General features: G+C 43.5%; 4 protein-coding genes and 2 pseudogenes across 4 annotated transcripts; 4 read left to right on the top strand and 2 right to left on the bottom strand.

The window, feature by feature from the left end:
• Positions 1 to 6,589: 6,589 nt before the first annotated feature.
• On the bottom strand, positions 6,590 to 7,534 carry LOC140913760 (olfactory receptor 5J3-like). Its single transcript, XM_073350558.1, has one exon. It carries the CDS (start codon positions 7,532 to 7,534, stop codon positions 6,590 to 6,592), a length of 945 nt encoding a protein of 314 aa, XP_073206659.1.
• Positions 7,535 to 22,028: 14,494 nt separating this feature from the next.
• LOC140912751 (olfactory receptor 5J3-like) lies at positions 22,029 to 23,015 on the bottom strand. Its single transcript, XM_073347760.1, has one exon. The coding sequence runs from the start codon at positions 23,013 to 23,015 to the stop codon at positions 22,029 to 22,031; it is 987 nt and encodes a 328-aa protein (XP_073203861.1).
• Positions 23,016 to 37,611: 14,596 nt separating this feature from the next.
• Positions 37,612 to 38,669, top strand: LOC140912750 (olfactory receptor-like protein COR4; annotated as a pseudogene).
• Positions 38,670 to 39,812: 1,143 nt separating this feature from the next.
• On the top strand, positions 39,813 to 40,757 carry LOC140912741 (olfactory receptor 5J3-like). The gene has a single exon (XM_073347726.1). The coding sequence runs from the start codon at positions 39,813 to 39,815 to the stop codon at positions 40,755 to 40,757; it is 945 nt and encodes a 314-aa protein (XP_073203827.1).
• A 4,064-nt stretch (positions 40,758 to 44,821) lies between these two features.
• LOC140912732 (olfactory receptor 5AP2-like) lies at positions 44,822 to 45,753 on the top strand (annotated as a pseudogene).
• Positions 45,754 to 61,634: 15,881 nt separating this feature from the next.
• LOC140912731 (olfactory receptor 5AR1-like) lies at positions 61,635 to 63,767 on the top strand. Its single transcript, XM_073347697.1, has 2 exons — positions 61,635 to 62,551; positions 63,701 to 63,767. Exons 1-2 carry the CDS (start codon positions 61,638 to 61,640, stop codon positions 63,765 to 63,767), a joined length of 981 nt encoding a protein of 326 aa, XP_073203798.1. The 5' UTR covers positions 61,635 to 61,637.
• Positions 63,768 to 71,905: the final 8,138 nt, after the last annotated feature.

Genomic DNA, 71,905 nt, shown 5'->3' with positions numbered 1-71,905 from the left:
GCACATGCAATTAATGTTGTTGCCATGTCTTTCCTTGTGGAAATGGAACACAGACGGCCAGATCATCAGCTGGCCTGGATCACTGTCTCTCCCGTGCAGTCTTTTTAATATGATACAAAACTGAGGTGACTGTATTCCACTTTATTTGTTGGTCACCTCTCCAAATGTCTCTTTAAGTAATTTACCAGCATTGGGATGCAAAGGTGTCTATAAAGCAGTGAATTACTTCGGGACTAATCATTTATTGTTAAAAACAATACCATTTGGATTGACCTGAAACTATTCACAAATGTGTTACAAATACGCCAAATAGCTTTGTCCCAAAGCAATGTTTGTGTGTGGGGGGAGGATTTAGGTACTGGTCGCAAGACAGCCACTGTAGGAGGCCGTGGTGGTCCTTCCCTTTGTAATTTTTAGCTCAATAGTTGGGGTGTTCACCTGTGAGGTGGGAGATGCAGGTTCAATTCCCCCTTCTGTCCAGTGCTGGGAAAAGCTTTGTGTGACATTGCACTCCATATGCTTTGTGAAAATATGCTTATGAATATGACATAACTGGAATATGCTTTATGCAAAGTGCCCCATGTAACATATCATTATAAAGGTTATAATCTACTAAATGTGTTCATCCTATTTCTTAACAAGGATTATTTCTCTGTCTGGAGTTAGGAGAATAAGATATAAACTTGTATTACTGATGTAGACAAATTAAGTGGAGGCTATTAAAGGTGCTTCAGAATCAATGAACTGTGAATGGCTTTGTTTACCTGCCCACTAGAAGAGCCCACTAGAAGACGTCTTTCCCCAAAAATGTCCACCCAAGGCTCTACACCCCCTTTCCTGGCGAAGGCTTGATAAAAATCCTCACCAATTTGCATAGGTGAACACAGACCCAAACCCTTGGATCTTAAGAACAATGAAAAAAACATTCAGTTCTTGAAAAGAAGAATTTTAATAGAAGAAACAGTAAAAAAGAATCACCTCTGTAAAATCAGGATGGTAAATACCTTACAGGGTAATTAGATTCAAAACATAGAGAATCCCTCTAGGCAAAACCTTAAGTTACAAAAAGACACAAAAACATGAATATACATTCCATTAAGCACAGCTTATTTTATCTGCCATTTAAATAAAACAGAATCTAACGCATATCTAGCTAGATTACTTACTAAATTCTAAGACTCCATTCCTGTTCTGTCCCCGGCAAAAGCATCACACAGACAGACTCAGACCCTTTGTTTCCCCCCCCCTCCAGCTTTGAGAGTATCTTGTCTTCTTATTGGTCATTGTGGTCAGGTTCCAGCGAGGTTATCCTAGCTTCCTAACCCTTTACGGGTGAAAGGGTTTTTCCTCCGGCCAGGAGGGATTTTAAAGGTGTTTACCCTTCCCTGTATATTTATGACAAGTACTGACACAAAAAATCCCCCACACAACTCTTTGTGAGTTTAGGAATCACGCAATTAATGACAAGATAGTTTAGGTGACCAAACATATACAGACACATTTTCAAGAATAATCTTTGAGTGTGAATGCCACTGTTATTGGAATCTCAATGTAAAAGGCCTTGGGACTTATTTTCCTAAGTGCTGAGTACTTATAGCTCCCGTTGACTTCAGCTGGAGTAGTGGAACCTTATATTTCTGGAAATCAGGAAGGAGGGGACTGAAGTTGGGCACCCGTAAACAGAGGCTACTAAAATCACTGGCCATTTCTGAATCTTTTGGGCACGGTGAATTACACAGTGAATACCCGAAGCACCAATCACCTCACAGTACGTCCACACTGCAATGTAAGCCCAGGGTTACAGGGATCAGTAAGAGAAACCGCTGATCTGTGTTCAGGTGGGCCTTCGTAGTTGCTAGGGTTGGCTGAGCTAAGACCTCCAGTCCTTAAAATGCCAAACCACTCCAGTACAGGGCTATTTACAGGGACAGGCCATAATCAGCAATCTTGTCCTTTTCTACATCACCTCCCTCCCTTTGTGCTTTACCAGTACAGCTAGCACCAATACCATGGGTGTTTCTTTCTCCCATTCCATTCTTCGTGTGTTTCCATATTGTTCCCTCTGCATGGAACATCCTCACCACACAACTTCCCCAATGCACCACCCTTTCTTTACTAATAATAATTAATAATAAATGACTGTTCATCAAAAGAAAGAGAGAAAGAAAGGAATTCCCAGTCCTTACACATCCTGCTTTCTTTGTATGTGTCCGTCTTCCTTTGATCATAAGGTCTTTGTATTAGGGAGTGTTTCTACCTTTTCTGTCTTGTAAAGCACACACTATTGACACTGAAGAGACAAATAATTGATATGTCACAAACAAAAAAATACCCTTTGTCATAAAGGTTGCTCTCCTCACTAAAGTAAGACATAAAAATTAGAAAATACACAAAGGATTAAAAGGTTTCAAAGTCAAGCACTCTCAAGTTAGGAAATACCAGAATGAGCATTGTCCAGGCAACATTAACTCTACAATAAATGAGGCAGGGATCCTTCAGACAACAGACTTCTTCAATACACAGCCCCAGAGCAGAAAACCCTGTGCACTGAATAAGGCAGGGGTCCTGTGGAAAAAAAAATATGGGATCATGTAATTAAAGTCTGCATCATCATGCAAATGCCCTGGCACCCTTAATTCAGTCCTCTTGTGCAACGTTCATTTGGACATTTGCTAACCTGAGAATGCTAAACTTTGTAACCTTTTAATCCTTTAAAAAACCTTAACTTTGCATTTCCTAATTATTTTATAGTTTATTTTTATTGATGAAAGCAAACTTAAGTAACATTAAATGAAGGGTTTTTGGTTTCTTAATTTCCTTCGTTTTTTAATAGAAAGAAAATCTATTATATATGTGCTGTTTAAACAATGAAGCTCTTACTCATGTGTTGTCTGCTATTATCTCGTGAGCTCCAGGCTTGACCCCGCTCTCTCTGTCACCAGTGAGAACGAAGTGTCTCTCCACTGAAGTCCACGGAGTTGCACTGGCAAGAACAAGGTCCTAATCTGCTCTCAATCTCCATATGATTCCTTCAAGTCTCTCCATAAAACCCACCTCTCTTGCAAAGGCTGCAGAAAATTGCCAATTGATAATGACAGGCAGGGTGTGAGCTGTTCCTACTGCATTTGCTACTGCTGATTGACTTACTGCAACTATGAACCATGCTCACAGAGACATGGTGGGTGAGGTAATATGCTTTATTGGACCAAGTTCTGTAGGTGAGACAGACAAATGTCTGAGATACACAGAGCCCTTCTTCAGGCCTGTGAAAGGTACTCTGAGCGTCACCGTTAAATGCCAGGTGGAACAGATTTCTTGGTGTAAATAGCTAGCACATATTGTAATGGACTATTCAAGTACCATTCCCAGACCTGAAGAAGAGCTCTGTTTGGCTTGAAAACTTGTATCTCTGGTTCCAAAGGAAGATAGTAAACCACCCACCTTTTCTCTCTAATATCCTGGGGCCAAAATGGCCAGAACTACACTGCATACAGCCCTGCTCTAAGACAGTCTGTATTAAAACATCCTGTCGTTGTTACTCCCCCTTCCTTCCCGCTAGCTCATGGACTCATAGATTTCATGGCCAGAAGGAACCACTGGGATCATCCGGTCTGACCTCTTGATTAACACAGGCCAGAGAACTTCCCCCGCTCTCCAACGTCTGCGTGCAAGTCAAGTGCCAGATTAAGTCCACACTTTTTTGCTCCAAAGTAACTCAAAAGTGGTTGAAGTTTAAAACAAAATGGTGTCAGGTGTTTCTTGTGCTCGGTTGCAAATGACAAGGCAAGATGCAAGGCCAGGCGATATTCGGGCTCAGTAATTTTAGTTTGCATATTTTCCTCCTTGTAATCTTAAACTCACAGAACAGAACTTGCTGGAACACAAAGCTGCACTGGGCTGACCAAACATGCAGACTGTGAAGACATCCTGCGTTGACTTTATCAAGTATATTAGTGTGATGCATCCTTATGTACACAGGAGCCTTTAAGGATTGTGACATCACACAGTGCCTATGTAACGAAAATATGCTGTCCAAACAATGTGAGTTGTGTCTTTGTTCTTAGCACAAGTATTGCTATCAAAAAGAAAAGGAGGACTTGTGGCACCTTAGAGACTAACAAATTTAGTTGAGCATAAGCTTTCGTGAGCTCCAGCTCTCTTCATTGGATCACTTATGCTCAAATAAATTTGTTTGTCTCTAAAGTGCCACAAGTACTCCTTTTCTTTTTGCGAATACAGAATAACATGGCTGCTACTCTGAAACTGTCCATTGCTATTAAAGAAACTAATATGGGTAAAGATGAGTGCTGATTAACCATGTGCAGTAAAAATATCCCAAACATTTCTGCCCTGGCAGCTTCTAAAACACAGAACACTGTGAGCACCACTAGAGAGTCTACAGACTGTTTAAAGGAATATTACCTTACTCCGGGACACTACAGTCAGAGGATTACATGATGGATTACCTATCCTTTATCATCAAACTGTTATTAATTATTATTAGTATTATTAGTATTATTAGTATTATTTATTTATTTTTACACAGCCAGCAATGTGCGTGCGGCTTCAAAAAAAATCAGATCCCTGCCTCAGAGAGCTTACAATCTCCATATCACACAAGATTCAGTACAGCAGAGCAACAAAGAGGAAGAAGAGAACACAAGGTTTACTTGTAGTGTTTTAAAAATGAACTGGTGATGTGGGTTGTCACCATGACAGACGCCCAAGTTGAGATGCTTTGAAAAGGCTGTTGAGAGTGTGTGAAAATCAGGTTCCTTTGAGGTGTCTCAAAGCGGGAGGCCAGAAATTGACTCATGGAAAATCACGACTCGCTTCTGAAATGTCGGTGTGCTAGAGGATACTCATGCAGCTACTTTAGCCTCTCGTGCAAATCCGTTTTAGGCCCCTCTCTGTGTTGGAGCTTCTCACAGCCTTTAATGGATTTATTCTCACAGCACCTCCACCAGGTAGGAAAATCATAGAAACAAACGACTGGATGGAACTTCGAGAGCTCATCAAGTCCTCTGCCCTGAACTCATGGCAGGGCCAAGCACCATCTAGACCATCCCTGACAGGTGTTTTACTAATCTGGTCTTAAAAATCTCCAATGATTGAGATTCCACAACCTCCCTAGACACTTTATTCCAGAGCCTAACCACCCTGCTAATTAGGTAGTTTTTCCTAATGTCCAACTTAAACCTCCCTTGCTGCAATTTAAGCCCATTGCTTCTTGTCCTATCATCAGAGGTTAAGGAGAACAATTTTTCTCCCTCCTCCTTGTGACTGCCTGTTAGGTACTTGAAAAATGTAATCATGTCCCCTGTCAGTCTTTTCTTTTCCTGATTAAACAAACCCAATTCTTTCAATCTTCCCTCATAGGTCATGTTTTCTAGCCCTTTACTCAATTTTCCTGCTCTTCTCTGGATTTTTTTCCAATTTGTCCACATCTTTCCTGAAAAGTGGCTCCCAGAACTGGACGCAATACACCAGTTGAAGCTTAATCAGCGCGAAGTACAGCGGAATAATTACTTCTTGTGTCTTGCTTACCTCCATATTACAAGTGACAAAGAGAGGCAAAGGGAGACTAAACCCAGGATTTTTAAAGGTATTTAGGCACCTAAATCCCATTTATGTCAGTGGGAGTTAGGAACTGAAAACCCTTTAAAAAATCTGACCCTAAGTGATTTGCTCATGGTCACAAAGGAAGTCTACAGTGGAAGAGGAATTTCAACTCAGACCCCTCAAGTCTTAAGCTAGTGTGATAACCTCTGGACCATCCTTCCTTTCTCATGTGTGTGTATAACAACGTGTTTCTGTCTACCTGTCCCCGTACATAGCCATCTATCTGTCTATCTATCCCCATATAAAAACATCTGTCTGTCCAGTGTCTACCTGTCTGTCCTCAAACATAACCATCTGTCCGACTATCTACCTATAAAAATGTCTCTCCATGTACACCTCACTTTATTTAATTGTAGAGTGATTTTACATGCTGGCTGTGGGAACTGAGATAATAGCAGTGGCAACAAAAAAAACAAAAAGAAGAGGAGTACTGGTGGCACCTTAGAGACTAACCAATTTATTTGAGCATGAGCTTTCGTGAGCTACAGCTCACTTCATCGGATGCATTCGATGAAGTGAGCTGTAGCTCATGAAAGCTTATGCTCAAATAAATTGGTTAGTCTCTAAGGTGCCACCAGTACTCCTCTTCTTTTTGCGAATACAGACTAACACGGCTGCTACTGTGAAACCTAACAAAAAAAAAAGAGTTACAGTCCGAGTATCTCCTCTTCATATCATCTGCTGAATTAACCAATACAGTTCAAAAGGCAGTGGGACAAACAGCGGGAGGTGCCTATATTGCAGAAATTACATATCAATGCATAAAGGAGAAGCTGTCACACTGTTACTGGATACTGTTTTTCAAGGGAAATGAGACAGATAATGAAGAAAGCTGCCAAGTTCCATTTCCTTCTTCTTTTCTCCTGTAAATCCCATGATGACAGAAATTTCTAGACATTGACTTAATGAGTGAGAACTACCTCATATTTGCACTCCAGTACTGATCAGTAAAAACCAGTCCCCACATTTACATGCAGTGAGAAATAATTTTCTGGCATATTGTCCTCCTCAGGGCGTCCTTCACCTCCTTGTTCCTCAGGCTGTAGATCAGGGGGTTCAGCATGGGGATCACAAGGGTATAGAACACAGCCACCATTTTCTCCCAGTCCACTGAGCTGCCAGATGAGGGTCTTAAATATGTAAAGATCAGGGTCCCATATAAGATGGAAACGGCAGTCAGGTGGGAGGCGCAGGTGGAGAAGGCTTTGTGCCTTCCTGCAGTGGAGCGGATCCTCAGGATGGCAAAGATGATGTAAATGTAGGAGATGAGGATGATGAGAATGGTGCCTATCGTTTCTATGGCTGCAAAGGTGAAATGCACTAGCTTATTGATGCGAAAGTTAGAGCAGGAGATTTCTTGGAGTGGGCGAATATCGCAGAAGAAATGATCGAGGATGTTGGAGTGGCCGAAGGACAGACTGAATACAGTACATGTATGCACAGTGGCATTGACACAGGCGCACAGGTAAGAGCCAGCTACCAGCTGGAAGCAGACTCTCTTGGACATGATGACATTATAAAGCAATGGCTTGCAGATGGCCATGAAGCGATCATAGGCCATCACAGCCAGGAGGCAAAGCTCATTGTTTGCACAGAAGGAGAAAAGGAAAAACTGAACCACACACCCAGGGAAAGAAATGTCTTTACTCTTCACCAGGGAACTGACCATCGCCTTGGGGGCAATCACAGAGGAGTAGACTACATCTAAGAGTGACAAATGGCTGAGGAAAAAGTACATGGAGCTGTGGAGTTGGGAGTCAACCCTAATCAGCAGAATCATCCCAACGTTCCCCACCAGGGTGCAGAAATAAACGGCGAAGAAGAACACAAAGACAATGTTTTGCAGCTTTGAATTGTCTGTTATTCCTCGAAAAATGAAGCCAGTCACTGTGGTGCAGTTCCCAGGAGCCATTTCTCCTGTCACTGTTGTCTGTGCCAAAGAAGAGGCAGGGGAGGGGATATTAGCAATGAGTACCACAAAAATAAATCTGATGTACAGTGGAGACTCGTGTTATCTGTTAAGAGATGCCTAAATGGAAATTTAATTTAGTCATAGATTCCAAAGCCCAAAGGAACCATTTTGATGATCTAGTCCAGTGGTTTTTTTTTTCATTTGCAGACCAATCAAAAATTCTGAATTGAGATACAAATCTAAGACATAATCTGTGGACCCCTAGGAATCCACGGGCCACAGGTCAAAGACCAGTGTTCTATGGTAACAACAACCTTTTGAGGACCACTTAGATATAGTCTGTGGATCCCAAGGTGTTCGCAGACAACTAGTTGAAAACCCCCATCTCATCTGATTTCTTGTATAACGCAGGTCAATTTTTTTTTCAATATTTTTCATTGTCAACTAGACCATATCTTTTAAATAAATCATCCAATCTTGATTTAAAAATTGTCCATGAAGTATCCACCATGACCCTTGGTAAATCATTTCAAGGGTTAATTAACCTCACTGTTAGTAGAGGCCTACTATGTAGAGCTGGTCAAAATTCCCACCTACCCCCATGGACATTTTTGAGCTTTCAGGAGCAAAACCCCATATCTGAAGTGTTTTGGCACTGGTATATTTTGGCTGAAATCTGAAGTGTTTTGGTTTTGAAAAGGAGCAACTGGGGGATGTAGTCGAACCAGAAAGACTGGCCTATAAAGGAGAATAGGAGCATGAGGATCTTAAGCTTTTAATTTCAGCTCCTATTTTTTTTTCAGATTTGCCCAGCTATGGGTATGAACAAGGTCACCAGTAATAAAGTTCTTGCATTTCTCCATGAGACAAAAAAACAACAAAGATAGGAATCAAAGTTTCCATATGGAAATGGAATCATAACGTCACACTCATCTTGAAGACCTATTTCCTACTGATGTGTCTATTTTGGTACTAGATTTACAGAATTCTTTACCTTATCAATGTGAAAAATTAAAATGCGTACACACACACACTTTTCAATTGTCCTGTATGGACGAATCACATTTCCTCATAAGAGGAAACCAAAAGAAAACATCAAAGAGAAAAAAAATAGATTAAACAGACCTCTGAAAAATAAAATGTGTTTTCCACAAAATGTAATTTTAATGTATTGTTATATCCTTTATCATTTCCAGGTTTCAGAACTGATCAGAAAACATCATCAACTCTTACCTTGTTATAACAAAGCAATGTCCAGAACACATTCATATGCTGTCTTCCCTCTTAACTATGATGAAATGTGGGACAGAAAATAAAGTAGTTAACGAATCATTTTAAGGTAGAAAGAGCCAAAGTTGCTAGTAAAAAAAAAATCTAATTTCTGAGTGAATGACACTAATACTGTGGATATTTGGAGAAACTGAACTGAAAGACAATGGCAAAGCAGAAGAATAACTTAAATAAAAAGAGGTTTGCATTTTGGAATTTCAAAAGTTTGCTTGCTCAGAAGCGATTGACAATTGCCAATATATTTTCCAAGTCAGTGTTTTTGAAATGCCAACCGCAAGCAATGCAAAGTTTGCAATTGCAAATATAACTTTCTTATCATGAAAATAAAAGTCCAGACATCACCACAGCCACCTGATCTATGGCAAGGATGTGCATGGAGTGGTAGATTTAAGCCTCATATTAGCACGCTAGCGCCTTTCCAGAATTAAAAAAGAGTTAGGAGCCCTGCTATTTAGAACAAGTCAATTAAAACAACAAACTTGGAATAAACAGTGATAAAATTCAGGAAACAGCATTCTTGTTGAAATGAATAAGTTATATTCACAATACTCCACTGTATATTAACTGAGGAGATATGAATGAACAGCAAAGTTAAGCATTGGGAGCTGAATTAAAACTATGGATGAGACACTCATGCCTGATCTATCTTATTGCACAGCCTAAAACTGGAGTTCTGTAGTGGGGAATCAGAGGCAGCAAGTGAGTTTGGAAAAGCTTCCACCTCAAGAGGAAATGACCCTGTTGATTACTAAGTAAAACATCTCTCTTGCTCTCCCCCATGGTCACATGCAGTATCTTGTCATCCTGTACAACCTACAGCTACAAATCTCTATAATTTCCCTTGAGTGAGTGAAGACAATAGAAGGACCAGACTGTCCTTCTCAGAAGTAATTTCTTTAGCAGAGACATAAGGCAGCTTCATAGAGAATACCCACTGATCTCCACCTAGAGGGGCACAATGAGACACTTTGGTAGTAGGAAGTGCAGATCAAACAGCATTAAGAAAGGTGGTTCCGTTAGAAGCTAGGTGGGTCCAGATGTGCCTGTTTCTTCTTCCACTGCATGCTAAGAAGAAACTCTGAACTATACAAGAGATATTTCATCTCATTATCAGTGTGTATCCACCTGGAGCCCATGAGCCCTTCCATGGGGGCAGAGAATGGTGCATTGGGGAAGCCAGTGCTGCCCATTCCACACTGTACCATCTTTATTCACAATCTTCTATGTCTAGGGCTGTCGACTGGGAATATTTCAACAGCACTAAACCCACTCTGGGAAATCTTAAATAAAAATGTTTGATATTCAAATAAATGAAACACATTTTTAGAAAAAAAAAACCCTCCCTTAAACAAGATTCTTTGAAACCAAGGGGTAATTTTAAACATACTATATTCATTTGCATTTGCACAGTGTATGGAATCATTTAACTCATTAAAGCACAATGGGCCAGATACTTGGTTGGTATAAATCACCATAGCTCTGCTGATGCTGATGTATCCGTGACAACTGACACCAGATGATGATCTATCCTGATATTCCCAAACACTGATGCAGCATTCAGAATAGTTTAGGCAGTTGGTCCCATTTGACTGCAAGTTATTTTGTGAGAGAAAATGAAGACAACATTTTGAGGTCAAAAACATCAGCATTTTCAGTCTAGAAAAACAATCTTTTCTCTTGGTCAACTGAATGGATTTTGGAGCTTTCCCCGAGTATTAGAATGGAAAGAAAAATAGACCACTCACCTTAGTCTTTGCCCCATAATGTTAAAACTTGTTGCAAGAGAGAGCTCTCTCTTTCTTGAACTCAAATGGACTGTGTAACGGGTAATTGGAGGCAGGGTTTATTTGTTCTGCTGACATGAGGGGACAGAATTCCTCAGAGCTCTGAATCTCAGGTCAGGCACAAGTGAGGGTGGGGAGTGTCATTAAAATACCAGTTATGTCTCCTGGCAGCAGGAGGTAGTTAGACACCAATATATGGTCTTCAAATGTTCTTCATGTTCCTGGACATGCTGATGCTTCTCTTTATCTTTCCCTCTGTTTTATGCAGTCCATAAATCTGAAAATCCACCCTAGCAAGAAGCACGTCCAATCACAAATACACTTAGAGGAGCACAGCAAGGTTTTAATCAATATCTGCCAGGATTATAGCTGTGAATACAGTTTCTTTCAGAGCAATGGGACTAGACATCTGTATGTCACACAGCCAAAGGCATGGAGCATTCTGCTATTCAGCACTGAGAGAGAAGGAAACATTTGAAGCAGCAGCATCAGAGGGCCCAGAACTCCAGTAAAAAGTCAGGAAATGCACCTGCACACACCCATCTGATTCAGATCTAGATTGGGGGCTGTCAAGGGCCCTCAGCAAAGAGCCTGTCATGACACATGACATCGAGCTGAGCCCTGGCGGGATCCTTATCAGGCAGGATAACTAGGGTGATGCTGCAGCTGGGAACAGTGAAGATTCTGCCAGTGTCCCTGAAGGCCAGGATGTGACCTCAGATTGTATCAGGAGGACCAGTTTGCAGAAGATATCAGTGAAAACCCTGAAGAGGGGGATGCGCTTGGCCAGACACTGGAAGTCCAGGCTGGTTACTGCAACTCTCCGTCCCCTCTTTCCACCCCGTTGTTTTCTGGATCAATGGTACTTTCAACACTGAGGACTTTGTAAGTTATGGCCAAATCATTTTCTGTCCTGGATAATATGCTCTGCAATCACAGAATCATAGAATACCAGGGTTGGAAGGGACCTCAGGAGGTCATCTAGTCCAACCCCCTGCTCAAAGCAGGACCAATCCCCAGTTTTTGCCCCAAATCCCAAATGGCCCCCTCAAGGATTGAACTCACAACCCTGGGTTGAGCAGGCATTGAAACCACTGAGCTCTTCCTCCCCCCTCCAAAGTTTTGTGTGTATCTGTGGTGTTCTGCATGACATTGGCACAGCCTACTCTACCTTCCCCTCTACCTTCCCCTACAAACACCGCTTGGATCAATGCTTTCCATCCTAGCTCAGGCTTTGGTTGGTTTCCTTCATTTCCCCCCACTCCTGGTAGCTTATTCTGGGAAATTTCCCAGGCAGCAGGCTTTCTCAATGGCCTTTCAGGAGAACTGGGAGAGCAAACCTGCTAGGGCCTCCATAACAGCCAGGTCCCTACCAAATTCATGGCTCATTTTGACTAATTAAAAACCCTCTGGCCTTGAAATTGACCAATGTCTCCATTTCAGATGTTTCCATCTGACATTTCATGGTATTGTCACTGTGAGGGTCCCGACCAAAATGGGGGAATAGGGGAGTTCAGTGGTTGTTGTAGCGGGGTCACAGCATTGTTGTAGGGGGGTCACTTCTGTGCTGCTGTCAGACCTGGGCTCTGAGGGAAGCAGCCACCAGCCTTTCTGAAGCTAGAGGAGTTTCCCAGATATGGAGGGGGGTCCCTGTTGCTGGGAGCACCTCAGGAGGGGGCTCCTACCTACTACTGCCCTGGCAGATTAATGCAAGGGCCTTGGCCAATTTGGGGGCATCCAGAAAAATGGACACCTGAGCCCCATAAGGAACAGCAAGGGAAGCCCTGAGCCCCAGCTGCAGATGCCAGGCAGAAGCCCTGAGACCAGGCACCGAGAGCACCAGCAGGAATGGAGCCGGGGGGCATGAAAGTCCTGAGCTCAGTGCCCCAAACCTGGCTGCAGCCACGGGGGTCAGAAGCCCTAAGCCCAGACACCCAGAGACATGGCTGGAGCAGAAGCTGCCAAGGCCAATGCCCTGAGCCCAACGCCAGGCTGCTGCAGTGTCCTTGCTTCTGCATGCCTCTGGAGGTCCATCTGATATCCCCACAGACAGTCCTGTCCCCAGCCTGGCAGACAAAGAGCTAGGAGGCCCCTCCTGGGTTCTCCTGGCTGTGGGGATCCCAGCAGGACAGAGAGATCAGATTTCACGGGGCAGGGCTAATTCACTCTAGCCAAGAAAGGCCCAACAAGAACCAACGGCTGTCAGCTAAAGCCAGAGAAATTCAAATGAGACGTAAGGCACACATTTTTGACAGTGAGGGAGACTAGCCACTGGAACAAATTACCCAGGGAAGAGGTGGATTCTTTGTTTCGTGGTGTCCTCATCTCACAACTGGGTGTCATTCTGTAAGGTGCCTTTTACTGAATTACAAGCAATTGGGCTTAATGTGGTGTTAAGTGTGTGAAATTTCATAGCGGATGAAAGAGAGCCCAGAAGTTGTTGAAATACTCAGCCAGATTTTGGCAGCAACAGTCTCTTCTGCAGGTGCAGAAAGAATATTTTCTTCATTTTAGTTGATGCAGCTACTTCATTCTAATTTAAGAAACTGATTGGGAGTTGAAAAAGGATGAAGGTTTCTTTTCCTCTTGTAATGTATGAATAAACGCTAATCGGAAGGAGATATGAGCTACGGCTTCTAAAATCTGGAAGGACGTTTATGACCAGGAATAATCAGTTCAATGCACTAACGAGAGATACTTCTTGACCTCAGTTTGTTCGAAATGAAAAAAAAAATGTTTCAATCAACTTTTCTGTTTTTATGTATCCTGCAAAACCAACAAGTCAACATGTTTTTATGGGTTACCTATTCATAGAAGACTGGGGCTGGAACAGACCTCAGGAGGTCTTCTAGTCCACCCCCCTGCTCAAAGCAGGACCAACCCTAACTTAATCATCCCAGCCAGGGCTTTGTCAAGAAAAGCTTTAAAAATTTCTAAGGATGGAGATTCCACCACCTCCCTAGGTAACCCATTCCAGTGCTTCTCTACCCTCCTAGTGATTTTTTTCCCTAATATCCAACCAAAGCCTTCCACACTGCAACCTGAGATCATTGCTCCTTGTACTGTCATCTGCCACCACTAAGAATTTCATAAGAATCAATCTTTCATTAGAAAAATAACTCAAAAATACAAATAAAAACATTTGAATTAAATCATTCCACCCTGATCTTTAGTGTCTGGGGGTGTGGGCCTCTGAGGCCAGACTAAGACCCTCATTGGCTAGAAACACCGAGGGAGCCAGTAACAAATTCCAGCCCTGTTAGCATCCAAGCCTCCATAATCCAAGGGACACCTGAAGGCTGTGGGAGACAGAGGGGCACTGAGAATTTCTAACTCATGATTGCAACCACAGAGATGTGTTTGTGGCACCTTAGAGACTAACCAATTTATTTGAGCATGAGCTTTCGTGAGCTACAGCTCACTTCATCGGATGAAGTGAGCTGTAGCTCACGAAAGCTCATGCTCAAATAAATTGGTTAGTCTCTAAGGTGCCACAAGTACTCCTTTTCTTTTTGCGAATACAGACTAACACGGCTGTTGCTCTGAGAGATGTGTTATTAGCTTTGGATGGGGGACAAGTAGCAAATCCATCGGTATTCTTGCCCCAAACAACAATCACTCATTGTCCTTTTGAGCACAAGGCCTTAACACACCTGACATGCTTAAATCTCTTGTCTGCTAAGACTTAGAGAATTTTCTCCATCTCCATGATACAGAGGGAAAGAGAAAAGAAGTGACCTCTCTTTGGTCACACACCAATGTCATGCTAGAGCTAGAAAGAGAAGCATAAGAAAAGAGTTGTGTCAAAAATGTTTTGCATTTAAAACTAACTGATTTTTTACACAAAGGAAATTTGAAGGGTGGTTAGTGAACTGAAATGATACGTTCTGGTCTCCATGTGTTTCTAGATTTATGAACCCGTAGGTCCATCCCCTCACACCTAGCTTTTTATCCATGGATTGAGGGAGAAAAACAAGTTCGCCTGGTTTTTTGAACTCCCAATGGCTTTCTTGAATTTCAATAAACTTGTCAATTGAACTGAACTATTCGAATAAACTGAAATGAAGAAAATATTTTCTGCACCTTTCAAAGAAGCTACAGCTGTCCAAAGTGGGTTAGCATTTCAGCTAACTTTGCTTCCAGGGACCTAGCTATCACGACAGTGGTGTGAATGTCTTAAAAAGTTGGCAGTGAACATGTTCCACTTCATGTTACATTTTCTCTTCCTTTTACATTATTCAAGAGATTGTCATAAATTTCACCCTTAACAAAGGTTGTTAATCACAAATTTAATTTTAAATAGATTATTTTTTTTTTATCAAGCTGGGTCATACAAATCTCTAAGGATGAAGATTCCACCTCCTCCACCAGTCAGACTCAGGGCCAGGGAGTCTGGGAATAGAGGAAAATCACCAATGAAAACCAGGAGTCCAGACTCCCAACCCCCTGCCTCTGTCACTATAGCAGGTCACACTCAGAGCCAGGGAGACTGGGAATCGCGTCCTGCTGGCACTTTCCAGCTCTGGGAGGGAGTGTTCCTCTAGTGGTTAGTGTGGGAGCCTGGACAAAGGACTCCTGGGCTCCCTCCCTGGCTCTATCCCTGACTCCCAGTGCGACTCTGAGGCAGTGGCTTCTCCTGCCCAGGCCTCTGTTTCCCTCACTGGGGCTGGGGACACTCCCGTACAGCCCATGGGTCATCACGCTTCAGGAATGTGCATGAGATATGAGGAGACCTAGAGATGGGAGGTGTGCTGCTGGCCGTAGGTCATTGTTTTGAACCCCGGCTGCTAGCCTGGGTTTATCCATCCCCTGACAATAAAACATCATCTTGTTTGCACAGCCACTTTGATCTCCTGGCTTCTACCCCCTGCTCTGCTGGCAGGGCATTGGGCAGCACCCTTTCCAGCCCACCTGGGTGTAGGAGATTGAGGAGGAGGGCAAGAGACTAAGCATCGGTGAGCATCTGCCACCCAGCGCTTTCCCATCTAGAGCAAGTGAGTGGAGTTCTCCAGAGCCATCCCCAGTGTGGTGGGAATGGGCCAGCAAGAGGGCTCCCAGCCCTTCCCTTGCAGGAGATTGTTCCCCACGTCGAGAGTCTTTGGGGAGGGCAGAACCTGCCAGGTGCTGAACACCCACAACCGCAATCAGTGAAATCAGTGGGAACTGAGGGCGACTCCTCCCTCCCAGCATTGGCACCTTGTGAACTTTCCCGGGGGACTGTCCGGGTGCTGCTCTTTCCCTGGCTGGGGAGGGAGCGGGGCCTGGAGGGAGGGAGGAAGCTGCTTGTCCAAACAAACAGAGAGCCCCACTGCTCTTAAAGGACGAGACTTCCCCGGTGTCACAGGGCCCCAGGGGTGAGGGGGAACGTTGGGAGCAGCCTGTGCTGTGAGCTGCTGCCAGTGGGTGTGGACGGCAGCCCCCATGCCCTGGGGTGGGATGTGTGGTGAGGAGAAATTGCCTCAGCGGAGGGGAGGTGGATGGAGGAACAGGCAGGCACATTAATGAGAGGCTGCCTTGAACCCAGACTCATGGCTGCTCCCCACTCATTCCCAGGATGCAGCGGCTGAGGCGGATGCTGAGGAGGAAGGCCGGGCTGGTGGCTCCCGAGCCGGTAGGGAGCAGCGGCCGGCTTTCCCAGGAGGAGAGCGGCCCCTCTGTCCCCGCGGGCGGGGAAGAGGCATGTGGCCAGGAGAGGAGGAGGAGCTCCCTGGCTTTCTGGAGGAGGAGGAAGACACCAGCTCCCTTAGCAGGCCCTGAGGCACCTTCAGAGCCCAAATGGAGGTGGCCCAGGGTGATGCTTTGTAGGAGGGACCCAGGGGTCTGTTTGTGGGTGAGGGGAGACCAGGGGACAGGGGGAGGACAGGGCCTTTGGAGACTAGTACCACCCTGTGCCCTTTGGCTCGCCAAGGCACCAGGACTGAGCCACGGGAGCCCAACTGACACCAGTGGGAGTGGCCCAGCCATGCCCTGCGGCAGGGGATGATGGGCGGAGTCGGGGGAGCTCCAGCCTCCCCCATGATGTTGGAGGGGCCTGACTGCCATGGGGCCCTGTGGCTGCTGGGGCTCAGGGCGTCTTTGGGAGGGGCAGGTTGGGGTGCTTTCTTGCAGAGGAGGGGGGAACTTGAAGCCTTCTCTCTCCACTGCATCCCCCCAGCAGCAGCAGGGATTATACTTTCTCCTTCCCTCCCTGGTGCAGAGACCCCCAGTGCCCAGCTGGAGGAGGAGGGTGTTGGGCACACTGGGGCATGGCCACTAGGTAACTCGAGGGGATGTAAGACCACGAGTGTCGATGAAGCCCCCTCGCACTAGGCCCAGGTGTCCTTGGCCCCCCCTCCTGCCTGGAGGCACTCGCAGCAGTTATGCTGAGAATCTGCAACAGTATGTTGCAGAGTCAGACTGCCTGAAACTAAGCAAGGCCAAACAGGGCAGATATGGAAGAACAATGCTGAATAAAGCAGCTTTATGTATAGTTTAACAAATGATACAGAAAATCAGGGAACTAGCTGGGAACTGGATTGGCTGGCTATATGGATACTTGGGGCAGCTTGCTATTGTATAAGTATGCTGGGAAAAAGGATGTATAAAAGCCTGTGTAACTTCCTGCTCTGTGTGCAGGATTTGAGATTTTATTCTCCCTGTACCTTTTTGCAGCTGCAAATAAACTTTTCTGCTTCTCCACCCCGTTGTGATTATTGAGTGTAGCACACCGGGTAACGAACCAACTCAAGCTGTTGTTCAGCCTCTCGGCACTGGGTGCCGGCAACAAGGGGGAGGAGGAGGATGTGTCCCCTGAACAAGCTACCATCAGGGTCATCCAGCAGCACCTCCAGGGCAGAGCTGAGGTACAAAAATCCCCCAGCTGAGCTGCCCCTGAGTCTGTCCTACCCCTTGTTCCATCCCCACCCATAGAGGGGGGTCTTGTCCCAGAGAATCCATCACCCCGAATAGGAGGCACTTCTGGCACCCTAAAGTGGGGGTGTTCGTCCCACACAGGCCAAGGTGTCCACTCCCCGCAGACACTGTCCCAGTTACAACCCCGTCTGTGCAGGGCGACACTGGTTTGGGGAAGTGGGGCAGCTTTCCCTGTCCAACGCCATGGAGGTCCTGAGCCCTGGAGCTGGTGTAGGTGGGGTGGGGAGGTCCCTACCTGACCATCTCTCTCCCCACCCCACCCCAGCCGGCCACACTTTCCCAGAGCCGTCAGCGCAGTGCAATGTTGGGACCCTTCCGCCATCCGGGGTAGCGGTGGCGGGGAAGGGGCAGGGGCAGAGGGAAGGAGCTGGGACTGTCAGCCAGAGCTCTGCATGGTTCCATTGAGCACTAACAGTGAGCACCAGGCCTGGCTGGGGACTGAGAGGCTAAAACCCCTGTGAGGTGCAGGACATGGGCCTCTGAGAAAAGTTACTGGCTCCTTTCTAGGGAGACCCTGAGATACAGGAGGAGCCTCAGGGAATCAGCTCTTCTCTCCTAGGGACATGGCAGTTCCTGGAGGGATTGTCCTCATGGCCCCTCCATCCATCCTACCAAGGCCTCTGAAGCTGGGGTCTTGGGGTCCGGGGCATGTGCCTTGATCCTGATGGGCTGTTCATGAATCGGGGGTTCAGAGCAAATAGATCAGCCCCAAGGCTGAGCTTTGTCCCAGCCTGGAGAGACAATGACAGCTTGTGCCCAGCAAGACACAGGCAGTGTCATGAACCCCCTTTTCAAGCTCTGCGACCAGGGGTCAGCTATTCCCCCCTGAGCACAAGGTCTCCGCCCCATGAGGATGGGGAGAGGCTTGTTTGTAGAGCATGTACGCCTGCCCGCTGACCCTCCTCCTCGTCCCGCAGCATGTCCATTTCTGGTTCCACCCCAGAAACACCCAGCAGAGAGCTAGGACCATACAGAGCAGCGCTGCCCTGCTCTGATTCGCCACCTCCCTCCCCGGATTTGCTGCAGTTGAGCATTCACAGCCAGAAGAGAGACGATGGGAAACTCGCTTAGTTGGCTTGCCACAGCAACAGCAGCCGTCTCATAAAGCTCCGCTCTTGATCTAGCCAACAGAGGCAGGACAAAGAGCCACACAGGGAGAGCCTGGGTTGCAAGGAGCACTGTGCTGTTTTTCAGTGGATTGTGCTGCCCTGACAGTCTATTTCCTGTAAAGTGCACATCCAGCCTCCCTGGGTGACCTCAATGGAAGTTAGGTGCTCTGTGCCCACAGGCTCAGTGCTCAGTATGCTCACGCAACAACCTAGCATGCAAAAATGGATCATGCTAGATGCAATGGTCCAAATAGTTAAAAACCTATCCTCCCTGTTTGTCCCTGCTGTTTTCATGTTTGCAGTTAAAGGAAACCGGATATCTAGCTACTTGAGAGCCCCCTTGTTCCAGTCAGGCAGAATATCAGTTGCACACAAACCCTTATAGGGAAAAGATGGATTTTTAACCTAAAGCCCTACCCCGTTCAGCCACGTTTTCACAACTTCACAGGTAAGGCAGTGTAAGAAATGGCTGTGCCTTTCGCTTAGGGTTCGACTCACTGTGGAATGGCACATCACATTACCCAGTGTTGGAGAACTGTGGACTGAAGGGCCTATTAGACTGCAGAGTGACCAGCAAATTAAACAGGAGGTGATCTTGTAAACATAAAGTATTTATATTAACGAAGAAGCCAACCCCTGCCCAAGTTCAGGTCTGCTTTGTGTTTAAAAACTAGGTAAAATCCAATGCATTCAGGCGAGCACGGAGCTGCTGCTTAAATCATCTAATCTGGGCTTTTCAAAGGAATTTTTTGAAAGTTAGTTGTATTGATCCATCTGAAATTAAGTGAGAGATAGGCACCCACCTATCCATGGCATTCACCTATTCAGCAGCATAACAACTATGCACCTCACAACCTTGAATGAATTTAGCCTCACTACACCCCTGTGAGGTCAGGAATTATGACCGTCCCCTTTCCACTAATGGGTAACTGAGGCACAACGAGACAAAGCAAGTTGTGAAGGTAACTCAGGAAGTCTTTGGCAGAATCTGGGTCTACCAAATCCAGGAGTAGCACCTCAGCCATGGGAACATCCTTATGCCTGACTCCCTTACCCTCCTCTGAATATCCTCATCCTAGTTTAGGCTTTTTTCACTGCAGTTTCCTGTTCCTCCCATACATTAGTCATTGTCTTTAGACTTTAAAGACCTAAAAAGACGTCTGTGCCAGCTTTAGATGAGTAGAAACACAATCCACAACAAAACAGCAAAAGCAAGTGCAGTGGCCACCTCAGCCAACACAAAACACGTCTGGACAAAAACGTACCCTCACCTGGTCTCCTGAAAAAGATGTAGAGCTTTTGTACACAGGACTGGTGGAGCTAGATCTGGAGATGGTATCAACTGGAATAGCCTGAGGATCTGTAAATCAAGCACTTTAATACTTTTTAAAGTGTCTATTTTGTTTTAAGTCTTTGACAAATAAAAAAAAAGACATGGAGAACAATCTATGCACATAAATATTCTTTCCGTTCTCCTGGGATGTGCCTTTTGCTCAAACTGCCTCTCCTGGGCAACTTCTTGTTACTTTCTGATTCAGGCTACATTTGCTCACCGATGGCTGTGCATGTTGGCTGGCCCTTTGGGGAGCTGTCTCCCAACCCCAGGACTCTACATATGCAAAAAATCCAGCTCCGTTTCTGGGGTTACCCTGTGTTGCCCCCTCCCAGCACGGAGTCCTTCCCTGCCCCCTTTTCCTCTAGGGCTATGGTCTGTGCTCTCTGGGATAAGAATGTCTACTCTTTGATCAGAGATACTTTTTCCCAACAGTTTACACTCCAGCCTGGGGGAAAATCCTGGCAAACTAAAGCTTGATTCCCAGGAGACTATTTAAAGGCCAGAGCATAGAACAAACTCTGGAAGTCTGTGACATCTTCACGTTCTCCCACTTGGTCATAACTCATTGCCATTCTTCTTTCCTAGTTCCTGAAGCTATGCGTGGAGACACTTACAAACCCCTTCCAGAGCTGGTAAAGATATGGTCAGAGGACAATTCCTTAACCCCTTTTTCTTTTCATGAGTTATCAACAAATTGGCTTTACTGTGTCCATCTTTGATTAATTAACTTTGAATCATTTGGAATAACAGAAAAATGCAATTTATAGCATGGTCTAGATAATACTTAGTCCTGCCATGAGTGCAGGGGACTGAACTTGATGACCTCGGGAGGTTCCTTCCAGTTCTATGATTCTATTGGAGCAAACATGGCCACCTCCGATTTCTATGGCTGTCTTTGTGCTGCACACTGTGGCCACTCAGAAGTGGACAACAATAAGGGGCAGAGAAGTGTTTCAAAATACCCCTTCAACTTGGACTAATCCTCTCTATTAGCTGTGAGCAGCATAGTGATCTATAACATGTCTGTGCAGTGTTGATTGTGGCATATTGATAACTATTACTATAGTAACCGATCATTTTAAATTTCAAGTTTTCCTGGCCCTGCCTGCAGCCTAGGAGGCTCTCTAAGGAAACTTATGATCACACTCATTCTGCAGAGAGCTAACTTAGAACAAGGTGGGGTGAGTTTTGCCGCTCTGACTTAAGGTATGTCTACACTGCACCACTGGTGGTGGTGTGTAGGGTATGCGTAGGTACACAATGCAGTGAAAAGAAGATTTTGTCCACACTGCAGTGTGTAGCTAGATGTGGAAGTGAAAGGCTCTGGCAGAGAGGAGGCAGTGACATAGAGTGACACTGCATTGCTAAAAACAGGAGTGTAGATGGAGGAGGCACTGGTTGGTCATGTGCAGAACCATGCAGGGTACATACCTTATGGGTTCAGGTGTGTCTTTACTCATCTAAGCAATGCCTCATCATCTACACTGCTATGTATACTGGTGCTAGGAGGCATGCCAGGTCAGGGGCTTTACATGCCACCCTAAGGAGTGTGCAGTGTAGACATAGCCTTTGGGAGCAGCCTGCTTTGTCTCTCCCTCTTCTGAGGTTCTTGTATTTTATTGTTCTGAATTCTAAAGAAGTAAAAGTGTTATGTTGCAACCTTCTGAAAGTGTATTTTAGGCTTTTATCTAACGTCTCTATTTGTATGCTGTGAACATCACACTGATTCCACCCAGTAGGGGTCAGGAGTATTGGTACATCATCCAGTTCACCACGAGAGTGGGCTGAGCACTTGGGAAGGTGGGGGTTACATGAAAGGTGTTTTATTTATTTAAAATAAAAATAGAGCTAACTGATACAATGCTATTCTACTCAGGATCTGATAGCATAGAACTTTTAAGTGATATAGCTGACTTTAGTGAATTGATATCATGCAATGCACATTGTGTGTTTTTGATAAACACCTAACACATCTGTGACCTGGAAGAGCCTTTACACTGTTTCCGGCGAGGCTGCTGGCATGGAATTCTTGATTCCACCCCAGCATAGACCCCTTTTTCCTATCACCCTTCCCCATTTGTTACTCGGAAGGAAGTTATGCTAGATTTTCCCTGAGTAATAATCACTTTTCTACTTAGCACTTTCCTTACAGCACATTTCACATCCCTGTTCCTCAGGCTGTAGATCAGGGGGTTCAACATGGGGATCACTATCGTATAGAACATGGAGGCTATTTTATCTGTATCCAGTGAGTACCTGGTGCTGGGTCGCAAATACATGAAGAAAATTGTCCCATGGAATAGAGTAACAGTTGTCAGGTGGGAGGCGCAGGTGGCGAATGCTTTACGCCTGCCCTGAACAGAACGGATCCTCAGCACAGCAATTACAATAAGAATGTATGAGATGATGATGATCAGAAACGTGCTCATTTCAAACAAAGTGCCACAGGTAAAGAGTAGCCTCTCGTTGACAGAGACATCACTGCAGGAGAGTTTCAGGAGAGAGGTGAGATCACAGTAAAAGTTATTGATGACATTGGAATCACAAAAGAATAATCTCTGCAAACTGCTTGTGTTTATCAAAGAGTTAATCAAGCCCCAGAAATACGACCCAACAACCAGCATTATGCAGACCCTCTTGGTCATGATGACCGTGTAGAGCAGCGGGTTGCAGATGGCAACATAACGATCATATGCCATCACAGCCAGGAGGAACATCTCAGTGGTGACAAACACAACAAAGAAGCCATATTGCGTAAGGCACCCGCTATAAGAAATGTCTTTGGTCTCCACTAAGAAATTGACCAGCATATTGGGAGCAATGGTGGAGGAATAGCAGACATCTAGGAAAGACAAGTTGCTGAGGAAAAAGTACATGGGCGTGTGGAGTTGTGGGTCAATCTGAATTACCAAGTTCATCCCTATATTTCCCAGCAGAGTGATGAGATATATGAGAAAAAACGTGACAAAGAGAGGGACCTGCAGCTCCAGACGATCTGTTAATCCAACGAGAATGAACTTGGTCACTGTGGTGTGATTGTCTCCAGTCATTTGTCTAACTTCCTGGTTATCTGCAAGGAAAAAGAATTAATCATAATGCTTATAGCAACTGATTTACATGTATACAGCACTCTAGGCAGACTCTGGACTTTTGAGTGCCCCGTCTCCCTGTGAGTGCTGGAAATAGCTGCAAGATCTTCATAGACTAGACAGTAGACAAATTAAAACACTCTGAAATGCATAGCAAAGTATGATCCTAATGTACATAGTGAATCTGTAACCACTGGTTAGTATGTGTTATGTGTGTCCCATTCACTGCCTGATTTACAGGCAATGTGCTTCTGTTATAGCCCATTGCTTCAATGGCTAGTTCTTTAGCCAAGCTGTAGACACTCCTGCTTTGCATTCTAGAGAGTCCCAGTTCAGTGCCGCTTGTTGGTTAACATGGTAACTGAGTGAATTACTGTACCATCATCAATTGTATAATCAGGTTGCATGCCTGAAATAGCATATTCTTATCAATAAATCTAAATCCTTCAATTGACAAGTTGTTAGAATCCATTGTGACTGCACAGTAGTTAATGCACTTACTCTCAAAATAACCCAGTGGTAGAAGGTGCAGAATTTGGCTGAGTGTCCCTTGAAACCATTCCCATGAAAAGTATGCTGCACTTCGTATGTACACAACACTGAGCACGTGAAATATAACAGCACAGAGTACTAATGAAAATGAGCTTGCATGTAAAATGATTTAGAAACAAATTACTATGTGAATTGTTTCAGACTATGACACTATCAGTAGTGTTTTGTTAATACACTTTACTGTGAAGGGGACATTTTCAGTTAAGTAAAATAACATGGAAAAAGACCTAAAAAGTTCTTTTCAAAAATCACCCAATACCCCAGATCCATCCAAGACTTAGTTCTTTGGTAATTTCTATTGAATAGGGAGGATCTGGGTTTCGTTATTTAGGGAGAAATAAATGGTTTGACACTGTGTTAAATTTTTAAAGGACATATTTTTAAATTCATTTTAACTCTGAAATGAATTAACAGATGCACTAGCAAATTCTCAGAAAATTCATTCTTTAGTCAGGGTGTAGTGCTGTCAATACGAGGAGGACATAGCTTAAATACGTCAAGAGGCAACAACTGGACACAGACAGATTAATAGGGGAGTACAAGGAAACAAGGAGTTAATATGGTCAGCCTGAAAGGCAGTGACCTCAGCACACCACACTGAATCTCTGCTTGAGTGGAAGCAAACTCAGCCTTATCTGTCACACTACCTCCGTGCTATACAGTACAGACTTTGTACTTGGAGCACATGGACATTTTTTTCAGTGTTGCAGAAAAGTTAGTTTGTCATTTAGTTCTGCTTTACTGGTTAGAAATATATTGATGATTTTCATGTCAGTTGCATATATGACTATATTTTTCACTAAATCCTGATCTTATTAAAGACAAGCGGCAAAACTTTAAATGACTTCAAACTACCTGAACTCTAACAATGCATATGCAAAAGGGAAAAAGTTAAGATTGCACCTGTATGTTCAACTTTGCTGTTTCCTAACTCTTGTGTAACACTGGTAAAACTGTTTGTCATCTATGTAGCCCCTTCTTTGTTTAGGACCAGAATGTGATATACTGGTACCCATGTTGAGTCCAACTTCCCCTGATGTTTCATGGGGAAAACAAAGGAAGCCAAACCCCAAATATTTGGGGTGGGACATTTTCATTGTGGTGAAATTTGAAACCTAAAACCCTACAGATTTTAATAACATTTTTTCAATCCCAAATTATTTACATAGAGAGGAGGGGCACTGTTGTTTTGTTTTCCTAAAAATGGTGATGGTCATGGAGGAGGAGTGGGAGCTCCATGAAGTTTCCCACAAAATTTATAATTTAATTATCATTCACAATTATGTAAATTAATTATAATTTAAAATCTCCAACCATATCTAATGCTGCTCCATGACTCACCAATGTAAATGAATGGTGCAATATGAAGATTAAGTTACTTCCCAACAAGAGAGAGTGGTCTCAGAATCTTGTCCATCATGAACAATTTCTGCAATGTATGCTTCCTATTATTTCAGCTTTCCGGGCTTCTAGCTACATTTCACTTTGACTAACCAATAAATAAGATAAAATAGGGTTACACTAAAAAGAAGATACTTCTAGCTTAGAAAAATACAGTGGTTTACCCCATTATTTATCCCAGTTTGGTTCAAATATATCCCTTTGAAACCTACCTGCTGATGAAAGCTGACATTTACTGAAAGACATCAAAGGATTTACATTAGTAAAAGGACTGAGTTTTAAGATGAAGTGTTTATTGTTAGCTTATAAAGCCAAGACAGATTCCCTGGAGTTTTCAGATCTCTTGATGATGGACTCACCCAATTAAGTAACTAAGACTCATGTAGCAGACAGACATTTTGGGTACAGAATAATTGCCCTGAGATATATTGTTCTGTTGGGAGTAGGGGTTCAAGAAGAGATTTTTTACTCCTGTGCCCACTATTTCTATTCCTGTTTTCTTTCACAAGGATAATTGATCTTCCACATTTGCGTGGAAGGAGGTCCAAAAGAAAGCTCCAATTTCTGATTCTATTCTATATAGACTTACATTACCATAATATCTGAGCATCTTCCTGCTGTGTATTGAGTGACATCTTTGTTCTCATCTCTTCTCCCCATTACTCCTGGGGGAATTCTGCACCATTGAACAATTCACACCGCATTGATATTCTGTGCAGAATTTCCTCCACATCCCTCTCCCGCCCACAATTTGGCATTGCAGAGCAGCTGGCTGCCACTCGGGACCACTGGACCCAGCAGAGCCCAGCTCCCAGCTTGCACATAGAAGATACTACCAGGGTAGGGAGATGGAAATGAAAGGTTCCTGGCACACCCTGAAAGAAGGAGGTGACATGCAGGGAATTCCATACAAGCACAGGACCCAGCTCAGGTTCTTTCTCCCTCAGGATCTCTGGGCTTTGGAAAGGGAGGGGTGTGAGTGTCTTGGCTGGGAAGGCTGCAGCTGGGCTCTGGGGGACAGTAGGGAGTGCAGGTGTTCCTTCTTTTGCAGTCAACGACCTTTCTAACACAACTGTTGAGGCTATATATTTCATAAGCTTGACTATTGAAAATTTGTTCTGTCCCCAAACCACAATTTGTCAAGCACACTTGCACCAACTGTGTTTTCCCTTATTTGGCATATAATGTAAGCTTTTAACAGTTGTTCTGCCTTATTTGGAATACAGCAAAACAAGCTTTTCCTGTTATTGACAGATTTGTTCTTTTGCTGTTAACAGTCTTTCCTAACTTCTAGCTGCTACGGTTCCATTTCTTAAGCTGTGCTGTTGTAACTGTCCTGCAATGGAATTTTCCTCACCCTCTTCTTATGCTCTGTATACACAGTTAGCTTGACCAAAATTTTAGGCCTATAAGTTTAGACCTGCTAGATTTTTCCTCCACATTCCCCCCTTTGGTGCCTTTCTTTGGGACCACTAATTGGGCCTAAACTTCCATAGCCATGAGCCTGTTAATTTGTTTTGTTCTCCTGTTCTTCTGCCCAAACTGTGTCATACATCTCATTTACAATCATTAGTGCCACCTGCTTTCTTGAATTGAGGTTGCCAGGTTTAGGGCTGGACAGGCAATGGTAAATATATCTTTTATAGTCACAATAACACAATCCTATGCTAAACAGCAGTAAAAGCAACAACATTCCCATGGCGATAATATGATGTGCTTGGGATTGTAGACTAGCTTTAGTTACAAAACACGATACATCAGTTTTGGTATACAAAGTAGATATTTTATAGGCAGTATAAAAGGCATTTTTTTCGGCTTGATATATATTTTGCAGTATGTGAATTTGTCCCGGGAATTCGGAAATTTTCTGAAGTTCAGGTAAGATTGAAAGCAAATTTTGGAATCCATCAGGTACTAAAGCAGTCCAGTAAAGGGTATCTGGAACCTGAGGGCTAATTGTAGAGTTTTATCTGCAGGCCAGTAAATGATATGATTGCCTGCGACTGTGGTGAGATTAAAATGTACATCATTCAGGGTAGTGGTCTCAACATGCACACAACTATTATTAGCCTGGAAAAGTAGGTGTCCTGTCAGGGTATTCCCATGTCCCATACCCTCCCAACAAATGTTGTCATGGACAGAGACAACCTCTCCTGGTTTTAGTTTACATACACACTGAAGTTGGGGGGGTTCCAATGGCCAGAGTGTCCATTGGCTTCCAATCCCTTCCCAAATGTCGGGCGTTACTCCAGGAGCACTGATTACAAATCGGTTGGGCATACCAGGTAGTTTAAGTTCCCAAACATCTCAGTGAATTATCCTATCCCACATGCATCCTCCCCATGGATCCAAGAGGATTCGGTAGGTGGGAGTTCATACCCCTCCGACTGGCCTGTATGGTTGGAAGGAGCACTGTGGATGTCTACATTTTCACTCAGAAAATTTCCAAGTATGTCTCCACGGCCACAGATTAGATGGAACTCCTGAGGTATCTGTAAGGGCAGTAGGCCATGCCTGATGTTCAAGATCCCTCTGAATGGAAATAAGCTGGTCATTCAGAAAATCCTGAACCTCTGAACAAGCCTGATCCCACTGCAATGCCTTTCCAGTGTTGGCGATACCCAGTACCATCTCTGTTAACAGCTTTTGGGTCATTGAACTAAGGGCAGAGACAACAGATAATTCACCAACACCAGCCTGAACCTAGGCTAGCTGTGCTCCAGTAATAAGGCCCATGGCTTTTTCCAGCTATCCCAATTTTTCCTCATCTTGATGGCCTTTATGGATAGTCCAGATTGCTGCTATGCTATTTGCACCATCCCATATGTGTCCAGTCAAGTCCCTTTTCTTTTGAGCAGAAATCCAATTGCTTTGATGGCAGCCCCTTTTGAACAATTAGGATATATACAGGTAATCTGAAAACTAGATAAGGGTAGTGTAAATTTTCCAGTCCCTAATGTAGCATTAATTACAGTCCATCGAAACTCCAACCCATTTTTTTTGATGAAGTATTGTACCAGATTTGATGGCTGAACACTAATATGTTTTTGAGAAGCCTCAGCATCAATAGCATGGGACGGGGCATACTGCAATATGGTACAGTTTAAATGATCAGTTATTGGGACATTTTCAGTACAGGTAATTTTTTTCAGCAGCAGAGCAAACATTTTTGGTATTTGTTTGGTTATTTATCAGTTGGGTGACCAAATAACAATAAGGGCCCTTTTTGCTTAGCATGCTACAAAATCCGGGAATGGACATCATATCTGTCCCGCTATGGGCCCCATCAATTTCAATCTCTGACTTTTGGGGCTCAGTTGCAGTGATATCATATATTTCTATTTCCACCAACCCATCTGTTCTCTACTTAATCATTCGTTCATATGAATCGTCCTGAACCTTAAAGAATAAGTTCTCGGAGCAAAATGCCCATAAATCACTTAAATGTGAAGGTCTTGGCCATTGGGTTTCATTTGAATATATGGTATCGTCTATGTTTGGGTAGGTTGTGGGGGTGGTGGTGAGGTTAATGGGGAAGGGATGGTGGGGGTGATGGTTATGGTAGCAAGGCGGTTTTGATATTCATTGTCTGGAAGCCAATTAGGGAGAGCAGTACATCCCCAGAGTACTTGCCCAACAGTGCATTGTGCAGTCCCTGGGAGAAACCCTAAATACCAAGTAACACCACAGTCCCAAGGAAAGAGGCCACAACTTCCTCCTTGCCAGTGTACAACACTCCATCTCTTCCACCAGGGCCAGTTCTCAATGTTTTTTGTGGTCAGGAATTCTTGTACCTTGGCTCCAGTGCAGCAGATGTTCCTTTTCCTTTCTTGGAACATCCCTATTATAGCATCATACAAGGGAGTAGTTACAGGCGTTGCATCCGGTTCTTCAAAGGGGTCTTTTATTGGCAAACTCCTGGTGGCTTTGTGCATCCAAAAGAACATAACTGTATCATGAAAGTTCAGCAATAGTAGCAAGAACATAGTTACCCATTGTGACAGGGTCAGGCCAGATGGCTACAGGAGAGTAATAGAAGGCAGATATATTAGCCCCAAGTTAAGTAGGTCCCTTTTCCCTGGGTAATGTAACAGGGAAGGTTCCAGAATAATCAGGAACCTTCTGGAGACAATTAAGACAGACAGGCTGATTAGAACACCTGCAGCCAGTCAAGAAGCTGCTAGAATCAATTAAGGCAGGCTAATCAGGGCACCTGAGTTTAAAAAGGAGCTCACTTCAGTTTGTGGTGTGCATGTGAGGAGCTGAGAGTAGGAGGTACTAGGAGCTGAGAGTGAGAATGCATACTGTTGGAGGACTGAGGAGTACAAGCATTATCAGACACCAGGAGGAAGGTCCTATGGTGACAATAAAGAAAGAGTTGGGAGGAGGCTATGGGGAAGTAGCCCAGGGAATTGGAGCCCACAGTAGCCCACAGCTGTTCCAGGGGGCACTCTAGACAGCTGCATTCCACAGGGCCCTGGGCTGGAACCCGGAGTAGAGGGTGGGCCCGGATTCCCCCCAAACCTCCCAACTCCTGGTCAGACACAGGAAGAGTGGACTTGGTCTGTGGGTTCACAAAAATGGCCAAACTGAGGGCTGCCGTGAAGCTCAAAGGTGAGCAAATCTGCCAATAAGCGTAAGACCCACCAAGGTAGAGGAGGAACTTTGTCACAGCATACGAACCAAACAGAAGGCATCAGCCATTTTCGCACCATGGCTGATTCCTTTATTCTGACCGTGGGGTCGGTCATGGCAACTGGGTGCCAGCGGGCGCTAGGCTCTCCACTGGACTTCTAAAGGCTTTATTCTGGCCTTTGATCTCCGGAGTCCCCTTTACCAGCAGGCCTGAAGACTTAGCTGGCTATAAAGGCGAATCACAGGAGATATCACTTTCTCTTCCTGAGGTTGTACTTAGGTTCCATTTTGGGGCCTGAAGCGGGGTTGCCGTCATGATCACTCTAGTTGTTTCTGGGAGCTGGATCTGGAGGTTGAAAATCCTCAGCATCTGGGTCCAAAGGTGGTGTTATTTTCTTGCAGTGGGAGGCATGGATCCAGTTGACTAATCCCTTGCATTTGACCGCTGTATGGGTGGTCAGTAGGATCTGGTAGGGGCCCTTTCAGAGAGGTTCTAAAGAAGTCTTTCTCTGATATACCTTAACATAAACCCAGTCTCCAGGCTGAAGGGAGTGGCATGGTATGTCAGCTGGTTCCACCAGGGCACTTTGGACCTGTGAGTGGATAGACCTAACACAACGAATTAGCGTCTAACAGTATGGTATAACAGTATCATCATTTAGTTGCAGATCCAATTGACAATGGAGTAGGGAAGGGGATGCTGGCATACGCATAGGTCTGGCCATAATGATTTCATATGGGGACAGGCCATGTTTGTGTGTAGGTGTGCTCCTCATATACATGAGAGCAAGGGGTAGGGCATCAGGCCATTTAAGGCTAGTTTCAGCACAGATCTTAGAGATTTTGATTTTTAGTTCCCCATTCTTGCACTCAACCGCCTCCGCACTCTGGGAGTGATGGGCACAATGCAAGTGTTGGGTGATGTTAAGAGCCTTGCAAATCTGTTGCATGATTTGGCCTGTAAAATGGGTACCTCGATGGCTGGTAATAGAAAGAGGTAGACCAAACCAAGGAGTAAAGTCTCAACAATTTTTTTTGCTATGGTGAGGGAAGGTATTAACACAAGGGTAGGTCTCTACCCATCCAGAATACATAGAGACAAAGACAGAACATATTGATAAGAACAACACCCTAGCATATTGATAAAATTGATTTGGATATTTACAAAAGGTCCCCACGGAGTGGGATGCACAGCAGGGTTTTGTCTGAACTGGTCTGCCGCTATTGTGGGCTAGGCAGGTCGGACAAGAATTGCAGTACTGCTGTGCCATAATGGAGACATTTGGGGCATACGAATGACGCAGTACTGAAGTGATCATCCCCCCGTTGCTCACATGAGCCAATCCATGGGACGCAGGAGCAAGATAGGGGAGCACAGCCTTGGGCGCCAAAAAGCGGCCATCTGGGGAGCGCCACAAGGCATCCGGATGCAAAGTACACCCATCCTGCCTCCATCTGTCCTTCTCTGGATCTGGGGATAAATCTTGCATAAGAGCTAAATCATGGAGAGAGGCAGGCATGGAGGGGAACTGAGGAAAATGAAATCAAATGGAGCTGGAGATCCGGAAAGGGCCACCTGTCTGGCAGTGGCATCTGCCAGTGCATTTCCTCTGGTAACATCGTCGTAAGTTTTCCAGGGAGCAGCACATTTTACAATGGCAATGGCAGAAGGGAGTTGAAGGGCAGAGAGAAGAGCATCAACAAAGGGCCCATTACTAATCTTTGCCCTCCCCCACCTGAAGTGAGAAATCCTCGGTGTTTCCATAGGTGCCCATAATCATGAAGCACCCCGAAGGCATATTGAGAGTCTGTGTAGATGGTAACAGACTTGTCCTTTGCTAAAGTACAAGCACGGGTAAGGGCGACAAGTTCTGCTACTTGGGCTGAGTGTGCTCCCGTAAGGGAGTGGGCCTCCACGGGCTTGTGTTGGGAACAAATAGCATAGCCAGCCACAAGTAGACCTACAGGATTTCTGAGGCAGGACCCATCTACATAGAATAGTAGATCAGGATTATGAAGCGGGGTACCCTTTAGATCAATTTTAGGAGTGGAGAGTTCTGCTGTCTCCGCTAAACAGTCATGGGGTTCTCCTTCAGCTGCCGTGGGAAGCAGGGAAGCAGGGTTAAGGACAGGACAGCAAGTAAGAGTTACATTTGATGCATTTAAAAGCAGCATTTCATACTTAGTTAGTCTGGAGTTAGAGAGATGCTGGGTTTTGCTTTTTAGAAGCAGGGTGATCACAGCATGCGGGACGGCAATACATAAGGGGGAACCCAAGACAAGAGTAGCAGAAGTCTCCACAAGGGAAGCGGCTGCAGCTACCGCCCGAAGACAAGGAGGGAGTCCACCTGCTACAGGGTCCAAAAGTGAGCTATAATATGCTACCATGAGTTTGGGTAAGGACCCCCAAGGGTATTCCCTCCTTCTCGTGACGATAGAGAATGAAGGGCTTCTGGTAGTCAGGTAGGTCCAAGGTGGGGGACCAGGTAAGAGCTTTCTTAATCCTAGTAAATGCTTCCTCAGCTTTTGGGGTCCCTGGAATGGGCTCAGAGACCTTATCAAGGGTTAATTCTGGCAGGGGCCTAACAATAGCTGTATCCCCAAGGATCCACTGTTGGCAATACCCGGCCATACCTAGGAAGCTGCGCATTTGTTTCTTAGTGGTTGGTTTAGGGACCTGGAGGATGGCTTGTATTCTTGCAGAGGACAAGCGTCTCTCTCCAGATGAAATATCATGTTCCATACAGTGGACTTTGGGCAGACAGCGCTGTAGTTTGGACTTGGAAGCCTTATGACCCTTCTTGGCTAGAGCTCGCAATAGCGTGAGGGAATCAGTTTTGGAGGCCTCTAAAGATGGCGATTCCAACAGCAGGTCATCTATGTAGTGGGCCAGAGTGGACCCCATTTTAAACTCAAAGTCATCCATATCCCTTTTGAGGATCTGTGAGAACAAGGTGGGCGATTCGGTGGAACCTTGGGGTAACCTGGTCCAAGTGTATTGACACCCTTGGTAAGTGAAAGCAAACAGGTATTGACTATCTCTGTGGACAGGGATAGAGAAGAAAGCTAAGCAGAGGTCAACAACCGTGAAATAAATGACAGAGGGAGGAATATAGGAGAGAACAATAGCAGGGTTCAGGACAACTGGGTAGGTAGGGAGAACGGTGACATTGACAGCACGGAGATCCTGGAGAAAGCGCCAAGTCTGCATGCCAGGTTTCCTTACGGGTAAAATGGGGGTGTTACATTTACTGACTGTAGGAATAATAACTCCTTGCCTAATTAGGGAGGTAATTACTGGGCAAATTCCCTCCTCGGCCTCCCTTGAGAGAGGGTATTGCTGAACTCTAGGAAGGGGTGTCGCCGGATCTAGGCAAATTTGAACCGGTCGAGCAGTCCTGATTCACCCTACCTGGTTGACATGTTCGGCCCACAAACAGGAAGGAACCTTGGCCGGCAATTCCTGTTGCAACAAGGAAGGGCTAGGGTAGGTTTCTCCTCTGAAGTGCTCAATTGCAGGACTGCCAGGACCTCATTTTGACTGGGATCTGGGACATCCAAATACACACCGTCTGGGGTGCAATAAATTGTTCAATTTAGTTTGCACAACAAGTTTCTTCCCAAAAGATTAATAGGTGAGCAGGGGCTGAGGAGGAAAGCATGTTGCTCAGACAGAGGACCGATAGAGACAGTCAGAGGTGAGGAGATGGGATGGGGAATAGGAGTGTTGCTCAGTCCTAGTGCATTCACTATTTCTGAGATTACTGGAAGGGAAGGGAAGGGAAGGGAAGGGAAGTCGTCCGTGCGGAGGGTGGACTGCGATGCACAGGTATCTAGCAGGCAAGAGGTAGGGGTGCCATTAATTATACAGTTTACATATGGTCCCATCTGGTTTAAAGGGACAAGTGGAGCGATGATGTCACCTGTCTCCTGGCTATCCTAACGGCTTTGAGGGCACAAGGGAACAGGGGAAGAATATTGCGGTGCAAGGGCAGGTTCGATTGGTCGGTTAAAGTGATTGGGACAATTATTTTTCCAATGGCCCACCTGTCCACAACAGTAGCAGGCATCATTGCCTTGCCCCTGAGTAGGGGGATGGTGGGGACCTCTGTTGGGTCTCCCTCCTCTTCCCCTTAATGGACGGTTGTTGTGTTATTCTGTATGTTCTGGAGGGTCATTAATTTAGTTTCGATGTCATCCTTTTTCTTTTCTAACTGACAGGAGTAATGCTGGGCGGCTGACAAAATTTCGTTACGGTTTTTTCCCTCCCAATTCACGATACCAAGCTTTAAATGGTTTCCTAATTGTGGATTGAGTCCCTGGACAAAGGCTGCCACTATGGCTTGTTTGGCATCTTCCTCTGCATTATCTATGCCAGAATATCTTTTGAAAACCTCCTTAAGGTGCTGCATGTAGTCAGCAGGGTTTTCTCCTTTATTTTGTCTACAAGCATTAATTTTAGTCCAAGCTGCCATTTTTGGGGCAGATTTTAAAAACTGCATCCAGCAGGATGTTCCTGTCTGTATTTAAATTCCTATTATTGCCTTGGTCATTGTTAGGCCACTGGGCCTCTTGTGGGAGGCGATTTAATGTTCCCCTGGGCAGAACCCCTCTCAGGAGTAGATTTAAATCTGCCCAGTTAGGGTTGTAACAGCTTATGACTGTTCTTAATTCTTCTTGAAATTTGACAGGGTCTTCCCTTATTTTAGAAATTTTTTCAATCAAATTATACAAATCTGTGGGAGACCAAGGGGCGTGTACGGTCACCAGGGTTGCATGACCCAAAGCATCAGCACCTGGGCCTGGGAGTTGGCACAATGGGAACGCTGCTTCATGCTGGGAAAACAGGGGCTGAGGGCTGGAAGTGAGGGGCCCCTGGGATTGTAACTTCTGTTATCTAGTATTGCATGCCGGCAGTCCGGATGAATTTCCTGGCAGTCCGTCTAATCAGTCATATGGGTATTGGACCGAGTCTATTAGGGTACTGATTGATCTTCTTGTGGGATCTGTGTGTGACTCAGGGGAAGGGGGTGAAGTAGATGCTGACATTGGTGTTACTGGTTGGGGCAGGAGTCCCTGGATAGTGGAGTCAGCCTCCCGAACATAGTCCAGTGGAGGCATGTGGGGTCTACTGCCCTCTCCATTTATTCCTCCTGGGTTGGATGGACCTGCAATAATGATCTCCCATCCAGTCTGCCATGGATGGATGGTCCTGCACCCGGCTGTCTAGGTGCAGTAGGGACAGCCGGTTGCCTACATTCTAAGTATAAATCTATAAGACCTGCTAATGGGGCCGAAGGGTTTTTCTGAAGGGGCCTGGAAGGGTAAAGGGGTATTCGCTGGCCAGCTGGGGTTGGGGAAAGAGTTAATTTCTCCTTTGCCTCTTTTAATTGTGTTTTAAGTTTCTCCTGGGAGTCCTTGAGACTCCTCATTTGAGATTCACGATGCCGTTTTTCTCTTTCCCCATACCAATCAAAATATGCATCCCACTGACCTTGTCCAACATTATTGGCAGGACATGCGCTTCTGAGTTGCACAATCCTGTCAAGGTCGAAACTTCCCTCTAAGGGGAACTGTAATTTCGGATTGTCTCTGGCATACCGATTTGATTTCTTTAGAAACTTGTAAGTGAAAGGATGATAATTTGCATACATGTAGTACGTTGGTGTGCCTTTTGGTGGGACGGTGATGCTTTTGGACTCACCTGCCCCAATCTGTACCTAGCAAGAGGGGAATCCTCTTGGATCCCCCGGCCCCCAGTACTTCACCTGGCGAGAGCAGAATCCTTTTTGGATTTCCCGGACCTCAGTACTTAACTCAATTCACTCATCATGTTCACATAGGGAAGGTTTTGTTTAGGGTCTCCATGACTGTTTTACACTGTTTTGCTCTTCAGCAAAGAGCATTGGCTGGCACCGCATACTCTGTCGCTTCAGGCGAGGTGATCAGACCAGTTAGTGGCTTGTCAAGCCACCTTTGGGGCGGGAGCTAGAGACAGGGGAGGAAAGAGGGTACGGAAACAGACCATCCAAGGATGGAAGGGATGGGATCACACACACTTCTAGACCCAGACAGGCCCCTCGCCGGCCATGCCATGCAGAGGAAAACAGCCAAGGTCAGGGCATTTATCATGATGTCCACTAGATGGAGTCACAGGCCTTGCTTTAGAGATACCTCTGACTTTGCAGGGCACTCTGAGCATCTTCCTGTGACTCACACTCACACCGGTCTACCGACCTTCACTTTCACACTGGCACACGGACCAAGGTATATCCATGACCTGCCCAGCCACAACCAGTGGCTCTTCCCTGGAAAACCAAACCTGGATGGGACTCTAACCTACCCCAAGGGCATCAGGCGTGTCTGACAGCAAAAAAGCCCAGATAGAGCGTACAACTCACCCAAGCCCAGAGCCTACGGGCAGTCCTCTACCAGAAACCCAATATAGAGATTTCCAAAGATCTCTTACCTTTCTGATGGGCCCGGGGTCTGGTGGGGAACAGCTCGCGGTCCTCCATCTCTTGGGGGTCGCCGTCTATCCGAGTCACGGGCACCAAGATGTATGGTGGAAAATTAACCACTTGTTGTGTTTGGATCAGAAACAGGCCTGAGGCCCCTTTATTGATTACAAGTGCAGGAGGGGGTAACAGCTCAAAGTAGCTGCCCCCCGAAGCAAAGCACACACAGCTTTTTAAAGCTTAAAACCACAGACAAATTACACATACTTCTGTATTAATTACCTTATTTGGAATACATTGCAAAATTAACACGGGTCAAAAGCAAAAACATGCGTCTCTCCCACTAGGTCCCTCTTGTTATTCACTGTCCATTCTTTTGCGGTCAGTGACCTTGCTAACACAATTGTTGCGGCTATATGTTTCATAAGCTTGACTGTTGCAAATTTGTTCTGTCCCCAAACCACAATTGGTCAAGCGCACTTGCACCATCTCCATTTTCCCTTATTTGGTATATAATGTAAGCTTTTAACAGTTGCTCTGCCTTATTTGGAATACAGCAAAACAAGCTTTTCCTGTTATTGACAGGTTTGTTCTTTTGCGGTTAACGGTCTTTCCTAACTTCTAGCTGCTATGGTTCCATTTCTTAAGCCGTGCTGTTGTAACTGCTCTACAATGGAATTTTCCTCACCCTCTTCTTATGCTCTGTGTACGCAGTTAGCCTGACCAAAGTTTTAGGCCTATAAGTTTAGGCCTGCTAGATTTTTCCTCCAGATATATGTTTCTAAAAATATGTTCACTGTTGTTAATTTTCTCAGAAATATTCACCCCTGGCTACATACTTTTAGTCTGATCATCACAAGTGTATGTGTGGTAATTTTTTAGCAGCCAAAGAACAAGAAGCTACAGGATTTAGTCGGAAAATAGCATGGCTGCAGTGTCCAGAAGGGATAAATTTAGAAGCTCAAGTTTTGAAACATTTCCTCAATGAATGTATGTGCATAATGTGTACTGCCTGGTAGCCGATGATTTAAAAACATGGAGGTATATTTCGGTGTCACCCAATAACCAGTAAGTGTGATGCAAACTGTGCGTACCTCTATCCATGTTATTGTTTCCAGGTATAATGGAGATCCATGGATCCTACTACTGTCTAAGGCACCAGTCCCTCAAACTTGCACGTATTCTTTAATTTTATGCATGTGAGGCATTCCACTGAGTCTGTGGGGCTACATTCATACGTGAAATTAAAATATCAGCCGAATCAGGGTCACAATGTGTAAATCAGACTAAATGGCAGGGTAATGCACTTTCCTAGAGATAAGGCATTTTTTCTCCTTTAGAAGAAGTGAAGGAGTTCTGGGTTTTCCCATCAGTTGTTCCAGGTTCCATTCCACAACTCAAAAGGTCTTGACGCATATGACCACAGTTCTTTATAATAGATACACCATTTGCATAAGAACTAATGCCTTCCTTTATGGTTGATCAAGCAGCTAGCGCCCAAGGCTGAATGAATGGCTGGAGGAAATTGTACAGCAGTGACCGAGTTCATTCTCACAGGACTGACAGAACACCCAGAGCTGCAGGTCCCCCTCTTTGTGGTGTTCCTAGTGATCTATGGTATCACCCTGGTGTGGAGTCTGGGGATGATGGTTTTAATCAGGATCAACCTCCTACTTCACACCCCCATGTACTTCTTCCTCAAGAATTTGTCCCTTGTGGATGCCTTTTATTCCACAGTCATAGCTCCCAAGATGCTGATGAGCTTCTTAGCAGAGAGGAAAGCTATTTCCTACACAGCTTGCATCATCCAATATTTTAGCTTCCTATTGTTTGTCATCTCTGAGTGCCTTTTGCTGGCAGTAATAGCGTATGACCATTATGTAGCCATCTGTAACCCGCTGCTGTATACGGTCATCGTGTCACCAAAGCACTGCCTACGGCTGGCGGCTGGTTCATATCTATGGGCCTTCCTGACCTCTGTGATATACACGAGCGGTTTGCTAAGATTATCCTACTGCCACTCCAGTATCCTGAATCATTTTTTCTGTGATATCAACCCAGTTCTAAAGCTCCCCTCTTCTAGCCATCAACCAGATCCTTGTTTTCCTCTTTGGCAGTCTGAGTGACCATCCTCATACATCTTAATTATTGCGACTGTGCTGTGGATCCACTCCACCGAGGGCAGGTGCAAAACCTTCTACACCTGCGCCTCCCACCTGATGGCCGTCTCCATCTTCCATGGGACAATTCTCTTCATGTACTTCCGACCCAGCGACAGCTACTCACTGCACACAGACAAAATGGCCTCCGTGTTCTACATGGTGGTGATCCCCATGCTGAACCCCTTGAATTACAGCTTGAAGACAAGGATGTGAAGGACACCCTGAGGAGAGAAATAGAGACAAAATCGAGGGCCCATTTGTTCCTCAAAGGGTGTCATAGTAGGACAACCAAATCTTTCAATGGCTACTCTGTACACATAGGGCTTGTCTCCACTACAAAGGCACAGTTACCAATTCTCATAATATCTGGTGCTTCTCTTAAAGCCCCAGCTCCTTCAGCCATGTGATCACTTAGGAATCTCAGATTTTTTTTTAAAGTATGTTTCTAGCCCTCAGGGTTGCTAAGAAAAGCTTAAAAACATGACCCCCTTCAGGGCCCAGAAACCAGCAAGCAAATCAAAAGACCACAATTAGAACTGGTCAGAAAAATTCCAATGAAACATTGCTCCATTGCAATTTGCTGACTGAGTGAAATTGGAGCATTTCTTGAAGCATTTCTTGCAGCGCCATGGAATCAGGGAAACACTGCCTACATCAGAATCCTGCCTGGTTTCCTGCTAGCTAACCTGCCCAGCTCCTTGGCAACCTGTCTTGTGGCCTGCTAGCAACCTCAGAGCTTCCAGAGTCCATGGCCTTGGAGTCACCACACTTGCCGATTGCCCTGGGGGCTGGGGACATCCAACATTTCCAATGTACATGGCTCCAGGGATCCATTCCCTTTTCAGAGACTTCAAATACTGGGGTTTTGTTCCTAATCCAAACAAATTCTGAAATATCAAAATCCTGCACAAAAAAAGAACTACCTTTCCCCTCCCTCTCTCTAAACCCTTCATGTATTATTTTTAAAAGATCTCAAGATTTTAAGCCAATCGCATGATTTTTGGAAGCCTGATTCATGGTTTTCAAATGCTTGGGATCAGCAACACTGCCAGGGGATGTGTTATGAAGCAGCAGTAACCAAGTGACTGGACATAACTGTAGTCATCTAAAAGGATTATCTGGGATGAACTAAATTATGAGTGCTTTCTAATTTACCCTCAGTGAGCAGACAATATAAAGTACCTAGTTCCTAAACTCAAACACACGCCAGGTATATTTCATTGGGGAAAATTTGTGATAATGTACATGAATCTGGAAACTCCCTACAGGGAACTGAATGCCTAATTCCAGTCACATTTACAGAGACTTGGATGTCAAAATCTCCTACTCAGCCTTGAAAATCTCAGTCCTCATGAAAAGTGAGTGTAAATCTAAAGGTCCATCCAAACTTTTCCCAGACATCACGGCAGCTGGTTTCCTGTCAGATATTCACTACCCACACTCAAGCCCGGTGGTGTCATTCAAATTTAATTCATGCCATGAAATTTCCTTCTTCCATGCTGCTCGCTCTTGTTATCCCGACAGGTATGGTTTCATGTACCCCTGTATAAATGGCTGGGGGCAATCACAGCATGGTGACCCAGTTCATCCTCCTGGGATGCAGGATACCCTTCTTCACAGCATTCCTGGTGATCTATGTTCTTACGCTGGTGAGGAATCTCGGGATGATCGTATTGATCAGGGTTGATGCCCGACTCCATACCCCCATGTACTTCTTCCTCAGTAACCTGTCTGTGGTTGACCTCTGCTACTCCTCAGTCTTTGCTCCAAGGATGCTAGTGAATTTCTTAGTGGAGTGTAAAAACATTTTTTATTCTGCCTGCATTGCCCAACACTTCTCTTTCGTCATGTTTTTGACCAAAGAAGGGTTCCTGCTGGCTCTGATGGCGTACGACCACTATGTAGCCATCTGTAACCCTCTGCTCTACACTGCTGTTATATCTAAGAGAGTCTGTATTCATCTAGTGACCAGCTCATATGTAGGGGGGCTTGTGAACTCACTGACCCACACATGTGGCTTGCTGAAGTTGTCATTCTATGGGCCCAATGTCATCAGTCATTACTTTTGTGACACTAACCCATTGCTGAAGGTCGCCTGCTCTGATAACCACATCAGTGAGATTTTCCTCATAATGTTCTCTGGGGTTATTGCCATGTCCACCCTCCTGATTGTCATCATCTCTTATATGTACATCCTCTTCTCTATCCTGAGGATCCACTCTGCCATGGACAGGCAGAAAGCCTTCTCCACCTCTCATTTGACAGCTGTCACCATGCTCTATGGACCTGTAAGCTTAAGCCACATACAACCCAGTTCCACCTACTCGCTGGAACAGGAGAAAATCTCTGCTGTGTTTTATACCCTGGTGGTCCCCATGCTGAACCCCCTTATTTACAGCCTGAGGAACAAGGAGGTTAAGGATTCTCTTAAGAGGGTGATAGACTGGAAAACATTCTCAGCTAATTTGTTCACCATGACAATTCCAGTCAATTGAGAAGAACAATTGGAAGAAGGAGAGGAGTATCGTCTATGTGTCACTGCCTTCATTTGTGTATCTCAAATGTTGTACAGGAATTAAATGAAACTCAAAGAACTGATGTAGCATATGAAAATTATGTTTTACAATTGCTTTAGAGGAACAATGTTACCTAATGTCCTGTCATTATGTGGCTGTTGCAACAGACACCCTTCCTTGTTTCTTGACCATTAATCTATTTGAAATGCTGCCCTGAAAGGTTATCTGAGATTTAAAATAAAATAAAACTTGCCTCTAACTTTAATTTCTTCATGTGTTGCTCTGATTAATGCTCAGTATGTAACTTGCACTATGAGAATTCAATACTTTTGCTCTCTTTAGCGTCTGGGCCTCATAAGGGCTTTGTGAGTCTGACAAAATTAATCTCTATCTCCCTTATAACAGCCCTTAACGTAGTTGAAGCCTATGAGGTCCCTCCTCAGTCATCTTGTCTCAAAACAAGACATGCCCAATTTTTTTAAACCTTTACTAATAAATCAAGTTGTGCAAACCCTTTTTGTCATTTTTCTTGGTCCCCTCTGGACTTTCTCCTATTTGCCCACATCTTTTCTAAAGTGTGACTCCCAAACCTAGACACAGAATTTCAACTGCGGTCTCACCAGTGCCAAGTAGAGCCAAACAGTTACTGCCCTTGTCTTACATACAACACTCATGGTAATAAACCCCAGACAGCCTTTTTCACAACTGCATCTCATTGTTGGCTGATACTCAACTTGTGAACCACTTGAACTCTCAGATCCATCTCAGCTGCACTTCTCCCTAGCTGGTTATTCCCCACAGTGTATTTGTGCATTTGATTTTTCCTTCCAGAGTGAAGTACTTTGCACTTGTCTTTATATTGATCACATCTATATTCATACCAGTGCTATATACATCTATTCTCAACAGTGTTATCACATATACTTAGGCTTGGAAGGAATAGACTTTTCTCAATAAATGTTGGTAAATGTTGATTTCCCCACAAGCACACAAACCAATGAAAAAAATATTGCCTTCAATAATTGAAATTTACAGCTAGGCAAGAGGAAGAAAAATTGCTGCTTGAGAATGTACTAGAGTTTGATTTAAGGATATTTATTTTGACATGTGATGTTGACAATTTGTGTTTTAATAGTTACAAAGCTTTAACTTTTTGAATCTCAGTGTTGGCTGTCATTAAAAAGAATATGTCTGACCTCCCATTGTCTGATCCCCCATAATTTCCTGCAACTGTAAAGGTTTAAGCATTTAAAACAAAAAGGCTTAAAATAAACATTGATATTATCAATTAAAATTATTAAAAAATTAAAATTATAAAAAAAAACAAATTATGACAAGGCTTTCTATACTTGTTATACAGCTTTATTTTCAATCATCTTTTTGTCACCTTATTCTGCTCTCCATCTGTTCTCCATCTGTACTTGTCTCTTATTTTAAGCTTACATCACAAGTTCCTTTGGCCAGAGGTTGTCTTTTTGTTATATGTTTGTACAGCACCTAACAGAAGGGGGTTGGGATTAAGCCTAATTCTAATGAATTAATTAAGTACTATCAATAATAATGTTCGTGTAATGTTACTCCCACCAATGCCGTATATTTCAGAGGGGTAGCTGTGTTAGTCTGTTTCAGCAAAGACAAGGAGGAGTCCTGTGGCACCTTAAAGACTAACACATTTATTTGGGCACAAGCTATCATGAGCTATAACCCACTTCTGGGTTCCAGTCCACAGTAGCTTATGCCCAAATAAATGTGTCAGTCTTTAAGGTGCCACAGGGCTCCTCGTTATCAATGCCATATAGTGATTTTATAGGTTTACTAACAGCAATGCTATAAATTGATCGTATATTTTAGGAACTAGAAGGGACAACGAGATCATTTAGTCTGACTGTGTAACTCAGGTCACACTTTGATACAGTTACCCTCTGTATTAAACCCATTAACTTGTGTTTTATTAAGTGTGTCTTCCAGAGAGCCATCGGGTCTTGATTTCACAGCATCTCTAGCTGGAGAATCCACCACTTCCCATGGTAGTTCATTCCAGCGGTTAACCACCCTCACTGTTGGAAATGTGAGCCTCATGACTAAATTGAATTGGGATAGTTTTGCTCTGAGCAACATGACATATTGTTCAGCAGAACTGGGGGTAGGGGGAAATTGGGCCAAAATACTTGTTTTTCTGAGCAACACAGATTTGGGTTAACTGAAATATTTTATGAATTTGTGTCAAATGAGCTGAATTATTTTGCTTTGAACTAAAACCTCAGAAAAATCTAAAAGGTCTAAATAGTTTAAGTTTCCCATTTAAAAGACTTTGTTTCAAAATTTACTTTAATTTTATTAAAAAATTTAACAATTGGAAAAACAGCAACTGATCAAACAAAACATTTCATTCAACTTGTCAGTCAGCCAAAAAAATTGAAATTTTTGAAAAAAACACATCAATTTGAGTCAACCAGAAACTAAATTTTTCATTTATGTCTCAGAAGAGCCAGCAAACCAAGAAATCAGGTATTCACACAGCTCTTTTGATCATACATTTTTTTTCTCATCATTGCTATCTACTGATTAGCCCTATTCTCACCAGTGATACAATTCTATTGCTTTAGAATCATAGAATCATAGAATCATAGAATATAAGGGTTGGAAGGGACCCCAGAAGGTCATCTAGTCCAACCCCCTGCTCGAAGCAGGACCAATTCCCAGTTAAATCATCAAAGCTTTAGGGCTGGTTGATATGGGAAACTGACTCTACAGGTACCTAATGTAACTCCCTATGTGGCCACTTTTCTTTTTCCGGTTTAGTTTAATCCAGTGGATTAAGAGGGTCCATACCAGGAGCTATTCCAGAATAGCTCTAGTGCCTTACATTCACCTATTACCTTGCTCAGGAATAACTTCCCAGTGCAGACAAGCCCCTGTTCTCACCAACACTGATTTGGAGCTGTCCTTTCGCCCCTCCATGCAGAGGTGGGACACTGAACAGCAAGGTTTATCAGTGGGGAAATGAATTTATTTGATGTTTTTCCCACCCGAAGAACCCAAAACAATTTTGCAAACATTCTGGTGTAGCTGAATCCGCATTTTTCTCTGAAAAAAAGTTTCAGCCAAAGAATTTTGCCCAGCTGTCATTAGGATCCTTTCTACACCATGGAAATGCCTTACCCTTAAGCTCTGCTCGGTAGACTCGAGCCAAGGGATAATAGGGTTTAGCCCATGGTGAGTAATAGTGAGAGGACAGAAACCCACAGAAGAACACTCAGATGCAGCTTCCTCCAGGATTCAAGAGTTGACCCCGTACCCAACCCCATTCATGGGGCTTCTTTTTTATCTTGTATTAATACAGTTTCAATGAAAAATATCAGAGCACAATATTGGATCAATGCTACCATACAAAGGTGATTTTATCTTTCTCAGCTGATAAATGTCTACCTTCTTGACACCTTAACATCAGAAAAAAAAACTTTAAATAAATCTTCAGCTAGTACAAGTCCTTCTGCACTAGTGTGATTCTGTGGTCACAAAGTTTGCCATGGAATTCACCCTGTTGCTTCCAGAATGGTGGCCCAGAAACTCCACTTTCATTAAATAGGCCTCAGGTGTCTAGCCCTTTGTGGAATTGACCTTCAATGCATAGCCAATGCAGTGCCATCTGCCTGAGTCTGCAGGCTGCCTAAAACAATAGCTCTGAGAAGTATTAACAGTCCCATTCATCTTAATCAGAGCTCTGGGGTCTCCATGTGTGGGGGGTCTTCCCCCTCCAGGATGCCATAGAGCAGCCAGGCACCTCACATTTTGTTTCCTGTCACCTTGCCCAGGGGGAGTTAATTGGACCAGACAGCCTGAGTTGCTCCAGGTAGGAGGGAGCCTGTGCCCAGGCCCAACTTGCAGCTAGCGAGCATAGGGAATGAAAAGTACATTGTGGCCGCTCAGGCCGAGGGGAGTCAGAATGAGTGCGAAGGATTCACTCTTGGTCCTTTCTTGGCTCCTGTTTAATTGTACGTTTCACTTTTCCCCTGTAAAGGAGGAGAACATGGGTGGAAGAAATGGCGGAGGGAAATTACACTATGGTTACAGACTTCCTTTTCCAGGGATTCATGGATCATCTGGAGCTTCAGGTCCCCCTCTTTGTGTTGTTTCCAATGATCTATGTTATCACGCGGGCGGGGAATCTAGGGATGATCATCTTGATCAGGTTCAACTCCTGACTCCACACCCCCAGGCACTATTTCCTCAGCAGATTGTCTCTTGCTGACATTGGTAATGCCTCGGTTGCTGATGACTTTGGGGTTCAGGCCAAACCCATTTCTCCCGCTGCGTGCCGAGCACAGGTTTTCTTTGTCTGTAACTTTCTGACCAAGGAAGCTTTGCCTGGTGGCGGTAATGGCATCTGATCACTTCCTAGCACTCGGTAGCCCCTTGCTCTAGAGCCTCGTCGTGTCAACGAGACTGTGTGTGTTACTAGTGGTTGCTTCCAACATATGTGGCTTTGTGAACGCAGTTGTTCAGACTCCATTTATAATTTACCTTGCCCTTCTGTGACTCCAATGTCATCCACCATTTCTTCTGTGACATCCCCCCAATCCTTAAGCTGTCCTGCTCCGACACACACAACGCTAACACGGTGTATTTCACCTTGTCCACTATAGTGGTCATGACTACGATTCTCATTGTACTATTCTCCTACATGTACATCCTCATTGCCATTCTGAAGATCCTCTCTGCCAAGGGCAGACACAAAACCTTCTCCACCTGCGCCTCCCACCTGATGGCCGTAACAATTTTCTACGGGACTTTGATCTTCATGTATTTACAACCCAGTTCCGACTACACCACAGACCCAGACAAGATCATCTCTGTGTTTTATATACTCATAATTACCATGCTGAATCCCCTGATCTACAGCTTGAGGAACAAGGAGGTGAAGGACGCCTTTAGAAGGATGATAAACAGGAAGGTTTGTTCTCAGTTAATATAATTATTGGGATTTGTGCTTATCAATAAACAAGTGATGAATTAATAGTGAATTCTCTGTGTCATAGCTCTGATTTCTTTGTTTTAACTGTATTCTGTGGCTTGTACAAAAAAAAAAAAGAATCCAAGACTGTTAATCTTGGAAATTCAGTTTCCCATGTTCAGGAATGACTGCGAGGCTGCAAAGAATACAGACGCTCCCTGACTTATGCAAGCATTCCGTTCCAGAATGCCTCGTGTACCTCGAGTTTTGCGTAAGTCGGAAACGTAACTCCGACCATTATGCTCAAAAAAACCCAAAAGAAACTCCTATTTCTAGTTTATGGAACTTTTTCCATAATCTTGGATTTGCGTAACTCGGGGAGAGTCTGTGCACTATTGTAAGGGAGCATTTGTCACAGTTCCCCTCTGACTCCCTTTGCTGGATATGCACTGACTTGTGTTGAGGGGAATCCCATCTTGGATCCCCAGCTGTTTTCAGGTGCCAGAGATTGAATGGAGCCAGTCACTGCTGCAGTCTTGGGGTTCCTAGGCACGCAATCAGGGTGCAGGCCCTCTGCCTAGCGCCCTTTCTGGAGAGCTAGAACCTGCTATCTAGCTGCCTAGTCCCTGGGCTCAGGGATGACTTTTCAGACTCTGCCATAGCTTAAACATCTCCTGTCCTAGAATGCCACCAAACAGTGTGAGCCTTCTAGGTTACAGCTGAACTCTCCCATAGGGCCACACAGTATGTGTAAAGAATATAACACACAGAGAGAGACACTCTGAACAGGAATCTAACACGGCAGAGCTAACACTTCACCAATAAAGCACAAACTTATTTAGAAAAGGACACACATCCTAACTTCAATGGGCCTCACTAGCTCATCCTTTCCTTGGGAGTCCCCTTGTGTATTCATCTATGTTCAGAAAGACTGCTCCTCTCCCTCCTCATCTAGCTCCTACATGCAGCTCCTCTCAGTTCTAGCTGGTCAAACATGGCCAGGTAGAGCCCAAATTGAGCAGCTTTTGCCCTTTTATAACCATCTTACTCTCTGTCAGGTGACCTCATGATCAACCTCTGCGGATGACCAGATACCCCTACCAGACAACCACTGCTTCCCCCACACCCGCCCCGGCCGCATCAACAGAAAGTTTAGATGGGAAATTTTCAATCACCCCCTGCCAGAAACAAATCCAAAGCTCATTGAAGCCAATGAAAAGACTCCGATTGACTTCAGTCAATATTTGGCTCAGTCTGTCGGAGTTTAAGTGGGGATATTCAAAAGGCACCAAACTCCCATTCCAGGGAGTTGTCCAGGGAACTGGATGTCTAACTGCTCATTGAAAATGTGCATTTGCTCATGGGCAGTTGTTGATTGCACTATGGGGTTTCCAATCCTGGACCGGTATTAAAGTGTTGAAAGGAAAATAGCATTGGAAGCCAAATGACTTTGGCCCACACACGTATTGCCAGTTTAAGAACATCACGATGTTAATCAACAGAGTGACTTTGATGTCTTTTTATGTTATGACACTATAGCTTCATTCCATTTTGCACATCTATGGAAAAATCATAAGTAGTATTTCTAGGAGCACAAGAAGTGGATTTAAGTGATTGATGATTCAGAGAAAACTTCCCTGGACTAACCAGAGCAGATGAATATTCAAATATCAGTGTGTGAGCAAGCTTGCTAGTGCTATGAATATTGGTAGCCCCATCACACTAGTACTTCATAACGGGTACTAGGACATCACAATCGTACATCTTTATAAATTTGATTGGACTACATGTACCCTTTATCTGTCCCCACATCATACTCGCAAGTCAATGGAGTTACTTCTGGGATGAATCTGTCTCAGGGTTTACAAAGTCCAAAGAAAGCCAAACAAAGCAGACCCTTGATATAATTTCATGATCACCAGAGAAACTCTTTCATGGGTTGGAGAGAAGATAAAGAAGTAAATTGAAGCATTCCCATAAAAATGTTCAGGACTGAGATCTATGGTGCTGAACTAATATGCACTGGAGAGACTCCATTGAGTTCAATGGTCAATGGTTCTGGTCCTTTATGAATGACAAGGGGGCTGGTATATTTTTTTCAGATTGATTTGAATGAGAAGTGGCAGCTATTTTTTTTATACACCGCCGTTCTCTGGGAGAAGGTGCCACTGTACAAATTGTCTTGGCAAATTGTCTTAACTTCAGTTACACTACAAATAGGTTTACTTATTCATTACTCTGGCAGAGCAAGTGTTAATATTGACATTATTTCTGTATCATGACTCATATGTTGTTTTCCTAACCATTCCCAATACGTTTTCTTGCCTAATTAGATAATGACAGAATTGCTCAAAAAACAATGTTTTAATGAGGCCCACAGCAGCTTATTATAATCCATAATAATGGATGCTGTCTACAAAGTTCTGCAAACTTTGGAGAATTATGTCAATATGAACATTACTGGCATAACCAGTGCTGGACAATAGCATTTACTCTTTCCCTTTTTTTCCCCTTTCAATATCTTCACTTTCGGGCCAAAGTCATCTCTGGCATCATTCTTTTACTCCAGGGCTATATTTGGCCTATTGTGTCCAAAGCCATGACAAATCAAACCAGGTCACTGTGGGCATGAGCCTATGATCCTTGCTCACATTGACTTGCACTTACTCATAGCAGGAGCCCCAATGAGATCAAGTTCTACTCAGTGCAAGTAAAGCAAGATCGGCTTAGGTTCCAAATAAACTAAAAATTTTAATGTGCACAAGAGAGACAAGAAGGGGCTTTATCCCATACATAACAACATGTTAGAGCATCTCGAAACTATAGGCTCGATTCTGTTGTCCTTACACTGAATAGCCCCTTACTGTGAGAGTGGTCTCATGGACTTCCACCTGCTGAAAAACTGTGGGTAAGGGCATAAAAATCTGCCATTAAAAAGCCACAAAACTATGTAAGGGAAATAAGCAGAATATCTTATTTAATCTGGAAGAAACAGTGCAATCCTCAGAATGTTTTGTGTCAATTCAACATTAATACAAATCAGTATTGAAACTGATGGTGAAGTGAAATACAATTGGCCAGATTCTAAGCTAGTGCAAATCAGCATCACCCCATTGAAGCCAAAGGGGCAGAAACCCCAGCTAATGTAACTAGATGGAGTGCCACTTAAATTAATGTGGCTATATCTCCAGTGGGTGTAAATCATCTTTGCCCCATTGAAATCAATTCCATATGGCTAAATTGAGTGGAAATCCATCAACCTCAACAAAAAACTCACAGATACAGACTGAAATCAATGGCGCTCCAGCTCCAGTTGGTGTAAGCTAGCCTCACTACATTGCAATCAATGGGGCCAGATCCCCAGCAGGTGAAAATCAGCATTAGCTCCATTAGTGCTAATGCGTGAGACCCCAAAGTAAATAGGTGGAGCGCTACTGAACGCATTGGGCCAGAACCATAACTAGTCAAAATTGGTGTCATTCCATTGAAGTCAGTGTGGCTACACACATTTATACAAGAAAAGGATCTGGCCCTTATGACCATAGGATTTCCCAAGGCACATAAATGACTTACGGGCAAAAGCCCCTTATTGGGGCGGGGGGAGCAGTCTGGCTTGTTCTATCCAATTGGCAAATCATGTCCTTAACTTGTAACCTGGTGTAGATATGTAACCCACGCACCGCCTGGGTGTGGTGCTCTGTCCCATCTGCTGGCACTGAGACCACTCAGAGAGAGTTTAATGAGTCTACCCTACATCCTTAGTCAAGAGCCATGTGGCTTTTAGCTCATGTGGTAGAGGCTCATGTACTAAGCTGCAGAGGTCCCAAATTCCATCCCGCCCACTGAAGACTGGGGCCTGTCGGTGTTACAGATGCACATCAAATTATCCACCCACAGGGGCAAGTGTGAATTGTCTGATGTTCATAGCTTCCCAACATTAACCTTAATCCTAACCATACCCCTGCAGAGTTTGGGGAAGTTCTGGGGCAGACTCTTGTTCCATGACTGAGCTAACCTGTAGAAGCTACCAGTTCCCCTCCGTCTCATAGAAACATGGGGATTGCCAGACAGGATCATACACAAGGTCTATCTAGTCCAATAGCCTGTCTATGACAGTGGCTTATACCAGATACTTCTAAGGAAAGCGGAAGAAGATCATAGTAGGCAGATATGGGATAATCTTCTCCCAACATTAGGTCATTGGAGAATGAAAATAGTGGTATATTAGGTGATGGTCTGTTTCCATCTTGGCATTTTGTCAGAGGACCATGCAGTGGTTATTCTGACATTGTTTAACCAGTTCTCCCTAAGAATCATCTGCACTGTCAACTTTGTCTACAACCCACCCTAACTTTTTATAGGTCCATATCTGAGTCTGCACTGGGATCAGAGTGAACTTCACATGATCTATGAGTTTGATGGAAATATTTTCCACATACCAGGCCCTGAGTTCTCTCTCTGATCCCACATGATTGAGATGTACTGTTCTCTGCAGTCCTGGCCTCAAAATTCTGTCACAGTAGTGCTGGAATTGAGATTGTGTGATCTTAGCACACCTGGAGTTGAGCACAGTCTAACAAAAGAGAATATAAAATAGATGGGCCTGTATATTTAACAGCGTACTCTATTGAGATGAAATTTCAGAACAGCTCAGGTATTTGTATGATTTCAGCATCCTTTTACCTGAGTTTCAATCTACAGAGGACACCCAACCTAAAGCACTAATGGTAATTGTAATTCACCTTTAAATCAAGAATAAGAGGCCTGTGATTTACAAACAGAATCTCATGAGGTCTAGCCTTACTGAGTACAACAAACTGCAGGCGCCCTCTAAGTAGAATGCTGGAAGTGTGCTACTCCCATAATAACCCAGTGGTCAGTGGATTGAAACCAGGGTCAGCTAGCCCTGGCCTGTTTATTATTTACGGGTATAAAATGCCCATGACTAAAGTTAGTCTGGAAAGTGGAAGAAAGTTTCTAACCATCAGAGAAGGGAGGTTCAGGAACAGCCTCCCACTGGAATTAGTGGAGTTATACAACGATTTAAAGTGGAGCTGAATAAGTTTATGAATGGGATTATATCACGTTGCTGCCTGCAACAGCAGTAGACTGGACTCAATGACCTCAGCGGGTCACTTCCTGTCCTATGTTGCTCTTGGGATTGCCAATATTAACAAGCCTGCGTTATGCACAATCATTTTTGTGCAATTCAAAGAAATGGTGCAATCCGAGAAATCAGGATGGTGACCCAGAAAACTTGCCCCCTCTCTCACAGCTGTTTATTGATTTTTAAAAAAATCAGTAACTACATTTATTGAGAAAATATCTTCCTGTATATCATCCTTCTAAAGGCGTCCTTCACTCCATGTTTCTAAGGCTGTAGATCAGAGGGTTCAGCATAGGGAACACAGAGATGACATTGTTTTGGTCCAAGGTGTAGCCAAAACTGGGTCATAAATACATAAAATCAGAGTACTGTAGAAGGTAGTGACAGCTGTCAGGTGAGAGGCAAAAGTACAAATGGCTTTGAGTGGATCTTCAGGATGGTGTATTAAGAAGATGGCCAGAAACATAAGGCCGTGTATCAGATTCCTGGTGTGAGGCCTAAAGCCTGAGCTAAAGTAACCAAAACTTTGCAGATCTAAAGCAAAGCCAAGCTGTGAGCAAGAGGCAGGCCCCGTTCTCAGAATCTGGCAAGACCAGGGCTGATATTGCAGAATCACACGTGCTTAAGTAGAGCTAGGCACAAGTATATATACGCCAGCACATTCCAGAAAGGCGGTACCAGAACACCTCGATACCAACCACATGCCCCAGAGATAACAGGAGCACGCTGACCCATCTTAAGAATAAGGTCAGGATGACAGCATGATGGATAGAGATGTTTTAATCAAACCAACATGTACAAGGTAATGGGCAGCCCTTGGATCCCTCAATGGGAGGCACCCTAATGCAGCAGAGGGTGTCACTCTGATACATCAGGGGCAATACGTCACTTGTTTGTATTTGTGTATAAAGATAAGGAGTACTTGTGGCACCTTAGAGACTAACCAATTTATTTGAGCATGAGCTTTCGTGAGCTACAGCTCACTTCATCGGATGCATACCGTGGAAACTGCAGCAGACTTTATATATACACAGAGAATATGAAACAATACCTCCTCCCACCCCACTGTCCTGCTGGTAATAGCTTATCTAAAGTGATCATCAGGTGGGCCATTTCCAGCACAAATCCAGGTTTTCTCACCCTCCACCCCCCACCCCCCCACAAATCCACTCTCCTGCTGGTGATAGCCCATCCAAAGTGACAACTCTTTACACAATGTATGATAATCAAGTCTGGCTATTTCCTGCACAAATCCAGGTTGTCTCACATCCCCCCCCACCCCCATACACACACAAACTCACTCTCCTGCTGGTAATAGCTCATCCAAACTGACCACTCTCCAAGTTTAAATCCAAGGTAAACCAGAACATCTGGGGGGGGGGGAGGAAAAAACAAGAGGAAACAGGCTACCTTGCATAATGACTTAGCCACTCCCAGTCTCTATTTAAGCCTAAATTAATAGTATCCAATTTGCAAATGAATTCCAATTCAGCAGTTTCTCGCTGGAGTCTGGATTTGAAGTTTTTTTGTTTTAAGATAGCGACCTTCATGTCTGTGATTGCGTGACCAGAGAGATTGAAGTGTTCTCCGACTGGTTTATGAATGTTATAATTCTTGACATCTGATTTGTGTCCATTTATTCTTTTACGTACGTCTCTACGTAGGTCTCTACGTAAAAGAATCTGTAAAAGAGGCTGTACATATAAGAGACTAGAAAAAGTAGCATAGTAATCTTGACAAATATAGTCAACAAGGTGAAATGAATAACATCATTGCGTTGTGTATGTCAGAAACAGGACAGCTTAAGGATGGGGAGGGATGTCAGAGAAGAAATGATTGCTGACCCTGGGGTGAGAGAAAGACAAGCTGAATATACAAATTGTTCGGGCCGTTGAATTCACAAAGACACAACAACTATCAGCACACAGAGTGTCCTGGACATGATGACCCTCTAGAGCAGTGGGTTACAGATGACTGCGAAGCGGTGAGAGGCCATGGTGGCCAGGAGGCATCATTCATTGGTTACAAAGACACAGACAAAGAAAAATTGCACAGCACACTCAGTGAATGAAATGATTCTATTACTCTCTGCTACAGAAGTCATGAGCACCCTAGGCGCAATGACAGAGGAATAACCAACATCTACAATGGACAGATTACTGAGGAAGAAGCACAGAGGGGTGTGAAGATGGAGTCAATCCTGATTAAAACAGTCATCCCAAGATTCCCTACCAGTGTGATAACATAGCTCGGTAGGAACAACATGAAGAGTGGGACCTGCAGCTCTGGGTGGTCCATGAATCCCAGAAAAATCAACTGTGTCACCATGGTATGAGGCGCCGTGGGTGGGAAATCTAAGTTTGCAAATAAACTGGAGCCAAAAAGGGAGCATGTGTAGATTCCTTGTAACAACTCTGACTGCTCCTGTGAAATAGTGTGTCTTGGGGAATGTATTATGGGTTATGCACACACTTCGCCCTGGAGCTAGTGCACTGTCTCCTTACAGAAACGCAAAACACCGTGCATTGTTTTGCATTCAATTAAATATGTGCAGAGATCCCGCCAAAATACGAGAGACTGTCCAAATCTGAATCGTTCCCATGCCAGAAATATCCCTTAGGGCACAGGGCTTTGCCATCCATGTCTCTCCTGCCCACCCTCTCTGTTGTTAAATCAGATTAGTTTGGAAAGGAAGTAAATCATCTCTTGTAAATGTATAGACAATAATGAATGGTGTAGAACTTTTTCATTTACACTGGTTTTCTCTTCTGGCTCCCATCAATGTCAGTGGGAGTTGATTGCACTTGGCATCAATGAAACTCAAAGCAAAGGTCCTACAAAGGATCTGTGTCTAACGTTGGGAATCCCCAGCAGAAAGATGTTGCAGGGCTAATATGTACCTGTAGAGACATTCATGTCATTGAATGTCTTTTTTTTTCTTCCTGAAGGCTAGATTTTAAATGGAAAGATCTGCTCAACTTCAGAGAGTCACTAGCACCAAAGGGCAATAATACATGTAGATGACCATAAGTGATAGCTAACATAAGGACCGTAGCAAGTTCTAAACATTGTTTCCCCCCCCCCCTCATTGGGTATATCTATGCGCCATTCCAAGGTGTAATTTCAGCTTGGGTATTCCTCAATCTCTACGGAAGTGGTGTAGGCCCAAAAACCTAACTTTAACAATTGTTTTAAAGGATAATTATTTTAAGTGGTAATATTATAAGTGGGTACAAAGTAGACATAGGTGAGAAAAGAATTTCCTGTCTCCTGAACATATTCAAGATTTCAAAATATTTTCCCATTCTACATTGAGATGAAACCAGGTCTTCTGCAAAAACTTCACAGAAAGTGAGAGATAGAGAAGCTTGACCCATGAATAACCACTAGCCCAGTGGTTAGGGTACTCATCTAGGTTAAGGGATGAACTGGTGGATTTTCAACAGTTCCAGGGAGACTCGCTGACAGTCACTAATGTGACTTGGCCCTCCAGATAAGTCCCGGATACTACCACTCAAAATGCCACCAAGCAATTGCCTGGTGGGTCAGGATGACTTGACCACCACAGAAAAGGTTGGGGGAGAAAGGGTGCTGGAGAGACTCTAGTAACACTTATAGAAAGGGGGGGCATCAGTTTGTCATCATCCATGTCCATCACCTGCAGTACCATTCCCCATAGCTCTCTTGGCTAGGCAAACCCACAGTTTCTTGTGGATGCTCTTCCCCGGGCCACACCTAACTCTCCACAAACTCACTATCTCTCCCACCAAGCTGATCACAACTCCTTCTCCCCCATTCCAAATCAGGCACTTGGACTTGGGTCTCTCACATCCCAGATCAGGCTTACAATCAATGGGCTATCAAGATAGACTTTCTCTTTGTGTGTCCCAATGAATCCTTTATTATTCACCCAACAGGAGATATTGAGAGACAGAGATGCACCATAGAATAGAAAACAGGGCAGACATTAGGGCACTCACCTGTGATATTGGAAACATAGATCTATTTCCCTGCTCTTAATTAGGCAGAGAAGTGACTTGAATAGGGGTCTCCCACATCCCAGGTGAGTGCCCTGCTAGCTGGGATTTGGCTATTTTGGAGTTGCTCTCTCTATGTCTCTGGAGTTTAATCACAAATTCCATCCTGAACCTGAGAAATGTTGAATCAAAACTGAGACATTCCAATTAAAAGATTCCTATTTGGCAAATCCATATTTGTGGGGGAAAATCCATTTTATTAAAAAGTTCCCAGCCAGCTTGACTGCAGAGAATGGAAAGTGCCCACTTTGTAAGCAGCTGTTCAGTATTTTGTTTTAGCCTCATCATTCAATGTGTGGGCCCAGGTGTGACAGAGAGGCAAGAGCTGCTGACTCAGCCCTCTGTCAGGCCAGCTCCCATTAAGGGAAGCAAATTGGAGCTGGCTAGAAAAACCTGCACCGAGTTGGTGAATGGGAGACACTTCCCCACCCAATTAGCCTGGGGCTATAGAAAAGGCTGGGAGAACAGCCGCCAAAAGTGGGGGAGAGTAAGGGAGTGGAGGCAGAGATAGTGCATCTCTCCTAGGTTGACATGGGAACCTAAAGCTGTGTATGGTGAAAAGGTGGTGGGAACACAACCTGTAAATAAATGACACCAGTGATTATTGAACCCCAGGGTCTCCTAGGGACATTGTCAGCCTGGTAGGAGCTAAGAGGGCCCTGCAGAGCCCTTCTACACCAGGCCTTATTTAAACTCTTCCAGCCTTGCTCTGGAGACAGAATTCATAATTTGCTCATGTGCTTTTCCAGGGTGTTTATTACTGTAGTGTCTGAATTTATTTTCAAAATGCCCCTGTGAGGCAGGGAAGTGAGGCACAGAGAAATTAAGGTCAAAACTTGCCACTAATTTTGGGTGCCCAATTTGAGACCCTGCAGCAGCCCAGAACTGGAATTGCTGGGAAAATCCCCTGCTCAGCCCCTGGAATCCCTGGGATGTTGCCTGCCCAGGGCAGATGGACTCTTGGGGGGATTAAACTGGGAAGCTCTAGCAAATCTCGATTGATCCTGTGTGAGCAGCAATTTTTATAGGGTCAAATTTGGGCAGATTTTCATCAGATTCGCATAAGGCACTGCCCTGTCAAATTTCACATCACTGCTGCAAAGCTTGGGGTCACCAGAGCTTTTCAGAGGAAAAGTCATCTGTGGTGGAGTGGTTTTTTTTAATGTGGGCACAACAATGTCTTTTCCCCTAGCTTTGGTCTCAGAAATGGCAGAACAGGCTGAAACTTTCCAACTAAATACATTTCAATCTGAGGCAGGCAGCAGCCTTTTAAGTCAGGTCAATACACCGACAGGAAGCATGTCAATTTTGGAACGTCCACATGTTTCATACTGATCAAAAATTTGAAAACCAAAGATTTTGACATTTGCAAATAGACATTTTTCAGAATTTCCATTCTGTACAAAATGTTAATATTTTAACTTTTTTCCTTGATTTGTCAACATTGGTTTGCATCCCAAGTCAGTTTTTCCCATGGCATGGAAATTCTGAATTTCACTCAGCTCTGCCCTGTAGAATAGACTCAGCTACAGCAGGGTAAAGGTGCTTTGTTCTAGGGTAGCACTAGGGAGAAAGCACTAATGCAATGCGATAGGTAGCTCTGTGGTGCAATGGCTAGTCCATGATCCCTGCTAATGGAGGTGGAGATGCACAGATTGGGGATTCACCTGAGTCAATCCTTTCAACATTTCCTTTATGGCCTGTATTACGCAGGAGGTCAGACTAGCTGATTACAGTGGTCCTCTCTGGCCTATAATCTGTGGACCTATTCAGTATATGGCACCTTTATATTGATATAACTTCATCCACACTGATGCTTATACCAGTATAAGTATATCAGAGGAGAAGCACATCCCTAACAGATATAGCAACACCTGTAAATCTTTCGGCTGTAGGCCAGATCTAAGTGTTGGCACATGGCAGAGATGAAACCTGTACTCCTAAATCTAATTGACACTTTGGGCATCTCAATCCAGAACCAGGCCCCATTGCTATTCCTGAAATCACCTCTCAGCTGAGGCCAAACCCCATAGGTGCCTAAACTCACTTGGCACCTACATTTTTGCAGTAAAAGCTCCTTTGTGCCTGTTTCTGCCTCTGAGGATGCACACAGCTACTTCTTTCTGAGCATCCAGATGCCTACCCCTTCCACCTCCAAGGAGAAGAGATTTCACCGGGGGTCTCCCACCTCTCCTGTGGGCACTCTAGTTGCTGAAATATGGGATATTCTGGTGTGGTTCTCCCTCAATCTCTCCTGTTAGAGCTGTTCTATTTGGAATCTGTGATTTATTAACCCCAGCCTCCAGGAGACATCAAAGACATTTTAATGATCTCTTCTGACATTCTATCAGGGGGTAGCCATGTTCGTCTGTGTCCACAAAAACAACACGGTGTCCGGTGGCACCTTAAAGGCTAACAGATTTATTTGAGCATAAGCTTTTGTGGGTAAAAAACCCACCACTTCAGATGCATGGAGTGAAAATTACAGATGCAGGCATTGTTATCCTGACACATGAAGAGAAGGGAGTTCCCTCACAAGTGGAGAGCCAGTGTTGGCAGGGCCAGTTCAATCAGGGTGGATGTGGTCCACTCCCAATAATTGATGAGGAGGTGTCCAGTCTGGCCAATGGACATGGTAGAGGGGCATTGCTGGCACATGATGGCATATATAACATTAGTAGACGTGCAGGTGAATGAGCCCCTGATGGTTGGCTGATGTGGTTGGGTCCTCTGATGGCGTCACTAGTTGAATAGGGACTGGGAGTGGCTGGCTCACTACAAAAGCAGCTTTGCCTCTCCTGGAATTGACACCTCCTCATCAATTATTGGGAGTGGACCATATCCACCCTGATCGAATTGGTACTTGTGAGGTAACTCCCTTCTCTTCATGTGTCAGTGTAACAATGCCTGTATCTATAATTTTCACTTCATGCATCTGAAGAAATGGGGTTTTTTTACCCACGAAAGTTTATGCCCAAATAAATCTGTTAGTCTTTAAGGTGCCACCGGACTCCTTGTTGTTTTTCTGACATTCTGAGGTTCATGCTGCTTCAGGGATTTTGTCCCTAGTTGCCACCGAACCAAATAAGAACCCCTTGTGTCAGCCCCACACCATTCTACTGGGATAAGTGATAACATACCTCTTTCTCCACAGGTAGGCTTAATCCACTCAGCTCTCACAGAGTAGGAAGAAATATTCTCTTAATCTTTTGCTTTTGGACTTTAAATTAGATTCCCTGTCATCAGCTTTTCAGATATTTTGACCTGATATTTATTTTTGGCTTTTCTGCTTCAGACTAATACACAGTGGGAAAAGGTACATGAAGCTACAGGATTGCTTATGTTGACGGTATCTATTTGCAGAAGAATCAAATAGTGTAAGATAAATAACAGACAGGCAAAAACATAAAATATAATCTCTTGTTTTCTTTTGTCTTATTTTGCCATCTCATTTATTTAGTCTCAAATGTCGTCTTTCGCATGACGAATTGTGGTGTTAACTCAACAATTCTCGAGAGGATCTGGTGCTGCAGTGACAATTTTCAGAACTGAAGTTCTCTATTTACACACTGAATGGGTACAGCATAAATTAAAGGCAACTCAAGATTCCAGTCTACAATACTACATCTCCTTCTGACAGTCTGCAGGTCAAGGCAGATACACAACAGCAGGTAAGAGGATCAGACCCAGAGTCCTCAGAAAACTTTGTCACACACCTGGTTCTATGCCTGGTTTGGGGAGGAACATAATATTTCTGTCTCCACTTAATATCACTTGTAACACAATGCTCTTGGTTCTTGTCATTGGCACTGGAGATGAAGTCCAGGACTTCAGGATCTGAAAAAACGAACTACCTGATTTAAAATGCCTCTGTTTGTTAGCTCTGCGTGGTCCAGTCTCTGGAGAAGGACAGAGAGCTATGAAGTGTGAGTTTAGGTTACAAAATCAAGCACCTTTATCAGCTCTATATTTAATAATCATAAAAAGAATCGGACATTTACTACTGGAGGAGCTGGTGGTGTTTTCTGTATTAGGTTACCGAGCACTTTCCATTCAAACAGATTCTTGTTTTTGAGAAGCTAAAACACCTCCATTGTTTGCAGCAAGTTTTTGAACTTCAGTTGGGAGAAAGCCCTTGGACTTGAGAAGAGCATTTTTGTTTGTTTGTTTTTTTTGTTTTCCCCATGAAATTCTCTTCAGGTTTAGCTGAGTTTTAGCTTTTGATAACCACTGTCACCATTTTTTGTTTCAGTTGTGAGCAAAATTTGAGCTTCCGGCTAGTATAACACCTGTATTCTAAACAGATGGGCCCGTGTTACCACCAAAAAAATCAGCAGACATTGACAATGTTACACCTGGAATAGTGACTGCTTCTGGACCTTCTCAACCAGAGTTGATTGGAGCAGGAGAGAGCCACCTCTGCATTACATATAGGGCCCAGTGGTTCATTCCCTTCTCTGGGGATTTTACGTGGTCAGGCTCTCCCTCAGTTTCCCCAGAGGAAGAGGGGCAGAATACTGTGACAGGCTCTCCACAGATCCTACACATCTCCCTGGTCATCTATAGGAAAATAGCTTGCTCTTGCAAAGGCCTGTAACAGAAGTGGTGGAAGTCTGTAATGCAGTGCAGGTGGTTACAGGTGCAAACCAAGAGGATGCAGAATGGAGGTGTTGTGACAGAATTGAGTTTTGTCTTTTTAAAAACCTAGGAAATTACATATGCAAAACTATATTAACAGAACATCATTTAGGTTGTCTGTTCAGTCACACAAAAGTTAGTCTGCCCTATACACTGAATAAGGCACGGGTCCAGTGGTTTTAAGAAAAAAACAGCATGTGATAATGCAATTAAAGACTATCATAATGCAAACACCCAAGAGGGCAGAATTAAGGTTGCATAGGCAACCACAAATCTGGCATTTCCTAATTTTCAGTTGCTGAAGTTTTCAACCGTAAAGACTTTTTGAGCAGGGTTGGTTTTTTTGGTATGTTTTATTTTGGGAGGCCGGGGGAGGAGGGATTGATTCACAGTATGAATATTAAGAACAGTTACATTAGGTATGATACAGACATTTGCAAGGGATGTAAACCTTCATGCTTCAGAGCATGAGGCAACCACTAATTGCCTGGATGTAGGATGAAAATACCCCTATAGGCCTGTTATTGAATAACTTCCTACCGTGAGGGCTTTGCCCCTTTCCCTGAAGCACACTGCAAAGACTGCCAATGCATAGTCAATACTCAATAAGATGCATCATTTGTCTGATCTGGTATGGCAATTCCTATGTTCCCTATATTGACTAAAATTTTCATTTTTTTTTACTTGTCTAGCAGAGATGTAAAGAGAGAGGGAATATGCAGAATACCGAGACCTCTGTTTTTTCCAGTAACTAGGAAACTCCCACATTATCTCCAACTCATTTTCTTTCTATCCTAAAGATTACAAACGGGCATGAGATGCTTTGTGCCCATCAGCACAGATCTCACATTGTGTTACCGTGTCACTAGCCAGATTCTGATCTCAGTCTCACTAGTGTGAAGGTAGAGTAGCTCAGCTGAAGTCAATTGGTTAATGAGGAGTCAAACCAGCCCATAACTTCCTCCACCAAATACAAACCACAATGGAATTTACTGAGTGTACACCTACACCATGACTGGTAAGAAATGTCATAATTATTATCTTTTGAGCATCTCTTTGTGAATGTGGCAGTGAAATTCCATAGAAACATAACGGCCATACTGGGTCAGACCAAAGGTCCATCTAGCCCAGTCTCCTGTCTTCTGACAGTGGCCAGTGCCAGGTGCCCCAGGGGGAATGAACAGAACAGGCAATCATCAAGTGATCCGTCCCGTCGCCCATTCCCAGCTTCTGGCAAACAGAGGCTAGGGACACCATCCCTGCCCATCCTGGCTAATAGCCATTGATGGACCTATCCTCCATGAGCTTATCTAGTTCTTTTTTGAACCCTGCTATAGTCTTGGCCCTCAAAATATCTTCTGGCAAGGAGTTCCACAGATTGACTTAGTATTTATCCCTAGGAGATGCATTTTCTCATTTCTAGGCTCTGGGAATCTGAGAGTCAAAAGTAACCATAGAATCAGTTACAGTCCATACCACTTACAAATGTTAGTACCTCTGAGAGGATTTGTAAGAGGGAGGAAAAATAATGCACATGGTGACAAAGAATGTCTGTAAAACATAGACTGACTCCAATAGGACAGTGACACTTTAAGGCTGCATAGACAGTGATACCAAACTTTTCCGCTGGGGCTGCCTCATAGTAGGCACCTAAATTTCTATTTAGGCACCTATATAAAAGGGGCACTGAGCATCCCTTGTGCCCTTTGAGGTCGTTTGGATTAGGAAGAGAAAATCAATGACCATGAATAAACTCTATAGCATTGATTATTTGCGTACACTGATAGCAGATTATTTGCCTCCCTTCTAAACTAAACACTCCCAATCTATATATCTCTTATTTTATAGAAGATTTGACCCACTGGATGGTTTCATGCATATTAACACAGAGTATACAATATTTCTGTAGCTGGGTCATATCCTATCTCTAATGGAAAGCATGTGGGAAATACAAAGAGAACATTCCCTAGGAGTGTCCTTTGATGTGTTATGTTTATACACTGTTTCACAGGAACAATCACAGGGATTATGAGGGATCTGTACTCAATACTTTATTGTCCCATGATTAACTGTAATCCTTATTTTTTATTTTTCACCAGCAGAGGAGAGAGTTTCTGGAATAAATGGCAGAGAGAAACCATACCACGGTGACAGAGTTCATTTTCGTAGGATTCACAGATCATCCAGATCTACAGATCCCCCTCTTTATGTTGTTCCTAGTGATGTATGTGGTCAGCCTGATGGGGAATCTTGGGATGATAGCGTTAATCATGGTTGAAACCCGACTTCATACCCCCATGTACTTTTTCCTAAGCCAGATGTCCATTGTAGATATTGGATATTCCACAGCCATAGCTCCCAGGCTGCTCATGACCTTTGTAGCAGAGACAAGAACCATTCCTTTCATTGAGTGTGCGGCACAACTATTCTTTGTCTGTTTTTTTGTGACCAGTGAATGTTGCCTCCTGGCTGTGATTGCGTATGACCGCTTCAAAGCTATCTGTAATCCACTGCTCTACAGAACCATTATGTCCAAGAGACACTGTGTCCTGTTGGTGGCTGGCACATATGTCTGTGGCTCTGTGAATTCAATTGTGCAAACTCTATTTATATTCAGTCTGTCCTTCTGCAGCTCCAGTGTTGTCAACCATTTCTTCTGTGACGTGCCCCCCATGCTGAAGCTGTCTTGCTCCGACACCCAGGTCACTGACCTTGTACTTTTCACTTTCTCGACTGTAATTGTCACGACTACTTTCCTGGGTGTCCTAATCTCCTACATGTGCATCCTTGTGGCCATTCTCAGGATCCATTCTTCCAAGGGGAGACGCAAAACCTTTTCCACCTGCGCCTCCCACCTAACAGTTGTCACTATGTTTTATGGGACACTGATATGTATATATTTAAGACCCAGTTCCAGCTATTTGATGGACCAAGACAAGGTTACCTCTGTGTTTTATGCCCTTGTGATCCCCATGTTGAACCCCCTGATCTACAGCCTGAGAAACAAGGAGGTAAATGATGCCTTTAAAAGGGTGTTATACAGGAAGATATTTTCTTGGTAATTATAATCATTATTATATTTTAACCAATAAACAGCAGATAGAAGAATGAATTCTGTGTATCATTATCCTTAGTTCTCTGACTCAGCTACTCCATGTGATGTTACGTTGTATTGAACTGTGTACAGAAAATATAATGTTAGAAATTGATGTTTTCAAGATCCACGAATGAGGGTCTGTTACACTACGTAGAATTGGCAAGATGCTCTGGCATTTGGCTTAAAGGACAATTGCTGTTGGTCCCAAAACCGATCCTTGAGGAACTCCACTGGTAACTTCCTCCAGCCTGACAGTTTGCCTTTCAGTATGACCCTCTGTAGTCTTTCCCCTTTAACCAATTCCTTATTCCTTTCAATTTTCATATTGATCCCCATCTTTTCCAATTAAATTAATAATTCCCCATGTGGCACTGTATCAAACGCCTTACTGAAATCTAGGTAAATGATAAATACCATGGAGGGAGAGGAATTATTTAAGCTCAGTACCAATGTGGACAAAAGAACAAATGGATATTGTAGAAGAAAACAAGTTCTTACTTTTAGTTTGCATGCAACAAGTTAGAGACAGTTTTATTTTTAGGCAATTGCAAGAAGGAAGACAGCCGTTTGGATAGTGTCCGTTTTTATGCTAATTTTTAAAGTATAAACAATGCAACGCAAGTATTTATACCTTTTTATTACATAAAGCTCTGCTTTGTTTATACATTTTTTAAAATATTTTATTTCTTTTAAATATTTTTTTACTACAATTACATTTTATTATTTTAAGGCAAGGTTAAAAACAGCTTTGCTTTGCAATTTTTGTTCGCTTGCACCAGTTTTGCCTTGATAAGTTTTGCGTTCTTTGGGGTTAGAGTTAGCCTGACTTTTGCTTTTTTTTTTTTTAACAGAACTAAGATGGCTGCACTTAAATCCCTTTTTTCACACTCCCCCCTTTAGTGCTTTTAGCACAACCATCATTTTTAAACTTTTATTTTTATTAGACCTTGTATTTTTGATATTAGATTAAAAGGATCAGGTTTAGCCCCATAACTTTTGGTTGGATGTAATGATAATGCATAATTAGTATGAACATGAAAGGTAGTTTTGTTGTTCTTGTTTTTTATAACCACAATAACATATTTTTAAATTAAACAAAAACAATGTGTTTATTGTAATAGTAAGCTGGGGTTATTTTATAGCCTTAGTTACATAGCACCATACATTATAATTAGTCCATAAGATAAATGCTTTACAGATGGTATGAAAGGCATGTGTTTTAATTTGATATATATTTTGAAGCACATAGATTTGGCCTTGTAATTTACAGATTTTTTTGAACCTGTGGTAGGAGTGAGTGTAGGGTTTGGAATTGGTCGGGTATGAAGGTGGCTTAATTAAAGGGTATTTGAAGCCTAAGATTTAATTGTAGGACTTTATTTGCAGGCCAATAGATAAAGATTTTTTGCAGCAGTGGTGAAATTAAAATGTATGTTTTGCAAAGTGGTGACCTTAACGTTTACACAGCTGTAATTTCTCTTAGAAGAGCAGGTGTTTTGTGAGGGTCGCTTTTTGTTTTCTACTTTTTTAACAAACGCTGTTATAAACCGTGACAATCTTTTTTGGCTTTAGCTTTTGTACGCACTGAGGCTGTGGGGGCTTTAAAGGCCAAAAATGTTTATTGGCTTTTTATTTTTATGTAAACACTGGGTGTTATTTTAGGAGCACTGACTATAAATTGGCTAGGCATACCAGGGGAATGAATTTCTTTTAATATTACCGTGAATTGTTTCATGTTCTATGCATTTTTTTATGGACCCGGCAGGATTTGGTATGGGCGAGCCCACACCCCTTTCACTGGCCTGTAGGCTTGGAAGGAGCACTGCGAGTGACTGCAACTTTACCCTGAAAACGTTTAAGTTTGTTTTTACGGCCACAGATGAGATGGCACTTTTGAAGCACTAGTAAGGACAGTGGACTAAGCCTAGTGCTTAAGGTTACTTTGAATGGCCGTTAGCTGGTTATCTGGGAAATTCTGAATGTTTGAACATGCCAGATTTTACTGCATTTTTTTTTTGCCTTAGTGATATTTAATACCATTTTTGTTAACCACTTTTGGGTCCTTGAACTAAGGGTGGAGATAACATGTAATTTACCAACTTTAGCCTGTCCCTGGGTTAACTGGCCTTTAGTAATAAGACCAGTGGCCTTTTTTAGCTGTTTTAATTTGTTATTATGCTGTTGGCCTTGAAATGTTTTAAATTGCTGCTGCACTCCTGGCACCATTTTACAGGTGTTTTACCAGATTTCCTTTTTCTAGAGGAGACCCAGGGCCTTTGTTGTGCCAACAGAACAGCAGCCCCCTTGGAGCAGTTTGGATATATAAAATCGACCTGAAACGAGACAGGGCCAAACAAATTTTACAATTTTTAATGTAACATTAATTACTGTTAATTAGTATTTTAAAACTTTTTTTTAATAAATACGATACCACATTTGTTTAATTTTTTTCATGTACCTTTAAGAAGCATTGACATGAATAGCATAGGAAGGGGTATATTGCAATATGGTACAGATTAGGTTATTAATTACTGGGACTATTTTAGTACAGGTAAATTTTTGGTGGCAGAACAAACCTTTTTTAAATATGAATTTGATTATTTACTAATTGGGTCACCAAAATCAATAAGGACCCATTTTTTATATATATATACTACAGACCCCTGGAATGGCCATTGTATTAACCCCATTATAAAACCCACTAATTTACATTTTAAATTTTTTAGGCTTATTTGTAGTCATGTGATATATCTTTACTTTTACTGACCGGTTTGTTTTATTTAATTGTTTGCTTATATGGGATATTTTGAACATTAAAAATATTTTTAAACAATATTTAAATAAATTACTAAAGTGGGAAGGCCTTGGCTATTGGGTGTTATTAGACTATATGGTATTGTCTGTACTTGGATGTGTTACGGGGGGATAGTATAGTGGAGAAAATGGCGGGGGCAGTGGCAACAAGGCCTTTCTGGTATTTGTTATTTAACAGCCAATCAGAAAGGACAATACATGCTGAAGATACTTATTTAAAAACACAGGGCACAGCCTGTGGAATAAAGCCCCACATTTAATTAATACCACTTTGTTAAGCGGTTTTACAAGGCTTTTTTGGCCAGTGTATATTTTTTTGTTTTTTTACCAGGGTTAGTTTTTAATATTTTTTGTAGTTAGGAATTTTTGGACGTTGGCAGTTTTAGCGGAGAGAACGGGTTTTTTTTTTTTTTTGTTTCAAGCAGTTGTGGTTTAGTACCATGCAGGGGAGAAATGACCAGCACGTTACCCTGCAGTGGTCTGGGTTGTTTTGGCAAATGCTGGCTGTGTGGTAATTTCATTACTGGACAAGTGAGCGGTTACAAGCACTTCAGTTTGTTGGTTTGTTTGTTTGTTTTGCTGTCCAGAAGGAGGAAAAGCAATACCAGAAGGAGGGAGCGGCTGATTAGTAGTTGGAGTTATTTTGAGGCCGATGGGCTTTTTTGAAGAAAGAAGCATGGGTTCAAGCAGTGAGCTCTTGGCACTTTACAGCAGTGTTGGTAGTTAGCAGGACTTGCTAAGGGCCTTTTTAGAGTGGGGCCAGAGCAGTTTTGTGTTGATGGACCTGTACATAGACCCAGTTACCTGTTTTTTAACCAATAGCAAATTGTTGAGGTTTCTTGGAGCAGGACTTTTCTTACCTGTGAATACAGAGACCTAACACATTTTATTAATGCCTGGCAGTGTTCTGCAGATTTTACGGCTGCTTGGACCCATTTTAAGCCCTCGTTTTTTTCTTGGGGCAGTTAGGTTTTAATAAAACCCCTTATGTATTTTTAGCTCACTTGACTAAAATGTTTATGGCCAAATGATTTTAATTAAATCATTTTTTTGCCTGGATTTATTTGCAGACCTTTTTTTGGAAAAGGGCCCCCTTTTTTTTTTCGACTGGCTGCAAAGAAACCAAGAATTTCTTTTTTTTCCCAGCATTTTGTAAAATTTATCTGCTTAATTTTTTTAACAATTATAGAGTTAACTTTATTTTTTTAAATTCCTTATTTTTTTAAAATGACACTTAAAATAGTAAAATCTAAGTTAATTAATTGTTCTAGGGATTTAAATTTTTGATGCTTGTAATTAGCTATGCTTTTAAAGTTTTTAACTTTAAAAAAAAATGTTGTGTTGCCTGCTTGGGCCCGATTTTGATTTTTTTGCGGAACCGTTCCTTTTTATGGGTACAAGCCTTGTTTTATTACCACTTTAGCAAGGAGGGTGGGCTTTTTAACTAGCCCCCACCCCTTTGGGTTATTTTTTGGAAACATTTTTATTTCCAAGGGCTACCCGGGTGGTGGAGTGTGAGGCTGGCCACCTGGGCAGAATTCATGGCCAATTGGCGTTGTCACTGTTTCATGTTTTTTTACGGCAGACACACGGCCATTGCGGCATATGCTGAGCACACATGGTTACATTTTCACATGTTCCTGAAGGGCTGGTACTTGCTTAGCCAGGGCTTCAGGAGTGTGCGTTCCGCTTTTTTTGCCTGGAAGTTTTGTTTTAAGGCTTGCAACTTGTTTTGGGCGGAGGTTTGAGTTGCTGCTTGGATAGTGATTTATGCTTTTAGTTGCTTCATTTTTTTGAGCTGTTGGGTACACATATTTTTTTATTTTTTTTTTATTGCTTAGTTTTGCTATGACTTGGGGTAGACCCACCTGCACCCTTTGTTTGCAGCCCGGGGTGGAGAGCGGAATGCTAAACCTTTTTTTTTGTTTTTTGTTTTGTTTTGTTTTTTAGGCATACTATAATGGAGAGTGGGGCTTATTTTTAATGATGCAATTTTTAACCTATAATACCAACAGTGCCAAACAAAGCAAACGTAAAATAACAAAGATAAAACAGATAGATGGTGTGCACTGTTCAGGGCTTTTTCCCTTTGCAGTTTTTTCTTAAACTGTCTCAGATTTTTTGTTACCAATTTGCCTGTGCCTTAGTTAATTAGGCTAAGACCACAGGATCGCAGGGGCGGAGATGAAGAGCACACACCATGTGACTGAATTTTAAATCTTTATTAATAAACTAACACAGTGGTGAGTGTAGGAACTGCTTTTACGTTACTTAAAGGAAGAAAAAACTTTAATACTTAAACCTTGACCCACTTTTATACATGTACACACGCTGCCCAGGCTGGCCAGCCCTGGGGGTAGGAGAGAGAGATAGAGAGAGAGAGGTGGATGGTAGGTTGTTTTGTGTATAGATTGTTTAGAGGTACGCTGCAAAATTTTGTAACTTGCTTTTCCTTTTGGGAGGGATTTTTATGCCCTGGGTTTTTTGGGGCGTTCCTTTTAGGGATCTTTGCTTGGTATTTTAGTTTACGCCGGCTGTTTGTTTGGCCTTTTTAGCGTTTTCAAACCATTCTGGCTTGAGGGTTGCAAAGGCAGACTGTTGGGTTTTACCGGGCAGACAATCTTTGCAAATGTAATTTTAGTTTTGCAACTTATTTGCTTTTCGTTTTATGTGTGTTTATATTTTTTTTACAGCCAGCTGGGTGTGAAAGCAGTTTTTTTTCTACTTGGCTTAGTCTCTGTTCTTTGATTTTTGAATGCAAGGCAGCTTTTTTTATTTTTAGGCCAAACTGACTTTTTAAATTAACCCCCCCCCCCGCTTTATTTTTTTTTTTCATTTAGCTTTAACTAATTGGGGATATGAAAGAGCTGAGAGGGTTAACAATATAGTTTGGGTAGGGAGGCATTTGGTTGCATTACATTTAGTTTTTAAATTTTGTACTTGAGTTTTTAATTTGGGGAGGGAGTTTTTTGGCTTTTGCACTTGAGACTTATGGAGGTTTTTTTAGCTTTTTTTTTTTTATGTGTATGATTTTATTTAAATTGAAGGTACCTTTTAGTGGGAATTGTTTAGAGGGATTATTATGTAAAAATTTTAATTACACAAGGGAGTATTTTGTTCACTTAGTGGCTTATAAAATAGTTTCCCCAGTTTATTTTGTTTGCTGTGTTAGCGGCTTAAAAGCTAAAAAGATTTTTACATACTTTAGGGAAAGGGTTTGCGGGGTAGCAGCTTATAAGTAGGAAAGGCTTTTACTTTTTTGCACTGTTTGCTGGGTCATGAGGTTTGGCTGACCCCTCCCCCCTTATGTTTAGAACTTTTTTACTTAGAGAGTGAGGGCCCTGGTGAGCCTGAAGTTAGCTTAAATCCCAGACCTCGATAACGGCACTTACTTTTTACACATTTATTAGTTACTTTTATTTTATTTACTTTTATCTTTAGATGCTTTTTTTTAATCTATAACCTTAATGTTTTATGTTTGGACGTAATACACCCTTATTGAGGCAGCAAAAATTTTTAGCTTTGATTAGGTTTGACCTCAACCTCATATTGGGGGTGCGGAAAAAAGTTTTTCAGCACCACTTTGCATTTGGCTTTGTTGCATAATAAATAAGTTTGCATGGCGTGAGCCCAAAGGGACAGACAGTCCCATGGTTAGGATTTTTTTTTTGATACCCCAGTATCGATTTGTATAGGGGTTTTTTTACCTTTTGTTTGGTGCTTTGGGCTTTGAAGGGGAAAGGTTTGTAGTAGTTGCTGCTGTTTTAGCCGGGCATCGTTATCCGAGTCATGGCACCAAATTGTGGAAGAAAACAAGTTCTTACTTTTAGTTTGGATGCAACAAGTTAGAGACAGTTTTATTTTTCGGCAATTGCAAGAAGGAAGACGTCCGTTTGGACAGAGTGTCCTTACGCAAATTTTTAAAGTACAAAAAATGTAAAGCAAGTATTTATAGCTTTTTATTATTTATGTAATAATAAAGCTTTGTTTTGTTTATACTTGTTTATATTTTATTTGTAGCAAAAAATGTTAAACAATTACATTTTATTGTTATTGTAAGGCAAGGTTAAATCCAGCTTTGCTTTGCAATTTTTATACGCTTACCAGTTTTGCCTTTACAAGTTTTGCATTAGAGTTAGCCTGACTTTTGCTTTCTTTTCAACAGAACTAAGATGGCTGCACTTAAATCCCTTTTTGTTACTTCCACAGGAAGTTTAGACTTGAAATTAGATGAAGGTTTCTAACCATCAGAGGAGTGAAGTTCTGGAACAGCCTTCCAAGGGAAGCAGTGGGGGCAAAAGACCTAGCTGGTTTCAAGATTAAGCTTGATAAATTTGTGGAGGAGATAGTATGATGGGTTAACATGATTTTGGCAATTAATTGATCTTTGACTATTTGAGGTAGATGGGGCCTAGTGGCCTGGGACGGGATGTTGGATGGAATGGGATCTGAGTTACCCAGAAAAGAATTCTCTGTAGTATCTGGCTGGTGAATCTTGCCCACATGCTCAGGGTTCAGCTGATTGCCATATTTGGGGTCAGGAAGGAATTTTCCCCCAGGGCAGACTGGCAGAAGCCCTGGGGTTCTTTGGCTTCCTCTGCAGCATAGGGCACGGGTCACTTGCTGGAGGATTCTCTGCACCTTGAAGTCTTTAAACCATGATTTGAGGACTTCAATAGCTCAGATGCAGGTGAGAGGTTTATTGCAGGAGTGGGTGGGTGAGATTCTGTGGCCTGCACACAACACTCACCATTAAAGGCATGTGTTCGTATGGCTGATGTCAGGAGTGCAGTCCAGAATAACAGGGTAATATCTTGCTGACTTAAGATCTCCCACAATCATCCATTTGACTTTTGTTGCCAGTAACTGAATGATCCCATTTTGAATGGTTTTCCAAGGTAGTAGTGTGTGTACATTTCTTGGGTGATGACACTTCTTAGAAGCTCCTGGAGTACAGCACCAAACTCAGCCATCAGCTCCACAATTTTAAGGAAGTTTCCATTGTTTGGCACATACAGCTGATCTGAAATGCCACGCAGTGCTAGGTTTTGGGTAGCAAGCATTCTCACAATGGCAAGGAGCCTTTTCCAAACATTTTGCCAGGAAAGAGACTCTGATGCAATCTTCTCTTGATGCTGATCATCTATGGAGGCCTTTAACCTTAGTCTCATTTCAAGCTCTTTCCACCTATGGAATGCTCTCTGGTGATTTGCTGCCTTCTCATGGCATGCCAGATTTCTAGCCAGATTTTTCCAGTCCTTTGTTTCTGTAGAGCCCAAAGAGGCTGGAACATTAGAATGCAGAATTCTCAATTTTTGAATACATAAGCCGTGGCCTCTCCACTTTCTCACCATTGGGTCTTTCATGCCAGTAATGTGTTGGATGAGAACTACTATTTTCATTGTCTTTGGGGAACATGAAGTTTTTCACTTGCTGTGGCCCATGCAGTACAATGAAGTCCCTCAGGCTACTGCTCAAGTGGGTCCACAGTCCTGGATCATCTAGACTCAAGGAATTCAACTCAGCAGCAGCAGTTTCTTGCGCCTCCACCACACTCTTCTCTGATCTACACTTTTCTTCAGGAACGTGCATGGTTACATCCATTGGAGATGCAGATAGGGACGCTTCAGTAGCTGCCAGGTCACCTGCACTCTGACTAACTGGAAGATCAGGCATCTCCTCACCACTCACATCCTCACTGGGGCCGGAAGGCTCACCGTGAACATTTGTGTCTACGTATCTCAGGAGAGCTCCTTCCTGCTTAGATAAAGAAAGCAAAAGAAGCATTTCTCTTTTTCTGAATGCTGCCTCAGAGGGACGTTTTCTTCTGTCACTCATGACTGCTGTTCTGTGCCAGCTATAGTGGCTCTCAACACTCAGTTGAAGGGGACAAATAAGCATGCTGGTAGCAGGGCCTGAGTGAGGGAAGAAATCAGCGTCTTAAGGGCCTAACTGGCTCCTACTACCTCAGCTGACTTCCTGTTCTCCTCAGGTGGGTTCAGGGAAGCAGCAGGAAACAGGAAGCTCCTTGAGAAGCTGGGGTTAATCAGTCCAAGCTCCTGGGGATGCTAGAGAGGTACATAAGAGGCTCCTCCTCCTCTGTCTCCCTGCAGCTCCTGCTGCTTTCTGTCATTCTCTCTCACCTTTTCTCCTGCCTGCCTGTTATGTCTCTTGTGCCCTCCTGCCTCCAGCACAGCACTCCACCCTCTCTGTGCATCTCGAGCAGAGAGAATCCACATGCACCAGCAGCAGACACAGTTTTCTACACTCTGGGTCCTAGTGGCGCCCCCCACAGTCTGGCACCTGAGGCGGCCACCTCAGTTCACCTCCTAGTAAGGCCAGCCGTGTCCTGTGGGCACAGAGCACCTAACTCCCACTGAGGGCAGCCTGGGAGGCTGGATGTGCACATTACAGGCAGTAGACTGTCAGGGCAGCATAATCTACTGAAAAAACATGTATTGCTCATTGCAACCCAAGCTC

The sequence above is a fragment of the Lepidochelys kempii genome, chromosome 6 (assembly GCF_965140265.1).
Source record: "Lepidochelys kempii isolate rLepKem1 chromosome 6, rLepKem1.hap2, whole genome shotgun sequence".
Taxonomy (NCBI): Eukaryota; Metazoa; Chordata; order Testudines; family Cheloniidae; genus Lepidochelys; species Lepidochelys kempii.
The sequence above is the reverse complement of the archived record's forward strand: the minus strand, read 5'-3'. Positions and strand labels throughout refer to the sequence as shown.

Coding starts and splice junctions, on each gene's coding strand:
- LOC140913760 (XM_073350558.1), bottom strand. CDS start 7,534: ATGGCTCCTGGGAACTGCACCACAGTGACTGGCTTCATTTTTCGAGGA.
- LOC140912751 (XM_073347760.1), bottom strand. CDS start 23,015: ATGACTGGAGACAATCACACCACAGTGACCAAGTTCATTCTCGTTGGA.
- LOC140912741 (XM_073347726.1), top strand. CDS start 39,813: ATGGCTGGGGGCAATCACAGCATGGTGACCCAGTTCATCCTCCTGGGA.
- LOC140912731 (XM_073347697.1), top strand. CDS start 61,638: ATGGCAGAGAGAAACCATACCACGGTGACAGAGTTCATTTTCGTAGGA. Junction 62,552..63,700: donor GATGCCTTTAAAAGGGTGTT/ATACAGGAAGAT, acceptor ACATATTTTTAA/ATTAAACAAAAACAATGTGT.